Here is a 72,089-nt window from a genome sequence, read left to right as displayed (position 1 = left end):
ACCTTGCAAGTTAGGCAGACACATATGTTAGGTGACCTCTAATGATAAGTTTTGTTAGCATCACCAGTTATGCTAATCACTAGTTATGCTAACTGGTGATGCTAACATTCCACCAGGAGATGGAAACAAGAAAGGAGACTGCTGTATTGACCGTACCTTCACAACTCAAAGAGCACTCTTTTCCCCCCTCTATGGTGCCTATCAAAGCCAGACCATTCTTCTTTGAAGAAATTCTCCCAAAGCAAGCAAAGCAAGTTTCAGATTCAGGAAGATTCCTATTATAGAACTACATTAATCAATCTTTAATTAGGCTTACAAGTCATTAACTTCCACCTGCTGGTTACAATCCAGTCTTACTAACTAAAAGAACTTAAACATTAATTGTACCATAGGAGAACTTTGTGTTCATAAATAAGGAAGTCTCATCTTGCAAGAAATGCTGGCTGTTACTACAGATTGTATTTAACACCTCTTTTCATTTGCAAATTAAGGAAAAGATTCGAGACAAGAGTCCACTAATGGAGTTACCTGTCTTTTCCTAAACAGACTTTTCCTAAATAAATAAATAATAACAAAAAAACCCAAACAACCCTATACCAACCAAAAAAAGGTTAACGTTTTCATCAGAAGCAATCCAGAGGAAGATGAGCCACACCAGTCTCCCAAATAATAGCCTACGGATTTCTGGTCATCAGCATAATCTCCAAAATACAGCCATATGAGAAGGACTGTGGGGTAAGGTATGCAGCAGCAGAGAAGACAAACCATATATCCAGCACTTTCAGTTTACCAGCAGCAAGCAAAATAACCATAAACAACCTACTCCAGAAGTATATCCTAAAGGAACATAAAAATACATCCAAAGCTTTCCAGAATGGAATACCACATGCTTAGGAGAAAATCTGTGACCTGCAGAAAACGAACACTTGATCTACATAGGACAGCTCTTAAGTGACTGAGAAACCTGAAATAGCAATGAGTAAGAGTCGAAAGTGTGTTTTTGCCTGTGAGAAGTTCCCATTACTAGTTTGAAACAGATCAAACATAATGGACACGACAGATAAAAAAAGCTAGCTACCTTATAATGCTATTTAGGCAATATAAAAAGAGCTATGCAAAAAAAGAAAGCCCCTAAGTCAGGCTGGGAGTGTAAGAACACCAACACAATGAAATCTTTAAACTAAATTGGCTATGAAGTAGATGAATATCAACAAGCAGCATCATTTTAATAAAACCCATTCCAAAGCCCACCAGTGCAAGCAGGCATTTTAATAAAAAAACAGAGATAAATACATTGTCATTCTGGACAGTTCTTCAACAGTTAAATTTTTAACCCAGCAGAACACTGAAAAATGTAATTCCTTTTGTAACCAAAGAAATAACAGGAGTATTAACTGGGATATCAACAATTCTTTCTTCAGTCTTCGAAATATCTCTTAGAAATCAACTCTTGGAGTAATGCTGTATTTAATATTGCAGTCAACTGTCACAAAGGCAGAGTAACTGGCAGTGAATAGCTCAGTGTCAGAAAATGCTTTATCAAAGTGTTTAACCCACTGAAATATAAGTCTTAGAAACCTGAAAGTTTTGTATTAGAATGTTCTTCAGCCAAAAAAAACTAATAATGGACAATGCACCTCAACAAGCATATTTAGGAGCACCAGCATAGTTACCACTGCTATGACAAAGAAAAACAGCAGCAATTGTGTTAGTCCACTCGTGTGGATATGAACTAACACTTGCAACTACTTTCAAAGGTAGATGTATCTGAGTATGTAACAATAGACCCTGCTCTGGATACAGAATTATTAGTTTTCCCCATTGACTGTTCTAATGCTCGTTATTTCAACATCCAAAAAAGTCATAAGAAGTCCTATGAATGACAGCATGATACCCTATCCATTTTACAGAAGAAAACATGAACCAGATAAATTAAGGACAAATACACATTCTAACACTGCATTCAACTGCCTCAACAATTAGACCAACTTCTCACCTTCTTTTGTTATTTACCATTTATTTACAATTACTATGTTAACCATACAATTAAATGCAATAGCTACAACAGACCAAGATGTTTTGCAGATAACACCACTTCCTTTTTACCAATTTTAATCCATACCCCAAGCAAATCCATCTTGCAGAATGGACTGCAGAGCAGCCCTGGGGAAGAAGCAGTGTGCAGACAAACTCTGAAAAGCTTGCAAAACGGGGGGGGGGGAGGGGTAAGTTTTTATAGAGAACTCCTTGATGCTACTTTCAATATGATTTGGGTTTCTGACTCTGTGGTTTTGTGGTGAATTGTGTATGCAGTCTTGTCTTCCAGATTTAAACTCTGAGAAGACAAAAAAAAGTACAATCTAGAGAGGCAAAACCCTAGTTTCCATTATAACACCCTAGGTAAAGCAGCTTGCAGCAGTTTTCCTGTAACCCTAAGTTCATTCATTTTGTCACTTGTGCATGCAGAATAACATGTGAAAACAATGAAGTAAACAGAGTTCTTTACATGTGAACCAATAACCACCGAGTATCAGAGTCTGATCATAAAGAAACTGCACTTTACACCATCTGTAACTTGAAAAAGTTTGGCTAAGCTTTTGAATTATGGAGGAAGTTGGATCTGACGATTTGTTACATATTCAAACTTTCTCTCTCTTCCCCCAGCTGTTCCAAAGGAATGTGTTCATGTTCAAAAGGATGGAGGGAAGATCAGAATTATTCTATTCTGACCAGATTTCAAAATACTGAAACAACTAAACTGACCAAAGTTTAATAAAGTTAAAAGAAAGCCTGAGGCATGGGATGTTTTAGTCCAACTAAATAGCCTCAAAAAGTTACTAGCAACTGAAAATAGGATCTTGCAATGAGAAGTGCTGTGCAACCCTTGCAGCATGCTGGCATCATTTTCTATTGGAACTCCTATGCAATTCAAATATTGAGAAGGAAAAAAAAAAATGTAACAACCAAAATCCGCAACTTGAGAGCTTTATAGTCAGTTTTCCAGAAGTAAAGCAGAACTTGAGAAAGAGAGACACGCTAACACAGACTACGAATAATATTTCAAAGTTTTAATCAAGTTAATTCCTGCTAAGGACAACAAGTGTGCATTGACACAGAGATCATCACTGCCTGGACACAAAGAGCTGATCAAAGACCACCTTGGTGAAATATCCTGTTGGCTCAAAGACATTACTGACATTTCACACAGGTCACCAAACAGCTTTTGGATGGACAGAGCTTTTAGTTTTCCTGTACCTGCAATTAAAAAACAACGTGACCTTTCTTCTTGATTAAGTTAACTATTCCATCAATATTCTGCCCTATGCACAAGCCACCGTGACGATGCGAAAGCTCACCCCACTCGTCTACCATTAAGCGCAGTAACGCACAGTAACGGGTACATCAGTGCCAGCCACCTTCCAAAGATCCACGTGCTCAGGAGCCAGGACCTCCTGACAGAAGTGGCTGCAGAAACCACTTTCAGTTACTCACGAGTTCCCTGCAAAGCCCACTGAACCGCACACCAGATCTCACGCTCCCGCTCATGGCAACGCACAGGAAAGCACCATCGCTCAGGCCCCAAACCATCTTTTGTACAGTTTCAACCCGCGCACCGCTTCAATGGTTCAAGCGCTGTCTGTGAGACAGCCCGAAACAAAGACTTTATTCTTCATCACCGGGGCAGGGAGCCGGGGAGACGCGGCCCCGCTGCACCCGTCCAGCACCGTCACGGGGAAGTTGCCCAACGCTCGCGAACTTCTCCGCCCATAGCGGGAGGCTCGCACAGCTCAAACAGCAGCCTGCAGACAGGAATGCCGCTGCTGGGGACACGGCAGCCGCCTGACCGCCCGGCAGCCGGACGGGGCTGGAGGGGCCGAGGGGAGCGGGCACGGAGCGCCGGCCCCGCGCTGCCCCGCTCCCCGGAGGGCCCGCCAAGGCCCCCGCTACACCTCACGCCTCACTTGACGCCGCACCTCAGCCCCGCTCCCCCATCCCGCCGCCACGCCAGACAGCGGCGAGCCCGCAGGAAAAACCCCCGCCCTGAGGGGAGACCCGCCCGGCCCTGGGGGGAAGGCGCCACCCGCGCTCGACGGAGGCGCAGCACGGTGAGGCAGCGCGGGCGCAGGCCTCACCTCCTCGCCGGGCAGCCCGAGCACCTCCACCGGAGAAGCCGCCATAGCCGAGCGGCGCGCGCTCCCCGCCGCCGTGTTTACCCGCCGCCGCCGCGCGCCCCGCCACCGCCCCGCCTACGGCCCCGCCCACGGCCCTCCGCGCGCACCAGCGGCGGCCGCCCCTCGGCACCGCGAGCACGGGTGCGCGCCCCACTCCTCTCTCTGGCTCCTTCCCCCCCTACCTCTCCTGATTGGCTCAGAAGCAGCTCCACCGCCCACCCAGGAGCTGGCGGCGCCTTCTGATTGGCTCTCGATTCGCGCCCCGCCCGGAGACACGCGAGGCGCGGGCAGTCTGCCTCAGCTCTGCCGCCCCTCAGGGAGTCCGGCCCTGGGGCAGGGGGCGCGCCTTGCGCGGCGGAGCGCCTCTGCTCGGCAATGGCGTGAATAAGTTCGGTTTAATAAACATCTTCCCTGCTGTTTAAATTGTCGGGGTGTTCTCCGCATCTCAGCTGCGCACGCTATGGGAGCCCTTCCCTAACCCCCTGCACCCAGGGAACCCTCTGGAATTGCGAACATTCGGGGTAACTGGGAGGAAAAAAGTAACCATGTCAACGCGCAGAAAGGACCTTGCCGGCCAGGACAAGGTAGTGCTGCCTTGAAGGATATGGGAGGAGGAAGGAAGTCCTTGCTGTGCAAGGAGCTGACCTGACATAACACCCAAGCAGGGAGAATGCCAGAGGAGAGGAAAAGATAAACGCTAAAAGCCTTGTCTGAAACCAAAGCAACAATGTTGTAAAGACTTCTCATTTTCTCCAAAGAAAAATCTGCTCTCCCCTCCCAGCTCAAGCTTCCAAGCGGTGCAGCAACTGGCCCTCATTCCATGACAGTGGTGTAAATGGCTTGAATTCACATCACCTTCAACAGCTGCCTGGGAATCACTCAGGAGTCCCTCGCAGAGGACAACAGGAAGAGCTGTGCTAAAAAACTATCAGTAAAATACTGGTTTAGGCTGAGCTTTGTAGACATAAGCCTTAGTACAAGCCTGAGCCAAACTCCTCCAGGCACTGCACAGTCTGCAAGGACAGAAAGTACCTTCGTTTTAGGATTAACATGTGGCAAATCGTGTGTGTCACTAACAACCAACAAACGTAGCAGCACCCATGCTGTCAGGGAACTGTTGTCTTTTGTCATCCTTCAACTCATCCCACCTGGCCCCTCACGACCTGAGTGACCTACTTCTCGCACCATCCAGTGAGAAACTCTGCCCTTTCCAAAGCAAACACAGACGCAGGCTCAGCTCTTTGGACTGTGCCCCAAGCAGATCACAAAACACCAGGTAACTAACACCTCCACAGCGGGGCTCAGGCAGGCCTGTGCCCGTTATCACACACACACGGGCTCTCCTCCCAGGGTTAGCAGGATGTTCTGGGGAAAGGCAATCTCAACAGCAACATCAGTCTGTGTGTGTTGCAAAATCAGTGTAGGGTATTACCTATGAGTGTCTGAGAAACAGACAAAGTGGCATCCAGGCAAATGTCTTCGTAGTCATGATTGTTGGTGAATATGAGATTGTAGAAACATGGGAAAATGATGTCTTTTATTAGACGAACTGACAAAAAACATCCACATAAGCTTTTTAGTAATTCAAAAGAAACAACCCCGTCCTCTTTCTGGATCAAGCCTCTTGATACCCAGTGTTTCTCTCCAGCTCTCTTCCGTCAGCCTTGCCTAACAACACTCTCAGCACGACTTTAGAGGGTTGTCCCAGTGTAAGTGAGAAGGTTCTTGGGTGACAGCCAAGCAAAGAAAACCTGCCTAAGTTACAGCAGGCATGATTTGCAAGTCCAGTTACTTTGTGAAGCACTTATTTCTGGGATTGAGCCTAATGTTGATTAGTAAATTGTTCTTGCAGCTTGCTAGAAAAAGCATGTGGGTTTCTGGCTGTTAAGCATGAATGCCTGGGTTTGCACTGCTGCATCTTACACTTTGCTAGTGTGTACAAACAAACCATGTCTGACAAAACATCAGAACCCAAAAAGCTTAGGGTTTTTTACTGGGGGGGTTGTTTGTTGGTTGGGGGGGGTATTTGTTTATTATTGTTGTTGTGGTTTTGTTTGGGTTTCTTTTAAGTTGTTTTGGTTAGTCTAATGAAAAATACTGTTTTGTTTCTCCCTGTGAATCTCCCACTACAACATTACTGTCACTTGCCTGAACTCTGCTCGCCTGTTTTTCTGCATTCTCAGCCTCAGCTTTTCAGTACACTAGAAGGCTGTGAGAAGAAGCACTCTCAAGCATCTTGGAGTCCTATTTAACAAAGGTCTTGTTTGCAAATGTTTTATTAGAGCATTACTTAATGGGCTGTTTTGTAAGATGTCAAAGCTCAAAGATTACATTCTCAGGAACACACCATTTCAATAACTTTGAAATAATGCCCTTTTGAAATTTAAAATAGGGCATGAGCACACTCAATTTCTTCTAACACATTTTTTAAGTAGCAGAATGTAACACAGCACTGATTCATTTTTTGTGTAGGAAGACCACTGATTGTCCAAGAGTTACAACACAGTCAAATCCCAGATCCGTAAGTAGATGACCTGTTATCAGCATGGCTTATGTTTCTGGGTTTGTTACCCAGAGGCATCTGTATGCTAAGATAAGGTCTATGTGCATTTTCAGTGGGATCAAGTTATCTTCAATATTCCAGAAAAATACCTAGCAGTTCACTCAAAACAGAAGGATTTTAAATTATTCTTTTACTTAAAAACAGGAGGAAATAAACCACAGTTTATTGTTAACAACCATTTAGTTCTTATGTAAGATGTGTATCTCCAGCATTTAATATTTCATGGTCTTACGCAATTACAAACTAATAGTGGAAGAGAGCTCTTCTGAGAGCTCTTCCTCTTTCTGCAAATAATTGATTCTCAGTTGAAAAGAATAACCTGCATCTGGATCATCTGAGTGCATGGGAACACTTTACCTGTATATAAAGACCATTAAAAACATATTAATATTTTATCTCATTACTCCATCCCAATAGTGAGTTCTCATCTGGTAATGAAGGAGCTTGACTTCCCCTGTCATCTAAATTAACCCTCAGTCCCATGAACGATCAAAAAATTACAAACCTTAAAAATATTTTCCATCTCTTAGCTCATGGTGTGCAGCCTGATTGACTCCATTTGTGGTTGGAATTTTATATACATTTACAATACTTGGTTTGCATCTTTCTTTACCGCAAAAGCTTTTATAAGCTGAGGAGAATCCATATACTGTAATATTGAACTGCTTTGAAAAAAATAGAGCAGATTTCTTAAAGGAGGAAGTCATGTGGGAAAAGGAGACTTGGTTCAGAATTCCAAAGGGTTATCATAATAAAATAATCTTTATTTTAAGAATGTATGTTAACTGTAATAATGGCTAAATTACAAAAGCAAAGACATCAAGTGACATCAAAGTATGATTTACCTTATTAAATACAGGATAAACTTTGGCTACAGAGGATTTTAAATCAAATTGGATACATTTAAACCAAAGGAATCAGAAATTAAACAAAAAATCTGGATGCAAATGACACAAACAGATTTCTGCCCTATTGTCTTTCGTTCTACTGAGTCATACAATAGAAAATGTTATGATGAACCACTCACAACATCACAGTGGCAGGTAAATGGAAAGCTACATACAAGAGGGAATTAATAGAAAAGAATTATATTGCTAGTGAGTCATTGGTATGACTAAGAGAAGTAAATACCTATTGATAGTCTAGTAATCTCAATTTCTCTACCATGGCAATGACTCACTGATGAGGCTCATGCCAGAGATATAGTTAAGAGCCCAAGATTTGGCTCTACAGTTACGTGCAAATACGTGCTAGATCCTGGCTCTTAGTACTGGATTTCAAACACCAACATAATAAGATGCAAAACTGATAGAAAGATAAAATTCAAATTTTGTAAGCAAGAACTTTATTCTGGCAAAACTAAAGACTAAACCCCAGACTGACTGTTGTCTCCGCATTGCACTGCAACTAAACTGTTGTCATCTTGTACTCAGGTTTTTGCCAGCCCATTACTGCACCTTTTCATTCTCAGTTCTCCATAGTCACTGGTTCTGTTTTCCTTAGTTTTTCTCCATTCCCTTGAAAGCAGCGTATCTTCTGTCTGGACACGTGTTGCTTTCTGTGTTGCCTGGTGTCAAGCTACTGCCTCCAGCTGTCTCAAATACTGCAGCCTTCTGTGTCCCTGCGAGTTGGCAGCAAGGTGTGACCATCACCTAGGGACAGAACTGAGGTGAAACAGAAATTCTCCACTCAAGTAGATCTTTTCCAGGGCAGCCAGCAGACAAAATATAACACTGCTCTCGAAGCGTGGGTCTGTGCTCTGAAGGCACTAACATCAGCGCTGGGCCAGCTCCCTCCACTCCCCCCGCAGAGACTGCTGACCCCCAGGCAAGCTGCTGAAACCTCCAGCTCTCACAGGGGGAGGCTGTGAGAAGGGGAAGATGTAATAAATGTTTTTCCTAATTTCTGTGACTAGGATAACAGTTTACAAGCAATTGTTTTTGAAATCTCTCTGGCCTGATGAGCAAACCTGAATGTAAGAAGAGCAACTGTGGTGGAGGTGGAAAGTCACACTCATTTTGTGTATATGCATTTGAATGAAGTGGTAAACACTTGTCTGAATCACCACCACTCAGATGTCATCTTTCTCTCCCTATTTTCAGCATGAAGGGGAGGAGAGCTGCCAGAACAGGAACCCGAAGGTGCTGAGCTCCAGTCAACTGCTGTCATGCTGTTCCCAGCTTAATTCATCACCAGCGATCCCATGGTTAATAGAGTCATTGTGGATACTTCTGCTAACAGCTCAACCCATCACAATGTTACAGAAGTAAGATCCTTCCAGGGATGATGTATTTGGGCTTTTCTTCTTTAAATACCTTGAGATTATCATTCTCCATATGTGTATGCAGTAGTACATGCTGTATGCTGTTTGTCACTGATGAAAACATCACTAAACCCAGAGGAAGCTACTGTTCTGACTTGGCACATGACTGAACAGGACTCAATGCACTTCCATCTTTGCACTTCTCATTCTCACACAAGATGTTCCTGCTGATACTGTTTCTCCCTTATTGTATTAGGAAAATGGAATAGTAAATAATTGCTGTTAAAAGTTTGTTTTAATTACTTCTGAGGGCTTTTTAGTGTTCAAGTAGTTTTGAGTACACGGATTTTTAATGTGTTGTCCTTGGTCCACTGATTTGCTTCCAATAAACTTTAAAGTGTTGTCACTGGGAATAAATTACTGATAAGGCCAAAGTCGACACAATAGCACACTGTCCAAGAAGTGTCCACACATCTTCAGGTCTGGCTGGCATATAAACTAATCCCATAAGAAAGTACTTCTAAAACCAGGATGACTGGGCCAATAAAGATGTAGGGCTTTGTGAGTGCTGTAAAAGCATACCTATTAGTGAGAAGACTGTTACCTCTGCCAAAAGGAGATGCAAATATCCACCTGAATTATATAGCTACCTTTTATAGATGTTATTTATTAAAAAAAAGCAACCTCAGGTAATTCCTAAAGCAATAAAATAATTCTAAAGTTCTGTGCAGCTTAAACAGGGCTTCAGCAATTCCTTATTTGTAAGCACTGAAGTCTTACACTTGATGACTGAAGTAATTTTGCTCTTGCAGAGACAGCCATTTTAAGTCCCAGCATTAGATCTGCTTTCCACAAGTACTCCTTGGCAGAGCAGATTTTAGTTATGCCACTGGCACAAGAACATACAGCGGGGCCTTTTGGACACAGGTGCTTCATCTCCCCTCTCATCTATACATACATAGCAGGAGAGATTGTTCTGATTTTTCAAAGCAATTTGAAATAGAATCAAGGAGCATTTTGTTCCAGTCAGAAATAATAATTGCTTATACATCACTTTTTAAACACTGCGTTTCAAAATGCCTGTTCTTGTCTCAGAGCAAGGAGGAATTGGGCTTGATCTCTCTGGGAAATGATTATCACAGTCCTTGGAACAAGTGTCCTTTTGAAGTACTGATATGAAGCAGGCAAATTGAACACTCAGGGGTATTTTTGACAGAGAAAGGAGATGAATGAGTCCTAATCAGTTAGTTTATAATTATGTAGCTGTTTTCCCATCCATACTAAAAACCAGAGATCAGTATTTCAGAAGATGGAGCCCAATAGCTCTCTAACATAAGCGAGCTGAGAAGCACAGTTTTTTATTGATGGATAGGAAGGCTGCAGGGACCACTTCTCTTGATTCCTATTAGCCACCCTCCTCTACGGAGCACTCAGGAAACCTGAGGCTACAAATGGACTCAGCTTCAGCAGCTGCCAGGTAAGACCTTGTTCAATTTAGTCTTCACAAAAACCCACTAACAACAAGCTAGTAACTGGATACAAGGCTATCAACTCCTGAATAAATGGAAATGTATTTTCAGTTTCCTACGCATCTTTTTTCCTACCTTTAAGATACATGAAGGCTCACAGTATTTGAAACTGTAGCTTGAGATCCACTCAAAATTTTATTCTAATGGGCATCATCTAATTAGGAAGTATGAATAGGCAAAGTTCCAATGATACACAACCTGTGATCCACATAAAAGCAAGTTTATGTAAAAGGAAGCTGACAACAGAGGAAAGATGAGCCACAGGGATAAAAATGGACCTTTTTGATGATTTCAGAGCTGAGGCATTACCAGATATAGAAAACGGGTAGGCAGGCCCAGGAAGAACAGACTCAGGAGGAGCCACGACAAAGCCACTGCAGAATAGACATGCAAATGTTCCAAGGCAACACATCTGAGTATTTACATCACTAGTAGGGCATCTCCTACAGATTCAAATCAGATAGCAGAAACGTTGTGACCTATAAGGAACTATAATCACTTGTTTATATATTCTACATTATATCAAGGTAGTCTTTCATTTTGGATATTTAAACACTGCAATATGCAGAATGAAACTGCTGTCGTTTTAGCACTGTATGTTTTCTAAATGAGTATTTCCATGTCCTCAGTTCACTTTTGTCTGAATTGTTTAGTTTATATTTTAACCCTTTTTGTATTTTTAACAAGTTGAGCAGGAAAAGCAAAAGAGACTAGAAGATGTGCGATTTCATTAGGTAATGTTAATTATGCTCTAGGTGATGCTGGTTTCTTATGATAACAGTAACAAAGGCACTTGGATTCTGTGAGGTATTGCTTAAAATGATATTTGTGCTAGAGCGAGCACTGTAAGCACAGAGAGGGCAGTATAAATAGTCTTAAATGCCTTCAGATCCCTGAGCTATGCAGCACTGAACAGGCCTCTGATCCACATGCAGATCTTGCCTGTGGAAGGGTCACCCCATTTTGGTCACTTGAGCTACTGTAGGATTTTCTTACAAGCAAACAACTCTGTTTACCATTTCTTCTGTCAGGCAGAAGGGATGTTCACATGAGAACATCTCACTGACTTTCAAAGGTGAGGACACACAGATGGTATAATCACCAGCACTGGTGGGAGCTGCCTGCAGGCTCCTCTGCTATGGTCACCTGGCCAAGTTTACCCTGCAGGCAGCACATATGCACAGGCCTGGGCATATTTAGGTTAATAGTTAACTGTTAAGTGGATCACTAACTCCTCGGTGTGTAATGCTCTTCTGGTCTGGGTGAATACAGGTAACTATTAGGAATGCTAAGTTTCTAGGTTTTATTGCACTCCCTTACATGCATTTCTCAGGAACATCTAAAGTGTACAGTAAGGTCACTGCTCATTTCTTAAGTTTGGAGTTGTCTTCCAGAGTATATTTTTCTCGTGCTTTCTCTCCTTATCCAGTGTTAACACTTGCAATTTGTAAGAGGGGTGAGGAAGGCAGCAAGATTGGTTATCTCTGACTTACACAACAGAGGCAGCCTAGATAATTAAAGTTTGCTAATGAATGTGATGATCATCAAATAGTATGCTTTAACTTTACCAGAGTGAGAGCAGCCATGCTGCACAATCAGATCCAGCTGGGTTTACTCAACCCTCCTGCCTTAATACACACGCTGACAAAGTGAGCTGCTCAGGAAGCTCCAGAGGTCAACTAGTCAATACCCCACCCCAAGCTCTGAGCTGAGCACAGAGTTCAGACTGAGCTTCTCCTACCTCCTGGGTCTAGGAGAGCAGCCTTCACAGCAGCAATTTATTCTGTGACCACCTAATAATGCAGGGCATCTTTGTCTGGAGAAGACGCTGGGATCAAGTGCCACAGACACTGCAAAGACTGCATGAACCAGTCCTTAAGACCCTAGAGGAGAAATTCTCTTTACCAGAATACCAGCTGCATTCAAACACACAGACTTTGTATTTCTGGAGATGTAAAAATACTTCTAAGCAGTTGCTCAGATTTTACTCTGGAGGTCTGTATTAAACATATAAACATCTACTCATTTTGAAACCTACATAGCTCCTGACTTCAACATTTCAAGGTAATTTTGATCTTGTGTTTAGTTCTAACGTTTCCACCTTCCTAAGTCTTTGCTGTTGGGCCATTTCCATTCACAGACATAGATTTGCTTGCTCTTATGACCCTTTTTATTAAAAGCAAATCTTTCTGGTCTGCAGCTGAGATGTTCTGATTAAAACACATTATTACCTCAGATGAACTATCAATTTCTAAAATAGCCTTTTATATCTCCTGCATTACATTGCATCTCATTCCTTAGCAATTTTTGTGGTTTTTTATGACTGTGGAACACAGAGAAAGCATGTCCATGACTTGTTCACTGAGAACTCCTTTTACAGCATGTTAATTTAGGATCCAACAAGATATATTAATTGCATCCCCTCCGATCTCATGTTAAAAATGATCTTTCAGATGCTCTTTCATTCATGTTGACTCCTTTACCTCTCCCTGATGATTCTTTTTCTTTCTTAACAAACCTAAATGATTTTGTGCCACCATCAGATCTTGCCACCTGCCAGCTCATCTCGGCGCTCTGGAGTTTAGGATGGAGTCTGTTAACAACCAGTGCTATCTTTTTGGCATGAAAACCTGAATATTTATCCTCACTCTTATTTTCTCACAGCCAATTTCTGTTCTGTGGCAATACTTTTCCATTGTGGTCACACAGCTGGGAACACTGCTGGTTTATTTTACGACCCGAATAAAGGACTCCATAGACAAGAACAGTATATGATCCCCTTTATGGCAGCAAGTCAAGCTGCACTGTAATGCTATCTTGTAAGAGTGCTTTACTAGAACTGAAAAGCAAAGCCAGCCATGCATCACCACTGTGGATGGCTGCACCACAGCAGCAGGAGCCACCACCCAGACGTGAAATGGAACACTGAGCAGCAGCCACCAGGCTGTCTGCAGCACAGAGGAGCTGCACGTGATGGCAGTTCTGACCTGCACAACTTTCACCACCACGTTCTGAGGCACAGCCTGTGCCAAAATGCTATTTTAATGTTTGATGGCAAATCTGAGCTGTCAGTTCAGGTTCAGCTGTAAGCTACAGCTTTTTATGCCTCAAGTGTAACGGTATCACCACACAAGCACTTATCACTTAAAAGGGCTACCTACAGAAAAGGAATATGAAGTAATTGGTCAGAAACCCATTAGCACCAACTCTTAAGAGATTACTCTGAGAGCACAGACTGACCACGGAACCCCAGCTAGGAAGATTCACCTTAATGCTCAGCTTTAAGCATACAACTGGGCTCAGCAACTGCAGGTTAAGTCGGTACAACCAGGCAGCTATGATCCATCTTCAACACCAACTACAAAGCCATGTATTTTAGGGCAACCTTAATGCACGTTTTCCATGTGAAGAAAAAACTCCAGAAGTCATTTTAATATAAAATGTTTTTATTGTTTTTGAAAACATTTAAAAAACAATTTTTGAGCACTTTCAATAAAAAAAATAACTGAAATGCTACTGCAATATTCAACTACTGTAGTTTCAGCAGTACAACAGACAATAAAACACCGGGGAAGAGGGGAGAAACTGGATTTCCTGCACTAAATGAAAACGTGGAACAGGGATTTTAGTTTCCTTACGGTGCAGTAAATAAAGCACAGTATAGTACAAGACTATTATATGAACCTCAGATGCACTGCACAAGAAACGCTTTCCTTCTTTTCAGTTCAGAAGTCAGTGCTTATTGCAATTATTTGCAAATTATTTACTTCATGAATTCTTATCATGATAAAATGATGCAAAAATGTTTTTCAACACCAGAACAATAAAAAATAATCCAAGAAAGGAACATATTCAACAAGAACTAAGCTGAATTAGTTAACATAAAAAAGTAAATAACTTGTGAATAACTATGCTCACCTGGTTAACACTGAACCAGTTCAATACAGCAAAAGAATAACAAAAATAAAAGTGGTTACAGGAATATATCTAGTACTGTACAAGATTAAGTCATTAACACTCATGCACGTTTTGTGATCATGTATTAACATGGTGAAGCAAACTAAACTTAATTTTTCCTGCTGTAATATTCTCATGTAAGAGAATAATAGAAATATCTCATTGAGATCAATGCACATTGCTACATAAGACAATTTCACCTGTCACTTTTAATGACATTTTGCCTTTTAATAATGAAAACACATTAAAAACTTTTTTTTTGTTTTGCCTTTTTTTTTTTTTACTTTAATCTGTGGGCCGTATTTGTTGCATTTATCCTAAGGAATGTGCCTGCCACAGGTTCAACAGAGTTTTAGTGCAATATATGAACCCAGAAAGTTTGCTGGACTAACCAACCAACCCAATTTAAAGTGTTTGCTGCAATACTGTACACAGGGTACAAATTCACTAGGTTTTTTATACTTTAGCAAAAACTGCTATCAAAATAATTCATTTCTCATGTTAGTAGGAAGCCAATAATGTAAACAAGGGGTCAGAACTGTCTCAAATTCTTAGTTTTGGAGTATCTGACAAGACAGGCTTCCATTTGTTAGAATCACAGGATTTTCCTTTGGGTATTGCATACTTTGGTGTGCAGTAGTGCTCTGTCTCAATGTATTGTAAAGAACTAACTAGCACTAAGTACAGGGACCTAACATTATCAATTGTAACACCAACACAAACACCTCTAAAATAATACACACCGATGTACAAAGCTGTGCCCTGGATTTTACTTGAAACAATCCTTGTTCAAATTGAACACTTCTTAAATTAAACATGTATTTGCCTCAAATCCACTGATTATAGAGTATTTTCTCTAATTAAATCACGTTAGGCCCAATGTAATGCTTGTACTTAACAATAATTTCAAACGCACTTTTAAAAACCTTTGGTGATGGCTGCATAATTTGACCACATCAGCTTTAAATCTGCTCTTGCTGTTCTGAGAAAGGCTCTAAAAACACTATAGCAGAGCTGGGCAAAAACTTGTGCCCTCCAAGCCCACCTCACTCTCCTTGTCAGCGACCCGGAGGTAAGGCCAGCCCAGCAGCTCATGCAGACACATGGGTTGCTGCAGCGCCGGCACTCGTGGCCTCTCGCGCCGCTCTCCATCAGAAGGTAGGTTTGCCTATCCACAGTAGTGCTGGCACTTCCCACAGGGTCAGGGAAAACAACCCAAACAAAGCAAAGGTAAGAAGATGTTCAGCACATCTCCAGCAAAAGGCCACAGGCAGGTCCGGAACTCAAGCCCTGCCTTCAGCAACTTTAGTCTACAAGAAAAATAGTTCAAGCCTTACTGGCAGACACCTGGCACAGTAACAAGCAGAAGGGTACCATGCAGGTTTTAGTCTCTGCCCCATTTCCTTAATTAAACTTAAAACTTGGTCTTAAACAAAGCAAACCACACTATCACACATCCACATGCTTCAAGGAGAGAAACTGAACTCTCCAAGTTTGTTCTTGACAAAGCAGCAAAACTTGCAACGCAAGCACAGTGAAATCAGGCCCCATAAGGTGCTACAGCTTGGCACAACTGTTTGTCCCTGCAGAAGAGGCCATAGACTGGTGATGAATTGAGGCAAGAGCAAGAGAAGCCGTGGTACACCAGCACCTCAAGTGTCAATGCAGCTGCACAAGTTGAATCAGCACCGCCAAAAAATGGACCAGTACTCAAGTCATCAGCAAAAAGTGAAGAAACAGAAAACCACCAGAACGCTTAACAAAACACTGATCACCTGAAAAATCTGAGCATCTTCCCCTTAAATAAATCCAGGGGGGCTCATAGCGCCTCCCCCTTCATAAATCCATGACCACTTATTCAAAGAAGCAATTCAAAAGAGGAAAATGTTTCTGCTCTGTTTCTGTTTAACATGGGTTAGTTCACGGGAGAGAAAATCAGTTTTATTCTAAGCTTAAGGGATGGCATCCCTTAAGAGCACCATCTCTTTTGTAAAAGCTTGCCTCTGCAAGTCCTCTTTCTAGCATCAGGGCCATGGCCAGTTAAGTACCTGTCTCTTTTCACCATCACAGAGACCCATGCCATGCTGGAAAAACAAAAGGTCTTTTGTTTGGTTCAGGTGAACTAGTCCATCGGAAGTCTAAATCTCATTTTCCAGAGGGGCAGTGAAGGACCTGTAAACAAACAACCTCCGAACAAAAATCAGATCCACCAGTCCTGTCAAATCATGTATGAAAATGGAACTCAGGCTTCTAAACCAGTAAGTACTTCTAAAAGCAAGCTCACTTCTTACTGTGTCTGTAAAGTGCCTGGCAGTATTATGGCTCTGTATGAAATATTTGTAGATCAACCACATTTTCTAATATTTTAATAATCTTTTGTTTAAAAAAAGAGCAAGAAAACCAGAGAGGCTCAACCTACCAAAACACAGAGAAAAGACCATCTCCTACAGCCTCCACTAGGTTAGGAAGGAGCAAACTTAACAAACACATCTTTAAAAATAGTATTTTAATGAGCTCCAGAAGCTCTTCTTCTTTTAAAAGGGAGGGAAAGTCTCACGTTCCTTCTCTAGCATTGATAAATAATTAAACAGTACCTATCACTTTAAAATAGGGTGTTACACCTAGATTAAATCTCAGTGCTCAAAATCTTTTCTCATGAATTTTACCTAATATAAAAACACTGAAGTGAGAATTAAAATATCAAGTATGTCATGAATATCAATGGATAAAATAACTACATAGATTTATTTCTCTTAAATAAAAAATTTAGTGCATCTTTCTTTTTCCTTGATCGTTCCTGCTAGTTTTTCCTATCTCTGTGTTTTACCAGTGATGCCAATGGCACCAGTGCTACAGAGGTTGCCCACAGTTCACCACTGAGCAGTGCTCAAGACAGCTACACAATGATCAGGCACCTGCATGTCAGGCACCTGGCTCACTTGTACCCACCCCCTGCAACTACCTATCTGCAGGCACACTGCATTTCAAACCTGAAAGACAACGGTCAGTAAGGATCATCTACTAAGAAGTAACAAGCAATGCAAAGTCTGGCAAGCCTACTGACTTCCAACCTTCCCAAAGCCTCACCACAGCTGCCACTGCTGGCTGGCCATCAACCACTTCTTTATTTGCTACAGTAAGAAATGTTGAATGGGAAACACTATAAAACTCCAATTTTAACACTGGCTCCTTGACAGCCCATCACCTTCAGAGATTGGTTTAAAATTGGTAAGACTGCCTTTTCCCTGCTGAAGAATGAGCAACAGGTACAGCAAACTTGTTTAAAAATGCCACAATACATAGCAAGTGTTTCTGCTGCGGGAGGCACTTCCATTAAGACAAATACAATACGTCTGTCTCTTAGATACAGTGTGCTACATACATATTATAAAACAAGATTAACCCAACATTTCAACAGCAGGATGATCCTTGCTCTCCATCCACTCAAAACCTGATGCAGTCATTGAGTTAATGGATTCATTGCAGATTTGTTGAAACAAGGGGTCATTTTTTAATTCCTCCAGTGTAGCATCATCGTCTTGTCCCTGCTGACGACCTGGATCAAACAGTAGATTTGTGTCTAAAGTATTCAGATCATTAATGCTGCCTGAGAGCTCGGAAGACAACCTGATGTCGCTGGAAAAGACAGATGCAACGTTATTGAGATCTGATGCCACCTGATTCACCAGCTGCTGGTTTGTTGGCAGACTGTCCTCCCCTAAAATGTCTTTTACAGCGCTGCTAAAATCTAACTGCTGCTCTCCGATGTCTGATTGTGCTTGGTTATCTCCAGAAGAAAAACTGATCTGATCGGTGCTGCTGTTTTTTGTGAGGTAATTTGGTGTTTGGAATTCATAAACCGAAGTGCTGGAACTGATCATATTTTGTGGGTTGGCACTAGGGAAAGCGGCGGATGTCTCTAAAATCTGAGTGAGATTCATCCTGGCCGTGTAATTCGAGGGCATGTTGTTCATTCCCAAACCTCTCACTGCATCATCACTATCAGAATCAAGTTTGTTTAACAACACATTGGTTATTTTTTTAGTGTTTGTTTGTTTCTGAAGAGACGGGAAGGCCGTCTGCATCATCACAGTCAACGGGACTGACTGGCTTCTTTGCGCTATGTTATTGGCACTGGTGTCTGCATGGATATTAGCAAATACATTGTGAACTTCAGGCGTCACTGGACTTCCAAAAGGTGTCAGATTAGAGCGTGGTATATTTGAAACAGGGTAAACAGTGCTTCCACTGAGATTCCGCTGGCGATGGACAGCAGGGCTCACGCTCCGGCATCTCAGACTGTTGTTGAGAGAGGAACTGGTTCCTTTGTTGTCCAAAGGAGCAGGAACAGCAAAGCCCTCTTGCTTGGTGGTGCTGCTGACAGGAGCTGCCTGGTGCTGCACAGGGGAAACAGGAGTCACCCGACCAAAGTGAGGATCGTGGTGGCGCGGCTGGGACTGGTAGGACTGGCCAGGAACAGCAAAAGCGTGAGGTTTCCTGAAGCGATCTTCCACCAGCTCCTGATAGCTCGTAAGGATGCCGTGGTTTGCAACCGATGAGTTGCTAACGCCACTGTAGCCATTATTCATCCACTCAAGCTTGGTTTTGTCAGGATGGGTAGCCATAGGCCGCTGCATTGGCTTCACAGGGCTACTTGATATAATGCTGGCATCGTGGTAAGCCATACTGGAGCTGATGGGAGTAAATGCAAACGGGTTTCTGCATTCCACAGGACTTGGAGGAACGCTGCTGCTGCAGTTGGAATGCGGCGTGCCGATAGGCGTATGCCGGCTGCTTCCTAGAGCACTGTCTACGGGAGTTGTCTGAGCCAGCCTCGAACAGGGGCTCTCTCGGGACATGTTCTGAGACCCAGCGATCATTTCGGAGGTGGGGGTTGGAGTCGGGGTTGGGGTGGGAGTTGGGGTTGGCGTGGGGGTAGGAGTGTGAATCGGAGTGCTGTTGTTATGGATCGAATGGTAGAAGTGCGTGCTGCTGGGATGAGATGACACGGGAGCTCCCTGAGCGGCAGTCTGACTCTGAAGCGCCATTCCTAGACAGCCACCGTAAGGATGGGAATTATTCATGGACATCTGCTCCTCCATGAGCACCAGCTCCTCCACAATGCTGTCCTGGGTAAGGTCATCATCAAATGAAAAGAAGTTGTCATTTGACTGTGGGACTGTATGTTCAAACTCTTTCAGCTCCGACTGCAGAGGTAACTGATTTGAAGGCTGTGCTTGCATTTGACCCAAGGAGGAGTCCTGAATCTGGCTCTGTAACTGCTGGTTGTACACATCCTGCTGCATTCCTTCACAGTCCACTGGCTCCCATGCCGATTCCTGTAAGTCACTAGAGCCAGAGTGCCCTGCAATGGTCATAACACTGATGTCTTGCTGCTGTTCACAATTCACAGATGCAAAGTCAGAGGTTTTGGTGACATGGTGCCACGTATTTGGGTTAAAGCTGCCATCAGATTTTGAATCATTTTCTATGATAAATAAGTTTCCTTCCAATTTTACTTTTATATCTGGAGATGATGCTGATGCAAGCTGCTGTACTAAAGCAGAATCACTGGTATTTAAATTGGTGCTCAAAGAAAAGTCTGTTGTTAAGTTTGCTGCAGCAGCAGAAGGTACAGCTACCTTCACAGGTATGCTGCTGGGAACTTGAGCAAGTGGTGCTGTATTGTCACTGCCGGCTAATGCTCCAGCCTTCGGAGACTTCTTAACACTGTTTGCTTTTTGACTCTCCACAGTATTACCAGCTGAAAGCTGCTCCACCAGTGGTTTCTTTAAAGGTGGTACCTGGGAATCCTGAAGTGTAGAAGGTTGTCGCTTTCTTGGACTTTTAGTGCATGTTTTGTCTTTAACTGTAGACTCACCAGTAGGAGGTGAACCGATGCTGGTGCTGGACAAGTTCTGACTGGCAACTGAGACCTTTATAGTGCTTTGATTATTGCCTGCTGAAGAAACTGGTGTGATCTCATCAGACTCTGTTTTATATTTGGTCCCTGCTTCTTCAGCTCCCTGATCACAGCCCTTATCTGGTTTTGTCTCCACAACATCATCAGCTGAAACCTTCAAGGTTGCAACCTCAAAATTGATTAGTTGAGCAGGAGGCAGGTCAGGGGTTGCCTTTACGGATTTAGAGACATCAGAGCTCTCTTGGCCCTGTACCGAGTTCTCATCCAGCAATGCTTCAGGTTCCATTTTGACCTTGACTGCAGGTGCAGCTACAACAGTGCTAGGCTTGGATCCTGGAGACTGAAGTGAAACAACAGATCCATTTTTGATCTGTGGACCAGTCCTCCCTTCTTCTGCTGCTCCTGCATTACTGCTACCTGAAGGCGTCTGTTTGACGGGCACACTACTGCTGCTCGGGGCAAGAGATATTGCTGTCATTTTTACCACATTTAAGGAATTCACATGTGGAGCTGGCACAACAGTCTTGATTGGGCTACTGGTGAAGAGCACCGTTGTGGGAGAGCGGATGGTGAGAGCACTGGTGTTTGCTGGTTTCGGTAAGATCTGCGGGTAGCGATGCCGGGCAGAGCGGTCACCAACTGGGCTGGCAGGAACATTCTGGGGAGTCTTTGGTGGCTGCTTGACTGATTGCATGTGCTGAGTGACCACCTGAACGTTGAGCGGCAGGACCTTGCTATCAGACGATCCCATAGGACTTGGGGACGTCACCAACTGCCTGGTCCTTGGCACCTGTAGAGAGAGAAAGAAGTGTGGCAATGAAGCAAGGAAGTCCTCGAAGCCCACAGAACGCCTCACCCCCCAGCTTTCAAAGGTGAAGGCCAACACAGCTCAATACACCAAAGCTAGTGAATGTCACTCCGAAACGAAACAAGCTCTTCAATTATACATAAGACAATTTCTATTTGTTCGAAGATCGGTAGACGGATACATGGCCTCAGTTTGTAACGCATGAGGCACTGGTCTACGCACTAGTCTGCTCTTCTGCTAATGAAAGGGTCATTCTCATACAATCCTTCACCACATGGAACAAAAAGACAGACATAGGGAGGTTAAAGAGGAGAAGATGTGTTCAAAACACTGCTTATTGTTAGGGTTTCAAGAGCCAGTTAAATACAAACTCACTATCGGGCAGAAAAATTGGCTTACCTATTGAAATCTACAACAGAGCTAACATCTTAAAAAACAAATAACCTTTCCCGCTGCTGCCAGCCCAGTTATGTATGGCTGAAAGACAAAGATGCTCCATACTACAGATATTCATGCAAAATTGCTGCTGTCACTACATGCACTGAGCCCACAGAAGGCAATCTAGATTCCATAGTGAGGCTCAGCGACCCACATGTCTAGTGTCAGCTCTCTCGTCTGGTTAAACTTTATCTCAAGGGCAATTATTCCCATATATAACCTTAATTATTGCTAGCAGAAATCCCACTGTCAATGACTTCAAAGATGAACTTGGCCTATGCCATGTGATAAGAATTCCGTTGCCTCCGTATCGATCCTGTAATTCACGTGGTATAACACAGTCACTGGGACATGAGAAGCATCAAGGGACCCAAGCCTTTGAATGGAATCTGTTCTTCTATCCCACTGACACCCCTGCTTAGTTACCGGTGATTTACAACCCTTTCATAGGGTGGTTTCTCTAGAGAACTGCTGGAGAACATTACCGGTATCGGGCTGGGGACAGCTGCCACAACAATGCCAATAGGCGGAGGAGAGAGAATTGCAGGACTTCCATTAGATATACTGGTCACACCGTTGGTTGCGGTGCCTTCTGTTTTCTTTGCTGGAGACTCTCCTGGCAAAGGAGACTGCAGTTTCTGTTCTTGCTGCTTCTTCTGGATCTTACGCTGCAGCTGCTGCTTGGCATCAACAGGAGATGGCAGAGTTTTTACTTGCGGTTGAAAGGAATTACTTTCAGCAGTAGGTATAAAAGCTGAGGGCTGGGGGATCCCTTTTATTCCTAAATAGAAAATAAGAATCAATTATAACCACACATACCCTGTCTGCTAAAGTGCCACTTCTGTATCTAACCACACAGAACACAAGACAGGCATCTCCACAACCATTCTGGAACACCTCATGGGTGTTCCCATACACTTCAGCTTCAAATCTACTTGGTGTTTCAGCTTATTTCCACATTTGTGGCAAAACCTCTATCTGTGAGACATGCTGCTAAAACATTGTGTACTGGATCTTATTCCCAGTAATCCTAAATCACAACTTTTGTGTTAGCAAAACTGAAACCCAATGCATTTTGTTCAACTGACAGTAGAGGGCAGCGGATGTGTTTTACATGAACCTGTAACATTCATCACCTACCGTGTTTTTGTTTTGTTACCAGTGTCTAAGGCAGCTTTAAAACCCGAAAATCTTTCCAGAAACCTGCAGGTCTGTATCACAGAAGTGCAGCTCTGTGCAGCTGATATTATCTAATGGCCAAAGCATTAAACACAATGCATTTCATATGAGAACAGACCACACTAAATGGATCACATTAAAGGCCAGGCTTCAAAGGGCCTTGAGCAACCTGATCTAGTAGTGGGAGGTGTCCCTGCCTATGGTAGGGGGGTTGTAACGAGATCCCTCAAAGCAAGTCCCTCTTGTCTTGGGTTTATCTCATTACCTGCTGGTGCTCCTGCCATTACTGTTAAAGCTGCCATTGACTTGGTACCAATATAGTGACTTTTCACAAGGAAACGAGCCAGTTCCAGGACTGTATCAAAAGGCTGGCTCAGCACTTTCTGGGCCCATTCACAAACAAGCCGGCAGGCCGCAGAGACGACTTCCTCATCAGCACTTTGTAGCTGCCCAGATGGCTCTGCCCCATCCAACTACAACAAACAAAGGAGGAAAAGTTACTTTAATTATTAAGGGCCATTAAGTCATAAAAAAAAAAATAAGAGAGCAAATGATGATCACACACACGCAAGAAGTATGTTCACAGTCTTTCATGAAATTAGCAAAATAAAATCACAACATCAATATAATTCAACATGAAATGCCTTAACATTAATCTGCTGCTGGTTTCTGAAGGCATTATATAGAGCTAACATTTCTGGAAGAAAACAGCAGACTCCTAATATCTGGACCACCACTAACTGGTGCTTCCTGCAGCCAGAATCTTATCAACTCAGCAGGCACCACTACCCAGGAACTCCTTCTTTCACTGTGGTTCCTCTTCCCTTCCATTGACTTGCTGTTTTGGGGTTTTTTTTTTAATATATGGTAAAACCAAAACAGAAACAGAGTTAGAAAGATACAGCTTGTGGGTGGCAACACAGGGAAAGTCTGCTTCACCTCCTCAATTAGTTTAATAGCACTGCAATTCATTCTGAACTTACATAAAAACATCAAACAATGATTCAGAATAGAAGTATCATGAAGAAAAACCTTAAAGATCTACAGAGCTCTTCACTTTGCCTTGAAAACGTCAGATGGGAAAACAACATAATAAACGTTAACAGGCAAAAATACATATAAATAAGCAAGTATGTATCATACCCCATCTCCAGTTTTGTGAAAGTCAAGGTTGGGCAGTGTTGGCATATGCACAAAAGCCTTCTTCCTCAGTCCACTGTAGCAATATGTGAACAAGAATTAAGGTCTAATTAGTCTGCTTGTTAGTTGGGGGGTAGGAGGGAAGGGCAGCAATTCCTGATACCCCTCATAAGCTTTACAAGCAATCTCAACAACAGATCTAACAATTACTGTCACTAACAGTCTCATAGCCAGAAAGAACCAGAAGCCTGTAAATGGCTGCATTCTTGGGTGTGTCCATGGGCTCCTCCATCTACACAGAGGAGCAAGTGATGCTGGGTAAGATGGACTGAATTTGATAACTTAAAAGAACCACTAAACCATACCAAATAGTTTCAATCAGCTACTCAATATTTAAATCATGAACATAAATTTGGACTATATTCCCTTCATAAAACAGGCCTAAAACAAGATGGAGAATGCACTTCCAGAAGTTAATCACTATTAAAAATGTGCTCCCAAACTTGTTTTATCTTGAGTTGTTCTTTTTTGCCTTTTTGATGAATTTTCTGACAATTCCTTCTCCTAAGAGACTTCCACAAACTACAGAAATTCTCCACAAGATAAAGTGACTGATGAGGCCATTTCTTCCTAAGATTTCACACAATTTTTGTCGCTCTCTCCCCATCCATGATAATTCTTCTTCTGTAAGAATATGGATACAAATACACAGATTTGTTCTTATGTTGATGTCATCAAATCAGTACCCAAAAATATACTCCCTCCATTACTCTTATTCACTTGTTTCTGGGTCTAAAAATCAAATCAGCCTTTTTGCTCTCCCCAGCATTACACTGGGAGTCCACATACACACAAATCCTTTTCAGGACTAATTTTTCACAATCTGTAAATACGTCTGTATTTCTCTTTCTTACACTATGAAGCTTGCATTTGCTTGCATTAACCTGGATTAAGCATAATTACAGTTAAATAAATGTAAGGAGGCTAGATACTACGGTAAATGTGAGATAAGGTCACATTTAAATCATTCCGAATTAGAAACTTATGAAATAGATCTGAAAGAGATACCCTGTGTCAAGCTACAATTACAGCATTTGATTTCCTCTTTAGAACTTCTATAGTTCTACCCAGAACATCACTACTAAGTTTTGGGCTCCACTGCTAGATAATCCAACACTGTATCTTATGAAGCAATTTAACTGACACAATTTCTCCATTTACTATTACATAGGAGGCTTTTCCTCCTCTAGGGAAGATAAACAGTTCTGGGCTACCTGCTAGCATTTAATTCCTTAAGTGCATGCTTCAAGTGAGACCTTCACAAAGACTGGTATTACAGCGTGTCCACATCATTACTGCTAGTTGTTCTGAGTGGTTTCTAATTAGAGCCTACAAGCTACCTTGATGCCTTTTGGCTTTCTAATGGTCTCCTTCTCTCGCTCACTGCAGTGGTTTAGCCTACCCAGCACATTAGAACAGAGCAAGAGTGGATCCTGAGGGGTGCACCAGACACCACCATGATGGTTTCTACCGATTCTTAAGGGAAGGTGTAATTCTCAATTTGGAAAAGACAAAGTTCTTGATGAAAAACCTACTTACTTTGAAAATCACAAGTTTTTTGTTTTTAATGGAACACCTCAGCATGATAAAGACAAGATAAATTGCAGTTCAGTCTCAGAAAAGGCTGAGAAATTCATATCCTTGTAGCCTCTTTTAGACTTGATTATTGCATTTTTTACATAACAGAGCTTCCTGCCCCTATACTAAAGCAGCAGAAGCAGTAGTGGTAGAGCAGACTCTTTTGCACAGCATTTGCACTGAATTCTTTACACTGGCTACCTATTAACTGCTCAACTAACCTGTCCCAAGATCTGTGTGTAGTTGTGCTTGTAACAATTATGTCTAGTTACACTATGACAGCATCAGGCTTTTAACTATTTTAAGGTTTGTATTAAGTTACTATTAAGTGGGGTAGTGTTTTGGCATGCCCTCTGGGATGGACTATTTCTCTAATACAAGGAAGGAAGTGAATTCCAACTTTTGGGCATAGGGAACAAGACTCTGCAGCCAAGACACAGAGACAGCACCTCCTAGAGGCTCCTGCTTTAAATTGCTATTCCTATCTCAGGAGGTCTGCACCATGCAGTGAAGGAAGTCGTCTCCCTCTCTGACAGCAGCACAAGGCTCAGGTTGTGCCTTCTAGTTTGAAGTGAGCTTTTGTGACAACTTCTCAGTTCCCTCTTCTCTTCTAAGCAATACTAACGTTTGAGAGGCAGTTTAATGCAATACCTGTAGCACAGGTTAAGAAGGATCTTTGGCTTTACAACTAACTTTTACATTACTGGTGTGCACAAGCATAATAGAAAATCAAGAAACGTTCTGATAATTCTGAACTGTACTACCAATAAAATATTAGTCACTGCACATACATAAGGCACATTCCTTTATTCCATTACTTCCCTTTGCACTAAATGATAAAGCCTCCTTGATTCCTCGCTGCTGTGACAACTAAGCATCAGAAGCTAAATTTATGCACTTGTTTCCGAACTTGTATCTCGCAACCTTATACTACTGCAATTACTGATTTTTAAAGAACGCTGGGAAAGTGCCTGTGTTTTTTATTTAACATTACTTCTCCATTTAGCTGGTAGTTAAGCCATAACGACAGATGTTCGTCAGGCAAGTGCAGAAGAAGTTACTGAGAAGTGTTCTAGCAAAGGATATTTTGATTTGCCTCTTGTGCCTAGACGACGGGCCTTCATATTTGGAAAGACATTTTTCATGATCTTTCCAAAGTCAGCAGCACTTAATGGGTGGTAGCCAAGATTGTCACAATAGCTCCTGCAACAAAGAGAAAGAAAGCATGAATGGAATCAAAGTTAATACAAGAGGCCAGCCTGCATGCTAGACTCCATCAAAGGTTTTCAAAAGAAAACACTTATAACCATCCATATTTAGAACCATATTTAACATTAATGAAGCTATCCACAACGAATTGAATGCATTAAAAATGTATAAACAGAGCTATTAATACCATAGTTTTTGCCTTGTTCTCTACTGAGTTCAAAGACAAGTCATGCGGAGACATAACAAGTAGTGGCATTATCTAGAGCACAGTTAAGATTTACTCCACAACTTAGTTTGAAACATATCATATGTTTCAATTCATTTATTTTAGGACATAATAAAAGCAGAGACATTGTTCTAGCCAGAAGTATACCTGAGTGTGGTAAGGCCTGAAATCCTGCAGAAATGTTTGAAAAGCAGTAAGAGATTTGTCAGTGTCCAGAGAAAGATTCTGCCTACACAACCTCAATTTAACAGAGCTAAACAGAGCTCAATTTAATAAAACACACCTTTCCAGGGAACCAGCTTTGCCTTTATAGGTATAACAAACACATACTGAAGGACCTAGTCCCCTAATGACTGTAACCAGCACTGAACTATGAGAGCTGCTTAATTATAAACATCTTTGTATTAACAATCCTAAATTAACAGATTTCAACTGCCTTTGCAAATGTAGATGTTTGTGTGACTGAGCATGCAACCTGATGGTACAGGGGAATAAAGCAACAAAAGGCGATTATTCTCTTAGGTTTACTTATCCTGGTAAAACGGGCACTGTTATCTGTCCTCAGTTCTCACAAACAGCACAGGAAAATTGGTTTCAACATCTATGTAAAAAATATCTCCTTGAGGCAGGAACAGGAGTCATTGATTTCACTGCAAAACCTGAATGTTCTGGAAAATCACAAACATGAGAAACCAGAGGAGAAAACTGGGAACTGTTCTGGCACGTTTAGCTACACAGTAAGTGCTTAAGGCTGCACAAAGATGAGAATGCACACTGCCTTTTGTTCAAGAGCCTCGTGGCATTTCACAGATGTTACCGTGCTAAGGCCCAAACCACACACTGTCAGAGCACTTTCATTCAGATTTCCTGCAGTCACACAGTCTGCACCAGATAGCAATGACCTCCCCTCCTCTGAAATGTCCTACCAGCAATACACAAAACACAACCATCTCTGAAAAGGTGACTGTGTGGGCATCAGCAGGAGAGCAGAAAACCAGTAACTTCATATATCACGTTGCCTGCTACTCTAATCAGGTACATACATGGAAAAAGACAGACAGAGCAACATTCCTGAAACAGGTCCTTCATGCCCAGTATCACCACTTAAAACTGGTAGCAATTAGCAATGGCATTTGCATCCAAAGTAGGCCAGTCGGAATGCCTCTGCAGAAAGAAGTGTTTCTGGAGATACTTCCACTGCATTTTCTCCTTCAAAATACTAGTTATTACAGAGCAGGGATCTGCTGCTTTTGCCTTGGTGGTATGTAAGTATCCTCTACTTGGAAAGCACCACCACAAATGTAATGATCTTGATGATGATGAACAGCAAGATTTATGCTCTTTGGTTATGACATTTCCCTGCAGAGTTTGCATATGCCCGCTTCCCCATCTACGCAGCCACTCTGTGCCAACCAGAAGATGTTGCCTACAAGTTGGTTCACAGTCAGCCGTTAGTCTAGTCTCTGTATGGGACATGAAGAGTGTTTTTATCCAACTTCATCTCAATGCAGGTCAGTCACAGAATCTGAATTCTATGTCCCTTTGAAGTTATTACAAAGGAATACTTCTCCTGCCTCACTGCACCCTCTTAGGAATCAGACATTGCTTTATGGGTGACAGATATCTGTTTAGGTTTGGTTTTTGGCCCTTGCATCTTTCCAGGCCCCAATAACTTCACCCTGAAAATTCCTAGAAGGTGGCTCTTTATCACTTACTTATGCTGATTACAGGACTTTAAGTCTCAACTAGCATGCAAAGGAGGGCTCTTTTGAGTTTCTCTGCCACAGTCAGCAATATTTTTGAAACTCAACAATGTCAGCAAAACAAAACAAAACCCTAACCCAGCAGAACAACAGGATTAGGGGCCTACCAAACTATCGACTTCCAAGTTAAAATTATTCCCTCCACAGGAGAAAATAAGCAAATGAAAAAGGAAAAAAAGATCCATTCCTCAAGTCTAGTACATCTGTTTCAAGACAATTATTTGCTAGCAGCAAAGCATCCAGTTACATGGTCCCCTCATATCCATACTGGCAGCTCCTGCAAGCTTGTGATTTCTGAGCTATTATCATGTAATTTCAGTTTTCAGACAGATCATCCCATGTGGCCCCTCCTCCTCCTGGCTCAGCCGAGAACCCCCCATGTCCATCTGTGGTCTCTCATTGACCTGACAACACGCACCAGGAGCCTCTTCCCTGAAGCTCTTCTCTTTGCTACTTGCAGTCTTGGCACATCCCTGCGCCCAGGAGCTGTTTTGCTTATTTGAAGGGTGGGTTCGAAACAGATGGGGGAGGGAAGGTCTACGCAGAGACAGGAACGACAATGGGCACATGGCTGCTTACATTCCTTTGTACACACTCCACATCATGACCATAAGGAGAAAATGCCCTTCCTTTTTTTCCCTAAAATCTTAAACTTGTATGCACTCAAGACATAGGTGACACCAGGAGCACACTTGAAAGTACAGCTCCCACCGTGCAAATTAACGCAAAAGCCCGTGAAGAGGATCAGGCTATGCAGCTCAGCCCATAGAGCTTCCTGAGCAGAAAAAATAACGTGAACAGCAAGCGATGAAGAACTTCGCATGAAATGAAACAAAGATCTTGGCTTATCCAATCCAGCAAAAACACTGGTCTCTAAGAGTGGGTTAGAGCAAAGAACCTTAGGAAGAGGTAGGCTCTCATTAAGCTGATAAACAATTCTAGCACAGAAATAAGTCTAAAATATCAGATAGGATGGAAACCAAATGTCTGAAAACCATTTTAAGTGCAGGTCAGACTCCCAAGAGCAGCAGTAGAGGTGAGAAACAGCTGCTTTAGATGGAGTTTGACTGGCTTTTAAAAGGAATGTATAGGTAGTTGCTTATGACAGAGGACTGGATATACAACACAATAGGTCCCAGCCTGTTTCTACCAGGGAGCTTTACATGAAAACACTGGTTAAGTGCTATCTAAAGACTAGTACCTTGTGTCTTTTTTTTTTAGCAGGCATGATATTCCTATATTACCACCCTCCTCTGTGCTAGCTTCTGAATATTATTCTCCAAACTTGTTGGTTTACATTCTTAACATTAGCGCATATAATCTAGCATCAGAGCGGCCCAGCAGTCAGAAAAGCACGGATTAATGATTTACAGACTAAAGGAAAGAGATACGGGATGACTCAAAGACCTCATAATCCATATTAAGCATATCAAGTGAATTTTCAGGGCACCAAATTTAAACATGAATGACTTTCTTTCCTTGTGTCATCACAGTTGAAGCAAGACAAGAGGACCCAAGTGTTTACTGAAGGCTCAACAAATCATTTTGTGGGCAAATGGGGATTTTATCTGCGCACCTACTGCAGGACTGCACTGAGACTCAAAATCCTAATTCCCTAAACTCAGCTAAATCTACACCTGGCCACCTCCAGAAGGGTGTTTACTAATAGGGAAAAGACACCTAAATAAAACTGACTTAAAAGAAAACATTGAAAGTATCTGATGGGAGGTAGCATCCATTCTCTACAGGCTACCTCACATTAGGCAGCTCCTCCTGAGTTCCCATAGTATTTTCCAGACTATCCCCCATAAGTCCCAGAAGAAGCTGGCAGAACCGTGTGTGCCAACAGAAACAAGCAGCTTCACAGCACCAACAAGAGAGGTGAAGTAGCTTTCATCTACCTCCTTTCTGAAATTCAGCTGCAAGCTCTCAACCTTCCCAAGTGCTACTGCCTTGTATTACGCTGCGTTTTTCATTTATTTTATTCCCTTCCAAAGAGTGAGGAATCCATTCACTATAATCCAGTCAGAGATGTGAATTCACAATTAAATAGAAGAGGAAGAAAACAGAAGAGTCGCTGTGTGGAATAAGCACAACAAGAAGAGGATACTGAAACAGGGAAGAGCTGGAAACACCATCAGCACCTGCCAGTGGTGGATTTGTGAGGACTGCAAGCTTCTGTTTTCCCTCTTCATTGAAAAGAAATGAACCCAAACACATGAAAGGAGATGCAGAAGCCCAGTAGCTTTGCAAGATTTATTTTGACCAAAATTTAGAGCAGGAATTGAGATGCTGGTGGGACGCATCACTCTTCTGGAGCCTTGCAACTTTGATTTACACGTGCAGAGTGCATAAGCTTGCTCACTGTAAACTCATGCAATGTCTATCTTGGTACACAGAGGAAAGAAATGGTAACTTGTTAGTATGACAGAAGCGAGTTTTGAGAGGTTTTAACCCCCTTAGGCAAAGAAAAATGACTTATCAAAACTAACTCTCATGTATTTATGTCTGTTCCCCACCTCCCACTTCAAGACTGCTTTTCCTTTGGTGTGCAAGAATAACTCATGAAAATATTCAAAGAAACTGAATATTTTAAAAACAGAACAGATGCTTTCAAAGGAGAACAGATTCCAAACATTTGATATTTTCCTGAATATTTGCTTACCACCCTTATTTTGTTAGGGGAGAAAAAAAAAATACAATACACAAATACTTGATGCAGCTACATACAAAAGCCATCCAAATTTCACACTCCACAATCTGTAGATGATGATTTTTCCGGGCATCTGCAGCTTGGCACAGCATGGAAGCCAAGCAGATTTGTTGCTGAAGCAGGCCATAAATTATTTAATAAGAAATATATTTAAGAATAACGCTCCCATCTCTCTCCCGCACAGCAGCTGCCGCTGTTGCTGTGTCTGCGCGAGCGGCTGCTGCTCGGGGATTGGCCACCCCGGCACGTCTGTGCCATTGGCTCCACTTCCAGGCTGCGTCACCACTCCAGTCAATGGCACCATCTCAGAAATAGGTGTGTATGTTTATCAACCCCAGCCGAGCGAATGCCATCGTGGTTCGGCTCAGAGTAAAAAACTTGACCAGAGTTAATTAAAAGGAGGTATTCACAAAAGGCAACCCTGCAATAACAACGACTAAGGGCTGAATCCTGTAGGCACTTAGAGGGTGAAGGGATTCGGCTCACTGCAAATTACTGTAATCGCTTGGATTATGGAAATATTCATACTAGATCATAAATCTGTTATTCATCTTCAGGCAACCGGGCTGAAGATGATTATTCTCTTCTCCCCCATACCCCTCTCCTGCCCCAGGGAATGTTCCGTAAATGAATTCAAATCCAACTTCCGTCAGACAGCTCCTTCTCCCTCGCTTCTAATCGCTTTCCCATTACATGGTAGCTTTGAGACTTGACAACACAGACTCGCAGTGGCCTTGGTTACTGGTTTCATACATATTCAGATATAGAGTGCCTCTGTAGAAATCAGGTTTGCTGCAGGAAGGTCCAACATTTATGCATTATTCTGAAAAGAAAGGTGTGATTGGCTAGATCTTATGTGCAAAATAGCTGCATTTCCAGGAGGAACAATTCAATCCCTCAACCTAGTTAATGCAGTCATATAAGGCAGTATAAGTAAGCAGACCAAAATGTACCACCAGATAATAACTGGTGCTTTTTACCTGTGCTCCTCTGTCCAAATACCAAACAATATTCATACAGATATTTACTTGTTAAGAAATGCTTGTATCTTTCCTTCACCATATCTAATACACAACTTAAACATCACAATCTTATCTTCACTGGCAGAAACAATGAACACTGTAGCTAGAACATTCTCAGGTACATCAGTATACAAGGCCTTGTTCTACTGTATGCACTTATACATGCACATCAGTGGAGTGCCTGTAAAGCCAGTGTCACAGAACTATCCACGCTCACTAAAGCCACATGCATGATTCCAATTCAGAAGCACTCACTTGTATTCATCATAAACCTCCTGCTTGGGAAGGGATGTCTCAGGGTGCTCTTCCAAGGTGTTCCGTATCCACGAGAAGGCGTGCATCTGCTGGGCACGGCTGGATGACATGGAGATCTGATCGCTAGTGAAAGAAGAAGCAATGCTGATGAAGTCTCTGCTCCATAGCTGCTCCTCAGTTAGAAGACTTTATAACTGTCTGCCTACGCAGGTAGGCAGAGACACCAGAGACAGCGAGGGATGCTATTTCACACACTTAACTATTCCTTGAGGCATGGGCAGCAGATATCTCCCTTTTTCATCCACAATTTAACATACTGACTTCACACTCCAGTTCTTTACTGATTCACAGCCATGAATGGCCAGTGATGGGTGAGAGTTCACCTACTTCCCCTCTTACATTTATTGCTCCTTACTGATCACCTCTAAGCTTTGCCCACTTAGTTTGCCAGCTGCCCTTTACCAGCAGATGCTCAGAGTGCTTCCTGTAAGCACCTGCAGGCTGATAAGCATCCTACTGAGCACATGTACCAGCTTTGTGATGTTGTCAGCTTGGTTTTCTAAACCTTCCTTTAGTCAAACAAATGTTACCAGAAATACCGTTAGTTCCTCTTTCCCCCACCATCACGTGTTGCTCTATTATCACTTCCTACATAAAAAGTGAAAGAACGATTACACTTGGGCTGCAAAACACTTTCTCCGATGACTCTTGTGTTTTAGGCGGTTTGTACTTACAAGCTATTCATGCACTAAAGATTCCCAGAGATAAAAAAACAAAAAAGCACAACACAATCTTCAGGAAGAGTCCCTAACCCTTAATAAAAGCTGCTTCTGCTACCAAACACATCACGTGAATGGCTCCTCAGCAGATTAAGTGTCAGAAGAAGTAAAGTAAGCTTTCAGTACTAGCTGCTCGCATTTACACACTTGCACACATACCTTTTGTCTCCATTGCTGGGACCCGAAGGCAGCTGAAGGTAGAGGTAGAGTTTCTCTAGGTCTGTAAACTTCTCAACTTCTTGCTAGATAACGAAGGTGTTGTGGTTGAAAAAAAGAAAAGAAGTGGGGCAGGGGGAGGAAAGGCAAACAAAAAAGTTGAGTTTGACAGCTGAAAACTGTCATCCAACAGCACAGTCCTCAATGATACCACTGCAAACAAGAAAATATTTACTTATGTGGGAAAATGTGACTTTGCGCACTCTGGGACCAGAAATGTGATTTTCTGTTTTATTTGCACACCATCACACACAAGAAAGCGCTTGTCCTCACTACAAAAGTCACATGCAACAAAAGCAGAATCTGCTATGGACATTTTCCCAGGTCACTTCTGTAACCAGACACGTAATATGTCAACTGTACCTTCTCAGAGCACACATGAAGCAGCTCTGAGAACACAGTACCAAAACCAGCTATGCTTTAACAACAGGGGATATCAGACCTGATGCTGTGGATCCACTATATACTAATAGTTAAGTGTCACAGGCTTCAGTGATGGCATTTTAAAATCTATTATATACATATGTGGGGTTTTTGGTTTGTTTCCTTTGGAAATTAGAGATATTGAACGCATATTGAAGACAAGGCATTCAGTCAACATCAATCTCAGTGACTTCAGACTCCTCCTCCAGTGGATCAGACACAAAGGGGAGTTTTACCTGGTGTATGCAAACAGTGATTGCTACATACACACTAGTTTTTGGACATCTGAAACCAGCTACATGGGCTTAGAAATACTAGGAGAATCTGTTGTGGTAATGTGCTCAGGCCTGCTCTGCAGCAGTGCGAGTAAAATCATGCAACAAGGAGCACATGGGTTCTCCTTCAGTAAGACGTTGCAGAAGCAATGCATGAGGTGGTGCACCATCAGTATGGAGTCAAAGACTCACATGATCCCTTTCTAAGTCAGAATGCAGCTTTTGGAGTACAGTTCAAAACCAAACCCTCCAATCTGGTGCCCCCTACCCACCCTGTCATGTCCAGACCCAACCCACTTCAGCTGGCACAAAATTAACAGCAGTACTAGAGAGAGGTGAGCTCCCACTTGGCCTCTGCTGGCTTTGCACCCAATGCACAGGTCCCCACCCTGACTCCAGACTGGGCAGGGACCGGGACATGCCACCCAGGAAGGGTGCTGGGAGGGCATGGAACCTGCTGATCCCCACTACCTAACTGCTCTGCAGAACTGGGCCACCAGCGATGCCACAGACATTCTGAGAGCCAAGAGAAACACTTCCAGCAGCAGCCAGGTAACAGACACGCGATTTGTTGCTTTTATAAGCTGCAGCAAACCACAACATTCAGGCTTTTTCCTTCCCTCTGACAAACTCCTGAAATTCGCTGACCCCGATTTCTGTGTGGCTCTACAGCAGCTTACACAGCAGTGGTGCTGAGATCACCAAATAGCCAGAAAGGTATTTCTTAACTGGGTGCAGCTTGTCAAATTCTCAGCTCCTGCCTTCCTGCATAAGTCACAGCGGGTGAGTTTTCCTTTAAGAAAACCCATTATTGAAAGATCAACATTCTTCAAAGAAAATTAATCACTTATTTATTAAAAGATAGAAATGTAACAACTGCAAGAAAACTGGCACCTCTTTATTAGACCTCCTCTTCTTCAAGGAACTGCCAAAGCAGGATACCAAAGGATGCAGTGCAGGTGGTGTTACCTCGCGTGGTAATTGCTAAACCATGTGGCAAAAGCATCCCCGGCAAAACAGAAAAACGCCATGACTCCGACACTGAGGTGGAAGACAGCCTCCCACCTCCAAGCCTCATGTGCCAGAGTGCAACATAAAAGGTGAGGTTTTAAAAGAAACATCATCTTTCATCAAAATACCCTGAAGCTGTCCCAATGCCCACTGCAGCTGAAGCAACTTCTGCTGTGTCCTGGCAGAAGGAAAGGCTTCGGGGAAGGGCCCTGCCTGAGCTATGGGAGGCTCTGCTATACAGGCCCATTTGTCAAGCCCTCCCAATTAAAAGAAAACAACCAAAAACCCCAACAATATATGTGTAGAGAAAAAAATGTGACTGAGATTATGTTAGCAGAGCCTTTTCTGAAAGATGCAAGTGAGACAGCAACTCTCCCATCAGCAAAAGTGCATCCCTAGAGCTGAGGTGGCTTCCTCACACCCTCAGCAGAAGCAGCTGGACAGTGGTAATTTCTCTCTGCTGTCACTCAAACCCCACTCGTCTCCACGCCTGGCCCCACACAGCACTTTCTGCACAACTCCTCCAGCTTCCAGCAATAGCTGCAGCGAAATGCCAGGGAGGCAGGATCGCCTCGAAACAGGAGAGTTAACACACAGCCAGGAGTCAAGGCAGTCCACAGAGGTAATCCTACCTGGGTGATAATTAAATAAACCTAAGCTTATTAGATGAGACTGAATCCATTTAGAGAAAATCATCTTAAAACTGAAGAAGTGGCAGTGAAGAGATGGAGTGTGACAGCCAGTGCAAGTAGGTTCAGGAAGCATCATGTTTTGTTTAGGTTAAAAATTCATTAAACATTGTTTTGTTTGGGTTATTTCCTCTAAACATTTCTAAAACTCTCAAATCTTTGTTTACAACCTCAGGAAGTACAATCTCTTCTTCAGCCTCAGCTGACATCCACCAGTTCTCGGTGCTGAACGTCTGGAATTCAGTAATAACTCTGTTACTGCAACTGTTCAAAGCATCAAAACTTTCTGCTTTCTTAATGTGATCAGAAAAGAAAGATGAACGTTTCAGCTGGCCTACTGACTACTGACCAAGAAAAAGATTCATTCACCCTGAGTTTCACTTTGTGCTAAATTGGATGCATATGGAAATGAATAAAAAGAAACAGAACACAAAACATACTACACATTTTCTCCTCCACCTCCCCCTCAATTAGGTCAATAAGTCAGAGTAGAAAAGAGTCAGAACATCAAAAGGAAGACTGGGATGTTGGCATCATCTTGGGCAAATTCCACTTTGCATAGTCCTTTAAAAGCTTATGCTACTGTAGTTTTAAAACCCATACAGAATGTAAAATGTCTGGGGAATCCTTATCTGGTCCTTAAAAGTAAGAATTTAGCTTGAAGTTTCCTGACCTTGATTGACTGGTTCTATCAGATCAGACTCTCTAATTCTCCAAAGGCTATTTATAAACCATACTTCTTGAAGCTGCATTAGAAAAACACATATGCATGCTGAACTGCTTGCAGGACCAAGGTGCAAAGCCATCACAAAGCACCTCTGTTACTCTTGGTCTTCATGCATTATATTCATCTCCTGTAACTGGAACCACAGTAACTAAGGAAAATTCAGTGAAGGTGGAGAGCAAGCAGTGTTCAGACTTATTTTCACAACTTAGCTTCAATTTAGCCAAACCTTGAGTGGTCTTAGAATCTGAGACAGAAATACTAAGGACAAAGAATTACAAATCTCAAGTCACAGCTAAGCAAAGATTTTCAGTAACATATAAAGCAGCAGCAATCTCTGATATGACAGTTACCAAATTCAGCTAGTTGACTATAGGAATGCATAACATATGCAGCAAAAAAATTAAACCACAGATCCATTTATATTTGCATTATCAGTAGCCAAATGAATCTGTCCTTTTGCTGTCTATGACACACAGCAAGGATCTCTTAGGAACAGATGCAACTTCCTTTTTCATTCTAACAGGCATTTTGATTGAGCTGTGAAATAAACCAGAATGGCCAATATGTTGTGTTTGGTTTTAGTTTGGGGTTTCTTGGTTTGGGTTTTTTTAATGAAAATAGCAGGGTTTGACATCTGGTTTCATGCTGAGAGACACTAACAAGACACTGAAACTTTTCACAGCACAAGACGTCTTCAGAATCACAGAGTATCGTTTAAGGTTTCTTGACTGTGGTAGATTGCTTCTCTCTGCCTGCTGACCTAGTGTCAGGTCATCGATGTTAGCGAAGTTTCATCCTAAAGTTGTCAAAAGGGATTACCTTGGGAAAACTCCAGGTTTTTCTGGGTTGTTTTAAAGAGAAAATATTTAGTCAGCCAAACTTTAGATAAGATTAGAGGAAGAATACACTAAGGAAGAGTTAGCAGAGTTACAACTTCTGTAACGAACAGAGTGAAAAACAGCATTCAAATTTGAAACAATTCATATTTCCACAGGTTATTTCTGTCCCCAAGTTCTGGTGAAGAGGAGCTGAAGGCCAGGGGCACTGCTGCAAGCTTTTTGGAAGACTACTATTTTAAGAGAGCATGGAGTGATCTTAATATTTCTTTCCACATTTTGAGTATTTATAGATACCTATACTCTAATCGAAGTAAAAGAGGCCATGCCAATGGCAATGTAACTTTCACCTACTGGCAGACTGGTTCTAAAGCTTGTCATACTTCAGCAGAACAAACATCTATTATTTAACAACCAGACTAAGAATAGCCAAGCAGTCAAACAACCATCTCCCCACTTTGTGAACAGAGAAACAAGAAGCAAATGTTAGATAATTTGCTCAAGGTCAGATGATTTGCTGGAAACATGATCAAGACTGAAAATGGCTAATACTCAAAACAAAACCTCTTATCCTAAAAAGCTGCTAATAAATACATTCGATGTGCTTTATCTGAACAGAAGCAGAAACATATTTCAGGTGCTAAATATTCCAAACAAGCCCTAAAAACACACGGCAGCTTTGCACTGACAGTGCCCAAGCATAGCTGCCAAAGCTTCATCAAGCTTCCGCCCATCTCCTCTAGGGCCAAGAAGACAAGCTACCCTCTTCTCTGCTGCAGGAGAGGCAGACTGGCATATTGGTCCTGCTGCTGCCCACACTGTGACTGCTCTAGCCATCACCAGCTTTGGTTTTCATGGCCATGGATCCAGCACACCCTCACCAGTACTGACCTCTTTGCAGAGGACTAAGGAAAAACTTCAACCTTCTTGCTGAGGGATTATATGGAGCCTACAGTTTTAAAAATCAGGTTCAAGAGTTCACTTAGTATGTGGCAACAAATATAACAAGCAAAGTCATAAGAGAATCTAGTGCTAGACATGTTTACTACAGTTTAAAAGATGTTGTAATGAATTTTTAATGGCTGTTTACACCACAATTCTTGCTAATTATCTTTTCTGGATTGCCTAGAATACAATGATTTTCTTATGATCTTCCAGAAACTGACAGTATGTCAGGAGGCAAGTGGTGCAGCCTACCAAGCAAAAGGCAGATGACTTTGGTCTCTTGTACAAGTAATTGCAGTTCCAGTGCCCTTATAATAGCTGTCTTAGATAGTCCTCTGCTGTTAGCTACCTCCACAACCAAAATTACCACCATCACCTCAATTTCTTCTTCCCATTTCTCTTTCTTGCTATCCTGTGTTGAACTAGGGAGTCTATCTGCTAAATAGCATTGTGTGTGGCTCTGCACACTGCTGCTCTGACTGCTACTACCAAACACTAATGGTAACAAGAATAAGTCTGATTTTTCTTCTACTGGTGTTTCTCCTTTTAAGATTGCTAGCAAACTGATCAAGTTTAAATGCTCCAAGGTATCATCAGCACTTCCCAGTATAACTGAAAGCTAGTCCCAAATCTCCTCCTTAGAGTAAGGAGGGAGACAAGGGACAGACATTGTCCCCTGGTGCCTCATGAAACTGATTCAAAGGCCCTGAAAAGGTTTCCATCTGAACCAGACGTGACAGAACACACACTTAAAGGAAATATTCTGACCTGCCCACAAGCTTGGAGTCTGACTCTCTGCAAGCAGCTGGGACCCCCAATCACAGGACTGCTCTGACAAACCCATACACATTCCCAGAAAAAGGCAACCTGCTCATCTACCTTCTGCAGGACAAAAACTGCACAGTGCTGCAAAGAAGCTCCAAACAAGTTATTTAGAGCTATGTAGTCCTGCTCTGGCAATTTAACTTCTAAATTCTGTCTTACAGCTCACAGCTTTCCAAAAGCATGTAAAAATGCAGAAGCCATTTTGCCAGAATTCAATTTAATTTTTATTTCCTGAAACTATTTTGATGTTGGATTTTTCTTTTTTAAACTACCTGAACAGCATTAGATCTACCTTTGCTAACCAAGAGTGGCCTTTCCACTGTTGAGAGGACTCCTCTGAACTCATCAGCAGAACAGACAAGGAGGCATCTGGAACAGAAAATTAGACCATCAGGACATTACTGTTCTGTTCCAAGTCAAGCAATGGAGACTGCTTTGCCTCCACGAGCGCTATTCAGAAAAATAGCTTGTCCATCCAGTGGATGAGACCTACACAAACGAATGGGCTCACACAAACTGATAATCCCTATCTCAGTACCCTAGGTGCGCAAATCCACAGAATTTAATGCAAGAATAGTCCAATGCCATTCCATTTTCTTAAAATGGCTTACCAATAAGCAGATGACCGGTTAACCTCCTACTTATTTACTCCCTCTCTGATGCTATTTAGGAACACTTGCCCCACTTCCCATTTTTCACCACAGGAAAACCTAGTATTGAAAGTTTTACAAGTGCAATTTTGCAATTTGCCCTTTTGTCGCTGAAGAGTCACATAACAAAATTAAGACCTTACGACACCTGCTTTGTGCCCACAAATGTCAATGAGCAATAATGAGGACAAAAATGATATTTGTGCATCACAATTTTAGTTGGATGCATTCAAGAATTTATAAAGCAAAACTGGGTCCAAGTTTTTTGCAGTAAAACAGCTTAATTTATTGCAGTAAGAGGTTTAAAGTAAGACAACATTTTAAGGAAAGAGAATTCAGTTTCATTTGAATTAGCCTACGATAATGTGACTTTAAGGAGTATTCTTCTTTAGCTCAGCCATACAGCTGAACAGATTATGTTTGATTGTATCCAGATGGTTGTGTATGTCATTTTGTCTCACCCGTTGGTACTTCTGGATGAAATGCTGAAGGTAAGACATCAGAATAAGCAGCCCCTTTCAGTTTTAAGATTCATGAACTAGGACTCTGATTTAAAGAAATCTGCAACCTGCTCACTATTAAAAACAAACAAATAAACCCTCTAAGTTCACACTAGATATTGCTTCCTAGAAATCATCTCCAATCTAGATCCTGTTATTTTAATGCACAAAGGAAGATGACGTTTATGCATTTCACGGGTTTTCATTCTTCAAGAAATTATGTGTCTCTCTGTCCTAAGTAGTACAGTGGAGCTAACAGGCCTGAGATAGTGTGCAACTTCTGAGGTTAGCAAGACTTGAAAGAAAACCAAAACCCAAACCCCAAAATCTGGTAATTATGACACCTGCAAGATTTTCACACCAGGACACCAGTCTGCTAGGTTTTGTGTGAACATGCAGTTCCTTCCTTAAAATGTACTACTGGCCATGAATTAGCTGTTTCAAGGAAATAGCAACATAATCACTGTCATTAAAGGCCTAAAGAGCAATGGAACTTGAAGGCACAGTTAGCTTCTTGCATACTCTGATCTGTGCAATACATATCTTTAACAAAATCATGCTTACAAAAGCACTAAGTCACCTTTCCGTATCTATACTGACAGTTGTACAGGCAGCAACCAAAGAGAGGTCAATATTTCCATGAAAAACAAACACCAAACCCACATCATGTGTTTTTTTTTTTTGGCAATGGGAACTAATTTTGATCACACTTAATGGCAGTACCTTAAAGCACTGCTAAGGAAAGGCTTCATAATAGCTGCCAGCCTCCGGAGCCATCTATTTTGGTCTTGCAGTTTATTAAATATTAAAAAGCATTCTGGAGTTGTACTTACCAAAATGCAGTCCACTTTAGATTGTACAGTTTTGCTAGATGTGAGGGAAGAAAGAGAGAACAGAAATCTTGAATTAATCTAAACAGCAAAGACAAAACCACCACATATTACAATCTCTATCACTGTACTACAGGCTTAACCTCCTGCTGTGAAATATCCTGCTAGCTCATGGAAGAATACTCATTGAGCTGGTTTTTTTGTAGAAAGTCAGCCTAAACTTAACTGTTTGTTAGAATTCTTGATAGTTCACTCACTTATATAAGAACTGAGGGGTTTTTTTAATGCAGTATCATTGCAACTGGGAGCTATTATCCCAAGTTGCAAAGCAGCCAGTATAGATGTTATTACATTTACTGTAAGCTCCTCCACAATTTAGATTCATTTTACTTGTTCATCTGTAAACACAATTACCACCCTCTCTCCCCACACTTCAGTAAATCCCACCACTTCAAGGCATTTATTTCTAGCTTTCCAAAGAGCTGCTACAAAGCAGACAATTGGCATCCCACTGGCAACTTAGGAGTTTTCCACGTTAGTCTTGCTACCTCCCAGTTGGCTTATTAAGAAGCCACTGGGTGGGGACTGAATTGAAGTATGCCATAAATGACCTCAGTACATGTGCCAAGGAGTGCAAACAGTATGGAACTGATTATACTTCATATAAACACACCCATAAGCAGCTTTTGCGTTTCTTAAGTGTGCTCTATTTCACATGCTGGTCTAACTGCATTAGTTGAAGGCATTTTATTATTGCTCTGAAGAGGAGTAGAAGCTTTAACATGCAAAAAAAACAACAGTCTTTACTGTTGGACAGCTACTGAGTAAGCACTAAGCATCAGTTTTCAGAGTTCAGGAAGCGTTTTCCTATTCTACTAGGAAATTGTACTATTTCCTAGTAGAATAAAATATAATTCAATCTCCTGTTAACACAACAAAACATCTGATTTCCAGTTATTTTACTCTTCTACAGGTGCTACCACATACAAAGAAAGACCAAGTAAGGTATCTGATGGATATACCAAAATCATAAATAAGAAAGAAGCAAAACAAATGGCTCTAGTGTCTGGTAATGACAGGAACCAAAGCTACTGAAACAGCACCTACTGTTGTATCAAGTATCAAAGGGGTAGGAGTTTGGTTGTCCTGCTTGTTACAACACTGCATTTTGAAACATGACCATCTAAAAATCTGTTCTGCAGGAGCTGCTAATACTGATGCCCCTTCCCATGCTAGAACTGCATATGCTGTCGTGACAGAATACAATAAAAAGTGCCAACAGGTTAAGAATATATGACCAGTCCACTGAAGCAGATACATCAGCAGACATCCACTTCAATCGACTTCCTGTAGAGAAGACAATCAGTTGGGTGGATACTCAGGAACACCAAAAAGTAAAGGAGAGATGTTGAGGATTTCTGAGAACAGGAAATGCTAAGTACAATAAAATGGGAGCTTTTCCTTGCCTTAGGGAAGACAATCACATCTACTGTAGCAACCGCAGAAGGGAACACAAGTGTCATCTCACTCTTCCAAAGCCACAGACTTACTAGTCAAAGGACACCAAGCATGGAAACCTCCTGCTGCTAAGAGTTATCACTGTCTAAGCCAAAGCTGACAAAGCCATGCTGACAAAAGTCATGCTGAAACAGAGGGCTCTTCAGCACCACTTCTGTCACCCTGGACTCCACATCACCCCACTGCCTCCTGCCCCCAGCAGTGTCTCACGCTCCCTGTGCTGCTTCAGATCCACAGCCTCTCATATAAAGCAGTGCTCATGGCAGCAGGCAACAGGGCTCAGGCATATGTGCCGATTTTTGTACCTAAACCTTTTCTATGGCTTTACATGATAGCTTAATGCAAAAAAGGAGCATGGAGAATAAGAGGATGCAGGGTACAGGCAGACAAAATTCAGTCCAAATATAGCCTCTGCTCTATAGACTTGCAGATGACACTGTGTACTAGGCTCTTCAGAAGAGCATGCTTCAGCCAGCATGCCTTCCCATCCTGCTAGGTTCTGCCAAACTGTGCATAAGCATGCCCATTTGCATTAATACTTTCTTCTTGCAAAGAGAAAGAGGCAAGCTGCAGGAGGCAGCTGGGCAGGAGATCCCTAGAGCTGTGCTTTTATCTCCAAGTATCAGTCTGAGTCAGTAAATGTAAACTCTCAAATTTAGTTCAGGCTTTTCCAGTTGTGACCTCTGCTCCTACAGCACTGATCAACAGTGTCGAGAAGCTGCAGCACAAGAGCAATAATAAGGCAATCAAATGAAGTCCCTCTCTGTTTTCTTTTTGTCAACTGGTGGCACAAAAAGGATAGTCAAGTTCATGTCCTCCAATACGGAAGCAAATGTGACATTTTAAAAGGCAAAGGTCCCACGGCTTCAGCAGGGACAAGCATGCTTCTATTTTAACAGCTTTTTTTGTTTTCATCTCCTGCTCCACGCTTCCTAGTATACTGGGAGGACACCACTGAAATCTGCTAGTGGTAAACTGAGGCTTCTTTCATCCTAGCCAGAGCACAGGTAGGCTAGCATAGCCTGATTCTATAAAGCCTGTGCCTTATGAAAAAAATGCTTCTTATTTATCTTCTAGTGAAGCTATCTATGTCAAAGACAAGCAATGGCAACCTTGAGGAACCTGCCCTTTGACTGGGAAGCTGCTGGGACAGGGACCTTCTCATGGTGCTGAGCACTACACAGAAAAGCTCCACCTGATGACACTGCAGGACACACATCTCCATCAAACCAGAAGATAAAAAGGAAAAGTGACAAACGTGGCAAAGGAACAGCCATTCCAGTTACATTGTATTTGCCACTTTGGTTTATTTCACCCCTCCTCTTCCTTCAGTAGCAGGACAGGTATGTTTTGAAAACTGAAATTTCATTTATAAATAAGTAAGTCTGTTTCTGTCTCTGTCAAATGAGCCCCTTACCCAGCTCTACAAGAACTGCAACCAGCAATCCCAAGAGCAAGGCTGAATCAGGCCTCAGTTTCCGACCTTCGGAGGCTGCTACCCACACACTCTGGTGCATGTCTAGGAACAGCTGCAGGAGAGCAGCAGGAATGATAGATGTTCTCACTAATGAAAACAACCGGCTCAACCTACCAGGGACCTGAGCCCATCGGAAAACTAAACTTAGAAACCGTACCATAAGCCAACAGCCAGCATTGCTCCTCCTGGGGCTCGCTGTGACCCACCACACCTAGAAACACAGTTGATGTTACTCTCCCTTTGGTAGCTCTTCATGCTGACAGTCTCCCTGAAGTTAAACTCTGCACTTACTTCATCCACAACTTCATTCAGGCTACTTCAAGCAATTTCATCCACAAGACGACTCGTGATTCTAGGGATAGCTGTCTCTTATGGGTGATAACAAAGGTACCTGCTTTTACAGACACCTTGGATTTACCAACTTGTACCAGATATTGACCTACCACAAGAACGTGGGAGCATAAAACTACATAACAAAACTTTGCTCCCCCCTCAAAATTCAACGACCCTATCACAACCAATGATGATTCTTTTTCTTTGTGTGTACCAGCATGAAGACAGTTTGAAAGGTAAGGCCCACTGAGTGACTTAAGAGGGATGTACTCCTGTTCTACTATGTACTGCAATGCTCCTCAAAAAGTCAGCTCTTCCCAAACACCACCAGTGAACTGTGCACCTCTGAAGAGCTACCATCAGCCACTCAAACACAAGAACCCATCTTCTACTGCTCAGCAGAACTGCAGATTAAAGGAGGTTTCTTAGCCTGTGGTTTAGAGAAGCATAGCAGAGTGGCTCCCTGCAAAATCCACTGCATTCCACAGAGATCCCCAGTCCCATGTCCTCCCAGGGAACAGGCTGCCTTGCATCTGCAGTGGGAAGCCTTACTGGAAAACTTCCAGCCCATCTTAATGGCCTCAGCTTTTGACTTAACCTTTAGGATCAAGACCTTTGAGAGAATCTTGAAGGTAACCTTCAAAGGTTGCAGTAATTTAAGCTTCTAAATGCTGAAACCACGTTGACAAACTCCTTAGAGTATCTTGGGGAGAACAGGGAGGGGGGGAAATCAGTCTAAAGCATTTCCTCAAACTGCTCTTCTATCTTATGCCAAAGTACGCATGCCTACTTTCCCTGGCCTATTTATGTATTTCTACTCAAAACAGCCCCATTTTAATGGCTTCAACTTGGCATGGGCAGAATGAGGAGTGTGTTCTCCCCCCAGGTATGCAGCTGGGTTTACTTTGCACCAAGGAGAAAAAGCAGGGGGAGGAGGCACGGGGATGTAAATTTATTTCAAAGTGGCATAAAACCAGATGCTGCTGAACCTTCTTCTAATTAAGTAACACTTCACTTGCAGGAACAGGTAGCTGAACTTCACTGAGCAGCAGGGGACTATCGTATTACAAGAGGTGGCAGAATTCAGTTGCTCTGAATTCTATTTCCTTAATGCTGCAAACAGTAGACACCATTTAACCACAAGGGATATGACAGGCATTATGCCTGTGAGACCAGAAAGAGGAAGCTGGTTGGGAGGGGTAAAAGAAAACCCTTATTAGCTACTGCCTAGTTAACTCTAAGCCTTCTCAAAGCCTGCACAGCCACTGAATCTAACCCTTATCAGCTTTCCAGCTGCAGAGCATTCACTCCCTGTGAAAGCAGCACAGCAAACACTGGGGGAGCATGCCCACAGTGAACACGTATGAACAACCACCCCTTGCACACAGCTCCTGTCCTGGGACACACTGTGCAGGAGGATGTCAGTGAAGGGGCTCTGTGTTGTGATCCTGGCAGGAGGAGGGCAGCAGCACCTCCAGGACACTGCTCTGGCAAGGGCCCTCCCAGTCTCACAAGTCACATGGGAAGCAGCTCTCCTCATTCAAGCACTAGCAATAAGTCAGTCCTCGAATGGAGGAAGATGTCAATGACAGCAACAAGTCCAGTCTGGCAAAATTCAGGGGACAAGTGGAGCCACAATTTATTGTGCAAGATACTGTAATGGTTTGAGTAGGTGGTCAAATGCAGAAAGCCCAAGAGTGATTTTTTTCATTACAAATTTCATTACCATCAGTGAAGTTCCCACAGATACTCTGTATTCTCTTCAGCCCAGAACTGCAAGTATTTGCATAAGCTGGAACATCCTCCCAAAAGCAGCCTCTGTAGATGTGTTTTATGTGCTTGGTACATTTTGGACAGCCTAATGAAAACATTATTTCTGCCGAACCCTAATGCAATTAATGAAGAGGAACCATTTTCATCCCTGCTAATAGGTGTGCCATATACCAGGAAGACAGGACACGACTCCTGACACCACAGCAAGGGTTCCCAACTGCAGGGCTCCAGTTTCCAGTACTCCTGCACTGTGTTACATTATTACCCAATACACAGGACACAGTAGGAAAAGTTGCAACTGGAACGGAAAACCCCAATGTATAGTTACTCAGCACTGTTAACTAGTTACCATCTCAGGTGGTAAAACACCTACCCTCTCAGACAGTTAATAAAGGGAGGAAGTTTATGAAGTTCTAAAATAGCACTGGAGAAGGCGAAAAAAAAAAAAAACAAACCAACAAAGCAGAAAGCTTATATGTTTTTTCTCATAAGAGTTTAGCACAAAACCAGCAGCAACTCAGCACAGCTCCCACCCATGGAGGACAGGATCAGGAGCTGTTCAGGGTCACAGGAAACCTTCCCAACTGCGCACTCATAGCCCACACATACGACCCTAACACTGTATGGCCACACACTGTATGGCCACACACTGCTGCCCCAGTACTTTTACTCTGCAAACAAGCCTTCCATACAAGAAGGAAACCCAAGACAGCAGTTAGAGCTGTCTGCCAAGGAAGGATTATTTTGACCACATGGCCTTTTAAAAATTACTCAGACCTGAAAAGCTTCCATTTCCCACTGCACCAGCCATCCCCCTATACAACCTCTGATGTTGTCTGTCAAACTATTGAACAACGGGGTCTAGGGGTAGTCTTGAAAGGCTGCTTCTTTGGGGTGCAATACCACATGAGCAGCGTTTTCCAGGCCTGTCTGTGTCTCCCAGGCACAGGTGGTATTTGGGTGTTGATCCAGGAGCTCTTTTTCCTGTGCAGTGCCCTCCTGCCTCTTTGCCTCTTGCAAAAACCCAGTTAGCTCCCAAAGAAAGCAAGTCAGACTCCACTACTAAATACCAACAGTGACAGTTCTGGCAAAGTCATCTTTCTGAAAGTCATGCTAAAATAGCAAGGGTCATTATTACACTGACCATACATCCTTTTGGAAAGATCTGATCACTTCCACAAGCCTGATGGCATCAGGTGACATTAGAAAAAACTAAAAATCTATTTACTGTGCATGCTGTGAGGAACCACTCAATAAAAGGATTAGCAACCCTATTACAGTAAGTGGTACTATCAGAAAGGTATTATTATCACATCCTTACCACGACAAGCACTGTGTCCCAGCGGTGCCTGCAGGATTCAGCCCTTAAATCTTAATCTTACTGAATTAATGCTTTTCTTTCTTAGACTAACAGCTCTAAATATATCTTTTTGTAACCTTCCATTCAGAACCACAAAGAAACATTAAACTGGAGCCAAGGATCATCTAAGGAGAAAATTATGAAACAGCCGCCTATGTGTGCTGCTACTCAATTAACATCTTAACATATGCCATGTTACATTGTCTGGCTTGGCTCATGTTGATAAGTAAAATGGCTGTAAAAGCATTTCAATTAAATATTTAGAAAGCAGAGCTGCAAAAGGTTGAAATATGTTTGAGTAAGCGAAATGCTGACTATACATACTGCTCAGTTAATGCAGTAAGAGCTTTTGCTAGCACAGGTTACTGAGAAAGGGAAGCACACCCAAGCTGGGCATGTCTGCCAGTCAACCCTGACATCCCAGCATGACTGCATGCCTCCCCTCCCACCCACATCTCACCCTCTGGCATGCAGGAGCCAAAAATCAGGTGGCTTCTGATGCCACCTAGGGGCTCTCTCCCTGCCTGCACTCCTCTGTCCCCTGGGGATAACTCAGTGTCGTATCACAGGGACAAGGCAACGGAACCTAGCAAAAACACAAGCAAAGAGAAGCAAAACATTTAATATAAGACGAAGTAAATCCTCCAATATTCAAATGCAGATATATATTCTTACTCCAGATGAAATCTACAGGGACTGTGACTGCATCTTGGAAGCACATGAAGTACCGTTACTTCCCTAAAGCATAAAAATAGCCACAGAGTTGTGTCCATTGGGAATGTAGAAAAGTGTCCAACCCTCAGGCCTCAAAAAAGTAAACAAATCAAGTATTCCCCAATTTGTAAATATTGGCTCTTTCAGCTTCAAGGCAGACTCCTCCTCAGGCCAAGTCAAACCACTCTTCTCAGCAAAACAAGGGAGGAACAAGCACAGCCAGCCAATACAACGAGCCGCAACCATTTCATCTTCACTGCAACCTAATCTACCTCCTTCCACTCACTGGAGAGAGGAAGACAGACCAGTTTCCATCCGACACCTGGAGAAGCAACGCTGCACCACAAGGCTGAGAAAAACAGTGGTTCAGCATGCCATGACATTTCAACTTAGTGCAGGTTAAAACTGGTCAAGTGCATGACTTCAATGCTTCTTACTAAAATGAATGCAATTAAAATATTTTACATTGGATAAAAATTTAATCCCTTCACCATTTCTGACACTATGATGATATTCTGAGTGTTAAACAATGCCAACTATACAAACAGCTGAACAAAGAAGGAAGATAAGGCTGCTAATGAAACACCCAAGTCTCCAACACAGCCCATTGTAATAAACTGCCAAGAAATAATTAGCCACCAGACATCAGCATACCTACATCTGAAATCTGGGTCTAAAACCATTTTTTTTAGCTCTCTGAAGAAATACTGCTGTATTCAACGCTAAAGGCTTCTTTCACAATTCTTACTGGGAAGAACCTGCACCAGCCACACAGACCAGGTGCTCTATTCCAGCAACAAGTCATTTAAATTCATGGGGGGTTTTTACATTTATTTAAATACAGCATTTTGCCACAAGTTACTTTAATGAACTCTTAGAAGAGACACAGAGAGTGCTTTTATACAGCTCTCACCCTGGATCTTTCCACACTGCTCTGAATTTAAATCCATGTGTATTATTATATTCAGGCAGGACCCTATTCCAAGGATGCAACGCCCTCTGTACATTATGTGGGAAGATATGTCAAAGATGATATGACTTCAGAGGAGCTGCATCCTACATTTATTACTAACAATCTACATGGGGCACTGCAGGGCATTGTTCTAAGAGTAGTCTGCAAGGATCAATTGCCTAGAAAGGCTAAAAACAAAAAGCATAGGGTGATCTCAATAAAGTGACATGAAAAAGTCACTCAAGCAGGAACTTAATCTAAAGTATGTCCCACTAAAAGCAGAAAGAATGGATAGATACAGTCACCAGCTAGGCAGGTTTGTGGCTAAACAGCAAATCAACCATTGCATTGGCTCATGTATTTCACAATGGTAACTCGTGTTCTTAAAACCAATTATGAAAAAACAAATCTATCTCTGGTTGCTTCTGAATTCAGCGTACAGCTAGCTAAACATGTGCTGTGGAATTTTCAGCTATGGTCTGCAGAAGCCTCATCACATTATTACTTAAGGCTAGAATTTCTAAGGGGTGTGAACAGGAGATGCTCTAAAGCACGGTGAGATTTTTCTCAAGCCTTTGTCCCACATGGCTCTAAGAAAGGATGCCCAGTGAAAACTACAGGGGTGACACTCAGCAGCAGCATTCACAGTCAACCGGATCACACTATCAGCCTGGAAAGGAGCCCCAGCATTCACACCATGCTACCATCTCAAGAGGACCTGGGGCCTGTCACACACAAAGAAGCAAAGCAGTGCTTCAAGGGCTGCAGTGCGGCTGGTTACCTCAACAGACACTGCACTGGGGAGGTTCAGCTTCACCCACAGGGCTTCCCTCACATATGCTTTGTCCCTCTTCCAAGCCACAGACATCCATCTCTCCCCTTCACATTGAACAGCTCACCAACAGGCAATGCTGTCTTTCTACAAACCAACTCAGCTTTTACCTAGCCCCCTACTCCCAATGCTGCTTGTAATATCCCATTACCTCTGCTTCTGCCTGATCTCCAGATGTCTGCATCCCTCCTCCTCTTCGCTCCCTTTCCTCTCATGGCTTTCCACCACACAGCTCCCCTGCATCCTTTTTTCCGCCTGCAAAACCTGCACCCAAGTGCTGACCTTGGTAACTCCCAGGGAATGCAATCCTTGCAACCTCTTCGGTTTCCCTGTGCTGAGTAATGCCCTGAGTATCCACAAGCACTCTCCAACAATTTGCCTGCTAAAAGGGTCACTTCTTTCATGCTAGGTAGGCATGGCTTCCCTGCCACAGGAAAAGCAACTTCTCTCCCTGACCATACTGCTCACTAGCACATCCCATAACCCTACTCCTGTCCTTGACTTTTACACAGAGGCGAAAATGTGAAAGCTGAACATATGAAGGATGAACATGGCACTGCTTCCTGACGGTGCAACCTCCCATCTCAAAAATTCCTCTTTCTTGTTCAGCTGCCACAGGTTCTTTCAGGCCCCATCTTTCAGTCATGCACCTGCACCCTTGGGCACTTCTCACTCCAGGCACAAAAACTGTTTGGTCTCCGCAAATAAAAAGCTGCAAGTGGCTAGAAGTCTGTTGCCTACCTCAAAGGTCAGATCACTGAACGCTAAAGCAGCATGAACCCATCAGTTTTACAACCCCTGCTTCTGGGGGTAAAAAAAAAAAACCAAACCTAACAGCATCTGATAAAATGGTTTTAATCCCTAAACTGGGATCTTCATAAAAGTTACAAACACATGCTACTCCAATTCTCAAGTATTTCATTTGGAAAGTTTGAGTTCCCCCAGCCTACAATCCAGGTGAACTTCAGCTTACATGCAGGCTCATGAGCTTGTCTAAACCTGAAAGCTGCACTTGCTTAAACTTAAAGCTGCACAAAATTCAATGAAGTTAAAGCTGTGTAAGTTCACAAGTGCATGCATCTATTTCAGTTTGTTTGTACAAAGCTGGATTTGAACACAACTGCACTCACTGCTATGTGGTAGGTCACAGCTTAACTGTGTCAAAAGAGCATCTTTCACAAGGCTGCACTGCAGTACCAGTTGCTCCAACCCAAGATTATGAGGCATCCATCAGGCCTGTACAGCTTCACAGCAGCCAGAACATACAATTCCTCTGCCAGCATCACATAAACTACAATCGTAGGGCAGATGAGCATCATTCACTCAGTCACCTTCTCTCCACCCACTGCCTCCTTGGCTGTAGGCTGCCTCTGTGGCTGTGATGAATGAACAAGCAAGTCTATCAGATTATTTCTTTCCTCTAAAACCTCATTTATGAATGGAAATTATGAACAGCAGGCATCTGACCAGTACTTAATACCCCACAACTTCAGGGTTCAGTACTTGGGACTCCTCAGCACAGAGGACAATGTATGCTCCCAGCTGGTTGCAGGCAGACTGTGCTACGCCTGGCTCTGCCACCCCACCCTACTTCTGCGGCAAACTAGAGGGGTGGTACTGAAAAGCTGAGAACTTAGCAATTTCCTTCTCAAGTGGCATACCTGCCTTGCAGGCACAGCATTGTCCACAACCATTTTGGTACCTATTTTAGAAGTTTTCATAATGTCACGGTTTTCTTTTAAAAACATAGCAGAGTGCATGTGACCTGTCCTAGTACAAAGTACGGAAGTCACAGCCATGCAGGACACTGAATTTAGCACCCTATTAAAAATGATTTGCAGAACACCTGCATGGATTCCTATTCATAGTATGTCCATTTCAAACATGCCAGGGAACTTCAAATTTAAACCACAACTTCTTTAGCAAAATAGTCAGAAACAGAAAAGGCTGTCGATTACATCCAGAAAAGATGTCAGAAAAGCTGCATTAAACTTTCGACTTTCCACGTATCACTGCAACAGAGAATCATATTTAAGATGGCTGTAGACAGAAAGCTACTCAAGCAATATTCACTGAGATAACCCTGTTGTTGAAATCCACCTGTAGGCTGCAGCACATAACTGCTAACATCTTTCAGCATCTAACAATTTACTGAACTATGCTTGTATAAAAGTCTCACACTAATGTCACCCCCAGTTACTTGTCTGCTGGGTCCTTCCAGGAGGAGACACTGTCTAAGTGCACTACAGAACTGGATCAGTCTGGATTTCGTTCCTGTGAACCACATCATGCGTAAACATGCCAGTGGGAGAGCAGATGTCTGCATTAAAAGAATGAAAATGTCTTTTCCTGATCATTAACACAGTTTGATTTCAATTTTCAAGGTGAACTATATGCTGCTTTGCCACTCCCTTACAGAGCAGGTAAACTAATCAAGCCAAAACTGCAGCTCACTGGCAAATTTAGGAAAGGACCACCTCTTCCAGAAGAATACAATGTACTTGAACTATCTCCTATACCAGATTCGGCCTAATTTGCCACAAAGCTACTACTATCTAAATTACTCAGTGATAACTAAGGACTTTTCTGAAGCGACAAATAACAACAATTAACTGCCAACACCCATTCTAAATATTTTCATCCTGAACATCTGAAGCTATTAATGACATCCCAGTACTTACATGTGTATCAAAGCACTCTTGAGAGAAACCTTCCACAAACTGAACCACTGTACACACAATTCAAGTTTTGTTTTTCAACTAAGCTAAAAGTTTCACCAACTCGAATGTACAAACTATGATGGTACATGAGCCTCACATTCTTAATGCCTCCAAGAGACAGAAGTTTACAGCAAGAAATAATGTAGTCCATGGGGATATGCGCAATGAAAGCTAAATGCGGACTACTTAAACTGACTGGTACTAAACAAAACAAAAAAAATTACTTTCTTTCCCCATTTTTATTTTCAGCCTGAGAGATCAAGAGCATTACTATCTCCTTAGCCATTATGAACCAGGAAAATTGACTACTCACAGTGTACATTCAAGCACATATCTACAGGCAATCAGACACAAAGCTTCTATTCGGCAGTAATTAGTAAGAGATAGTTGTCAATATCTTCAAAGCTCAGGGACTCAATTATACAGGTCACCAAATCTTCAGGGTCAGCATTTTAGCTTTTTTATTGCATAATAAAATAATTTACGAGATGGTTTTTTAAACTCAAGTTTCACTGTATATTGCATTTAGACAAACTCGTCTGTGATGTAATTAAAACACACACATACCAGCATCTCTAAAGTGCCATAAAAAGGAAAAACATGCTTTTTCTTATGTCTTCAGCACATCTGCTGACTACTTGGGATTTTGTTTGTTTGACTCAGTAAGCTATCTCTAGTTGTTAAATACAAATGATGGTTTCAGTTCAAAATATCCCTTTCCATATTTTTAAAACTAGATCTGTCAATCCCACTTCATCCACTTGTTGAATGGAAGACGCAAATACACTTTTCTCTCAGCTGCCAATTCATTTCTCAACTTTTTATGAGTTAATCATTGAACTATATCACTGAAATCAAGCATAATGAAGGTAATTCTGCAGAGCAGGCTCCCACAGCCAAGAGCTGGCTTAGCTCTTCAGCAAACTGTGGTTCCAGGTGCGCAGCATGCGATTATTGCCAGTGAGTAATTTGACTGTCTTTTAAATATGAACTAATTTATTTAGTTTACATGACCACTAATAGCAACTGTAGGCCCTAACACAGCTCATCATTTATAATGCTAACAGGCCTAATAAAAAAACTAATCAAACTATAAAGGGAATAGGCAAGCTTTTTAAGCACCCCTAATGAAAGAAACATCATACTTTGTCAGAACCGGGATAAAAGGTTCCTGGGGCACAGTCTCTGACTCCTGCAAGAGTATTTCAAAACAATTTTTGGCCATTGCTTCAGACACTGCCATCACAGAAGAAAGAGCTGCAGCTTTCATGCAAGGGCTGAGCACCAGCCAGCCAGCTCACAGGTGCCTCACCTGCACCTACAAACTTCCATATCATCAGCATAAGCAATCACCTACCTTTCTGTGAGAAGCACAAAGCATCTGAATCTGAACATAGCATGGGAGATGGCAGTCGCAGGCAGAAGATGCTGTGTAAAACCAACAAGCACAGCTGTCTTTGGCAGAGTACCTTCCTGCAAGGCAGCATCCCTCGACAGCACAGCAGGGGCAGGTGAGAGGCATCTGTTACCTGTGTGCTCTCTCAGAGAAACAACTGCCTGCACACACAGTAAACCTGTCCTGCCAGAGGATGCCCAGGCCCAAAGCAGAAGCCTCGAGTCCCAGTTTCAGACTGCTTCCAGAAACCCCACTGACATGGCATCCACAACCACTTTGCCTGGTATCTTCCCCCAGCATCCAAGCCTCTCAAGTACTTTTCTCCACCGAATTAGCAATAAAGCTAGCATGTCGTTCTGGAGCAAGGAGTTGTTACTATTTTTCAAAGCTGATTAAAAAAGGACTTAAGTCCATCTGCAAAAAAAAAAATTAAATAAATGTTAAAGCTTTTCAATTTACAATTGAAATAATTACCACTTGTGGTACTGAGTAACTGGTATTTGAAGTCTGTATTTTAACATAGCAGTGGTTGTGAAGAGGAAGGGAGAAAGCACACAGTATTTTCACTGAAGTTGCAAAGACTACTCCAAGGATTTTCAGGTGATTTCTAAACAAGGGCAGGAAGGTGAGAAAAATGCAGTAGAAAGAATTGCTCAACCTACTATCCAGCACACCTTGCTCACAAACTAATTCTTGTTTGTCTGAAGGATGCTTGCGGCAGACACTTCCAGATAACCTCATACTAAGAAAAAGTTCCATCAGGCTGTTTGCTTTGCTGACAGCTTTAAAAATAATTTAATTCACCGCTTTACAGGCAACCAAGGTAATGAACTGTAATTCCAATTATTTCACTGGCAGGAGTCCCAACCACCTCATGGTGGCACTTAAGAATCTTTGACTAAGAAATACGGATTGCCTCCATGCCTGTAAGACCATCCATCAGAAAGAACAGCCATAAATCATGGACCTTAACATTTAACCACAAGTTTCCTCTCAAGGGGAGATAAGAATATGCCTCATTTAATATACGAGTTCTTCCCAGGTACAAGATTTCCTTCCCAAACCTGAAGTACCTGCCAATCGGTAAGAGATACCATCCCCAACCAGCTTCAGGAAAAGGCTAAGCAGGACCCATCACTCTGAAGGAGCACAGGTACACCTCATAAGACACACATCTGTGGATACATCCCTCACCTCCACAATCGTCATGCACTGCACCATGCGGTGCGTTATACAGGTTATAGTCAGAAAAGGGTAACAGGTCACACAGCCTGAGCAACAGATAAAGATGAGACCACTCATCAGTGGTACCAAGCAGGTCCAAAAGGAGAGGTCTGATACCTGCAGGAGACCCCCACGGCACATATCCCACCACTGAGACCATCCCCATCCCCTGTGCTACCTGCAGCAACACCTGGCCTCCCCAACCACACTGGTGCAGTGTCCCCACAGCAACCATGAACAACTAAAAACAAGCAACAGGGAAAACATTTGGGAAGTTTTGATGTTTTTTTCCACTGTCTTAATGATTAAGCATTCAACAACAGAAAACACTTGGCAGCTTACTGAAAGCCTGTTGATGGCATAGCAGCCGATAACAAGCATCCTACTTGATGAGAGATAATCCTTTTTCCATTAAATCAAGAAAGCATTAAAATGGAGACAGTGGCTAACTCCATTTAGAACAAAACAAAACAAACCCTCAAAATTCCCAAAGATCTGAGGGAACACAACCAAACACCCCAGTACCTTCAGAATTTTTAGATGTATTTAGGGGATTCTTCTCACTGACTTGAAAGTGCCAATTTGTGCTGACTTTCTGGTCAGGCTCTTCCTAGGTGACAGAGCACTGCATTTTCATCTATTCAAGTTACCTTTGAATCACCTGCTGATAGCTTTTCAAACATACAATCTGGTATTCTACCTGGACAGCTGCAGAGGTGAGCTCGGAAACTACTTTAACCTCCTCAACTTCAAGTTTAAAAAAGGAGTTCCTTATTTATACATGAGGCTTTGTAATATTAGATATTGGAAAGGCTTGAACCAAAAATCCAAATTTGGATCCTGATCTGAATTTTGCAGCTCTGGCCCTTCTCCAAATACTTCTGTTTGGCAAGCGGCAGAGTTGAGTAACAAGAGAAGGCAACATACATAAGTTATGGGATCTGTATAAAAACATTAAGCTCAACCGCTGCTCTAAAAACTACACATACATACACACACACACAAGACTAACAAAAGCACCCCAAGCCCCAATTAATGAAAGATTAATCAGTGCTTCAGTATAATCTGATCACCCAAACCTGAGCAGTGCTGTCATCTCATCACTTACAATATTTTTTTCCTGATTAATTTATACAGCATCTGGAATATTGGGGAGAGGGACTGCGGTGCTTTAAGTGTTCTTTTCGGCTTGAGAGTTGGATTCCTGCTCTCCAGTGGCATACAGACATATGCAAATCAAACAGACCTGCCCCAAATGGCAAGCAACCCAGCTACGGAGGCCTGGAAGGACAATCCTGCAATTCTCTGCTTATTAAGAACTCATTAGAAATGCTGCTCTGAGTCACAATGTCACACCATCTGACTTGCCTCAGCGAAAGGAACTCCTGCAGTGGAAAGTAAAATGTTTATGAAAAAAGGAATTGCATATGTTTGATGCTGTGAAGTCAACAACTTAATGCACTCGTATGCATTTTAAATGAACAGTAATAAAACTTAGCCAAATACTTTATTACTTGGATATTGTTTTCCTCCCATATACTTTATTAGATCCTATTGTTTCAAGAAACAAAGACAAACAAAACCCATGAGCAAGAGTGGAAAATCCACTCCTCCTAAAAGCAGACTGTAGTGCATGGATCTTTTTTCTGCACAGCTATTCCATCCAACTCAGAGCCTGGATATTCAATAAAACCTCAACTCTGTTCTCAAAAGGTTACATAAAGGTCAGCATTTATTTTATTCAGGTTTATTTTCTAACCTAGTAAAAATGCCTGCAGACCAAATTGGCTTCCACACCTGCTGACCTAGAAACTCCACCACTGTGGTGGCCGTGCCCCGTTTTGGAAAGCTGCTTCTCCTCCCACACCGATCTGTCACCGACTGCTGCGTGCCACTGACCTGCCTGCTCCCGGCAGCCAGCGGCACTGAGGAAGGCTTTCCCAACAGCAACACGATGCCATCAGCAGAGAACAGTAAATGTTTTTTTTAAGCCACTTTGGTGAAGAGGAATTCTTTCAGGGGGACTTCCCCCAAAAGAAGGGTTTCCTCTGTGTACAGGAATGCACAGTAATAGTTGGATGTACCTGGACCTTGTTCAAAGGAATGGAAGATCTCCAAATCAACCCATGCAAGGGATGGACTGGCCATCCTCTGGAAAAATAAGTCAAGTTGGAAAAGTGACAAATGGTGTAGGATTTATTTTGCCCAATTCAAGAGATCTGCACCACAGATGGTTACACACTGGCACACAGCTTAAAATTTGTTACGGTCAAAGAGAAATAGGCACATAACGCCATCAGATGGATTGTTTTATGGAAACCCTAGGAGATGGAGTTCACTGCAGAAGTCCATTTTTCTCCACAAAAGCTACAAGTGAGCTACCTTGATGAAGAGGTACAGAAACAGATGGAGTCAAATCAAACAAATTCCACTTTCTGTCACTATCCATTTGGGGAAGCAGAGTGTGAAGCAGAAGGACATGCTGCTAAATGCTTTGCCCAAGGAAGGCTTACCTTTCCTGAGATCACCAAGAACTACTCTAAAATATGGTTAATACTAGTAAAACATGCTAAATTTTCTCCTATGTATTTGACTGCTTATACGTCACGTCAAGAAATACATCCAGGATAGGCAAGTCTCACCATCACCGGTGAACAATGGAACCATAAAGCCAGAGAAAACTGGGTTAATAAGAATAAATTTTTGCAGTTTTACACAGCATCTCTTAGCTGAGGGGCTCAAAGTACTTCTTCAAAGCAGGTAAACACATTTCTGATGATACACAGATTTAGTGAAACAAGTGCAGCCTGTATGCCTGGCAATTATTAGCTCTTTCTCACAGTAGTTATTACTCTTTTATCAAAGAACTGTAAGTTTTGTTCCCCACCTCCAACAATGAACTAACCAGGATGAAGGAGGGAACGGTGGCTGGTGCACAGAATAACCACAAAGAAACTGTAATCTGTTACAGGAAATTTTAAGTTTTCCACTCAATTTTGACAGACCATTTAACAAAATATAGAGGTTTGGGGTTTTTTTGGTTTTGGCTTATTTTCTCTTATTCGCTGCCTCCCTCTCCAAACTATTGAGAAAAATGAAAAAGAGTAAATGCACATGGACTGGCTACAGATTAATCCAATCTGGCTCCAGAAATCTGGTCTTTTATTTTTTTTTTTTTTTGGGGGGGGGGTTTTAGGAAAATACGTAAAAGTTGTTATAGGAATTTCAACTCCAGAAGGTAACTACCACAAAGGTGTTTGCACCTGCATTTGCAAAGAGCCTGAAACGCATACCCCCTGAGCTTCCCTCTTCATTGCTGGGTATTTTATTACAAACACAAAAACTGTCAATCGTTTTTTTTGCTGACCTAACCAAACAAATAAGTAGCAATTCCTATTATGAAAAATTTCCATGGCATTTCCCTATTTGCAGAACATTTGCTCTACCAACAGCTAAGTGACTATCCACACTTGCTGACAATGCCTAATGAGGAGCAATGGGTGCAGTTGCAGGAGGGAGCGGGAATGATGCGAGTGACTAGAAAGAATGGAGCCTCCCCAAGACTGGAAAACATTGGTGTTACAATCAGTTAATCTGGTTTTCTAGCACAACACCAAAAGCTCAAAACTAACAAGCGTACAATTCACTTTCTACTCCCCCTTCAACACAAGGCAAACTGGGCCTTAGGACATGTAATTTTGGCACTGCCTGACCTAGCTCATGTGGTTTTCCAATACAACTTCTAGCTAGAAGAGCAATCTGAGGACAAAAATTATGAATCTGAAATCCACAACCACATCCAAATGAAACGGCTGCAAAAGCAATGCTTTGTGTTTGCCACTCCATGCTGCCTGGTCCTCAGCTCGGTTTACACACAAGATACTGGAGAGAGGGAGGAGACAAATTAATCTCTCAAGCAGAATTATTACATTCAAATCCTAACAGATGCCTTTAGGTCAAAAAGACCTGAGATGCAGGCAAGGTGAAAGAAGTTGGGGCCAAACCATGCACAGATGCAAGCACCAGATTACTATTTACAACAGTAAACAAGTACTCATTGAAGAATCATCACCAGTTATTTGCAACACTGCACATGAAAACAAACTCGTTTGTACCTTCAAGGTGCACAGCTACGGACTGCATTTTAGATTAATACAGTGAGCAGAGGGATTGAATTGCCTAAAACTGTTGTTTTTTTTCTTTCATGCCACTAAGAGCAGACCCTCAGCCAACACCATCCTCCCTTGGTCATCTCTGCATCTCAATCCTTGCTCCCCACTGCTTTTACACATGTACATCACTGGCTGTCTTCAGCTATAAGGTTTCTTTGGCAACTTAATATAATGTTAAATAGACTCTGTATTCACCACATATGTCTGGATACAGAAACATCATACATATACATACATACACATATCATATACAAATAAAACATGTTTGGTAATACAGTACCCTCACCCGAAGAAAATAACTGAAACCCCTTTAGTCTATATGCTCAAGACAGCTGACTAGGGAGGTTTTCCCCATCTCAGGCTGTACTGTCTGGACAAAAAGCTATTAATAAATATGAAAGTTTTAATGAATCTAAAGAGAAATAAAACCAGGCAGATTAAAGCCCAGTGTCCAGTGAAGAGCAGCACAATTTACAAACCCGCCCAACCTGACACAAATCAGCCAGGCTGGGCTCCCAAAGACATGCCCTCTCTGTCTAGACTTCTAATCCGTCAACGGGAAAAGACATCTAATATTATTTTTGCCTGTTTCATTGACACTGTAAGAACACATCAAACTGCCTCAGCCACTTCCACACCACCAAACAAAAACTGACACCACTTTGCTGGATGAGTCCAAGTGGGGCAGACAAGGAAAAAAATGCAGTTTGACAGTGATGAGCTTTAATTACTGTAACCAAAGCGCAGTTAAATACATGCACATGGTGTTATAATGCAAATAAATACTTTCTGATTTGTTTTTAAGCACAGCTAAGTTAACTTTTACCTTCCCCTCCTCAATCCAAACTAATGGTCACTTTATATGCCAAAACCAAACCAGACTGCACTCCTAGCAAGCACAGTTTTAAGTCTTCAGTACACATTCTAACCATGCCTGCACCTTTAACCAGTAGGACTTAACCTATTGTTTTATTTTAAAGGGACTCCACATGTTCACAATTACTTGAGATACTTCCTTCAAACTATCTTTTAATTTAATAAACAGCATAAATTAAGTATGAGCTGAGATAATGAATACTTCATTGTCCCACTTGAGGCCTACATCACACACTATATTTATATTTGTCAGTGCAGTGGAAGGACATGCACAGGCTTGTTTGTGAGCCTCAAGTCCAGTATTTCAGTAGCTGCTATATTTTGCTATACTATTTTCATTGACAATGCGATTTGAAGACTGAAACCCTTTGTAAAAAAACAAACAAACAACAAACACAACCAACTAAAACCATCCACTATGCACAAACATGTGCAGGGGGAAACAATAGAGAAGAGTACTAATCTAGATGTACTAAACCCTTTGGGAAGCAAAGGAGGAACTGAACACACCAACCTGCCATCACACACAACTGGCACAGCAGGGGACAAGGGGAGGAAGAGGAGGGAAGGCAGAAAAGAGGAAGCTCTTTTCTGCACAGTACACCTAGTTCTGTCAACAGCAAAGCGCTGCCATTTTCACAAGCAGCCTTCCACAATCTCTCCCACTGTTTATCCATCACCAGCACACAGCACCCAGTGAACAGAACAGCAGATCCGAGGCTGCAACTACAGGAGACTCTCCACTGTTTACTCCAAGTGCAGTGTGCACAACTTCCCTGGCAACACTCCTCATCCTTGCTGCTCAAAACAACCACTGCATCTACATGAAAGATGTAAATTAACATTAAACTCCAGCCTCAAATGAAGACTGCTTTATCGCAATACAGAAACACAAAATTTCTAGTAGTCCCAAAGGATTTAAAGATATCAAAGAAAAGGTTTTCTTCTAAAAAATAATCTTATCTTCAAATACTGCATTTCAACAGCATAACTGCAGGGAACAGATACTGACTGAAAGCAGCAGGAAAGTCCCAGCCTGGTGCAGGAAGCAGGTAGCCAGGAGAATCGCTCACACAGAGCTGAGGAACCTCTGTGAAAGTACCAGGAGACAGGGCTGCAAGGTGCTGGGTAAACCTCTGCTGGTCACAGGCAGTTGGCACCGGGTAAAACCCTGCATTCCTTTGTACCAAACATGGGCTCAGGCTACTCATTCAGTTTACCTGAATCAAGTAGGTAGCTTTCACTTAAAAGGCTAACATACATGCTTTTATTTCCTTGAGAAAAAAACCTATCATAAAAGCAGAGGTTTTACTTAGTAGCCATTTTGTCTTCAACTTGGACATGATACCTAATCTGAGTGCAATGTAAACATGTTCTCTGAGGCTCATTTCCAAACAGCATATTCATGGAAAGAGAAGAAAATTTAAAAAGACCATGACTAAAAACCATAATAAATTAGGAGGGTGTGAAGATTTCGTGATCTAAACAGACAGGAAATTCTGCAGTTTGTATTCCTTCTCTAGGTCACATTGCAGAGAAAACCAAAACAAAAGGTAGCAAGTGTGAATTAAGGACAATGAATTATTACTGTTTAAAAACTAAAACAACTAACAACCCGACAATAAATGCCATTTCAGTATGCCATACAATAATACAATCTGAAGGCAAAATTATACTTTGATTATTTTTGTTTTCCAGCTACATCAATTCAAACCATAAAATCTAATTACAATATGAAGCATTACACAAGCTAGATCAGTAAGTTTTTATTAGGCTCAGGACATGTGTATAAATATATACGTACGATACGTATATATAAAGGAAAACACTATATACGAGTAACCTATACTTACAACTCCCAACTTTCACAATACTTTTATCAGCCTCCTCAGCCAAAAGCAGCTTTTAAAAACAGGCAAAATATAAATGCTGCAAGTGACAGCTTCTTCCAGATTAAAACCAAAACTCAAGTATTTTATTTGCAGTGCAAGATCAACTCCATTTATCTCTTAACCCAAAATGCACATAAAATAAATATTCTTAAGTAAAATTTTGGTTTACTATGCGTTTTAATTTTTAAGAAGAAGTACCCCCAAAACAACTGGATTCCTGCGCAGGAACTTGCAAACCCCCATCACAAGTTTTAGCCAAAACTGCATTTCAATTGCCAAACTGGAAACTCAGAACAGAGGTTTACAGGGAAGCTGGAAAAAATGCACCCTTAATGCGATGCTCTGCATTCCCTGCTGCATCAACACTGTTCTGGGGGTCTCACGTGAACGTGAAGAAAGCCGTAAAAACAGGCTGCCGTGTAAGATGCCATTTGATTAAAATGCCTTCGGCAGGTGAGGTTGTACCCATCCGGCTAAGCAGAGCCGCCCCGTAGCTACCATTATCCCCACACACAAGCGGGCAGCACCATTAACCCACCCCGGCACAGCCGGGCTGCCTCGTTCCTGGAAAACAACCAGCACCAAGCAGGGCAGCAGCGCCAATCCTGCGGCCGCCCGAGCGGCACCTGCCCGGGGCCACGCGTGTTTTCCGCGCTGCGCGGCTGGGGGCGCAGCCCCGCTCCTAGGAGGGGGAGGGGACAGGAGGCTCCGCGCACCGCGGCACAAAGGGGCCGCGCTCCCCCCCTCCCCGCACCGCCTCCGCGCCCGCGCAGCGCCCTCTTCCCTTCCCCACCCCCCCCCCCCGCCTGCCGAGCCCTGGCCTGGGGCCAGCCGACCCGGGCCGGCGCGGCGGCGGCGGGCCCTGGCCCTTACCAGATGGAGCTGCAGATCTTGTGCTGCAGCGCGCTGGCCTCGCCGCCTTGCAGCCCCGGCACTAGGGCCGGCAGGGCCCCGCCGGGCACGGGGGTGCCGGCGAGCCGCCGTGGCGGCTGCCCCTCCGGCTGCTGCTCCTCGGCCATGGGGGCGCGGCGGCGGGGACACGGAGCGGCGCTGGCCGCACTAGGCCTCTGCCGCAGCCCTCGAGTGAGTCGCCTTCCCCTGTTGCCCGGGGGACATCACGGGCGAAAAGCCAAGCCGCGTCCCGCCGCTACGCCGCAGGATGGCGAGCCCGGCCCGCGGCACGGCGCATGGCGGCACGGCCTCCGCCGCTGCCCCCGCGCAGGGTCGCTCCGCGCTCCCCCCGCCTCTCAGCACCTGGCCCGGCCCGCCCCGCTCCGCCGCTCCTCGCCCCGCGGCCGCCGTGCCCGCCCGGGCGCCGCAGTGCGCAGGCTCGGCGCTGCCCGAGCAGACGGGCCGCCCCGCGCCGCCGCCGGGAAGGGGGGGCCGGGGTCGGGGGCGCGGCCGGCGGCCGAGGCGGTGAGCCCGAGCTGGGGGGTCGGCCCCTGCGATATCGCGGCCGCGGATGATGGGGTGTCCCCGGATCGGCCCGGCCCTGCGGGGCGGCCTCTGCTGCGCGCCGCAGCGAGAATAACACGTGTGTGATGGTGCGTGTGTACGGGTTTAGAGACAGCTGTCTGTATTTAATGCACGTTGGTGTGCATGATCCGTACGGGTGCACCGAGCGCAGAGCTGCGCACTGGAGCCACGTGAACCCCGGTCCTGCGGCGGCGGCGGCAGCATTACATCAGCGGGCTGCACCACAGCCGCTGCCGCCGGCACCTTCGTCTGCCCCCAGCGCCAGCAGCTCCTCAAGTCATCGGTGGTTGTAAAACAAAATACAATCAATTGCTCGCTGCTCCCGTGTCCCTGAAGTGCCGCCAGCCATCGAGGCAGGTCGGGCTGCCGCTTGCCCTCAGCCTTCTGTGTCCCCTGCACATAAACGGGGTTATGGTGCCATGACTCCTACGGGCCTTTACCCCCAGCTTTCTTTGAACAGAAAAGCCAGCTCAAGCTGCCCCTGTATATCCCTTCTTTTCCCAATGATTCCAGTTCCAGTAGTGTTCTCATGGTAATTCACAGTTTTCATGGTCAGCCCACCAGGATAGCACTGGACAGGGGATGAACACACAGGTCCCCTTTCTGATAGTGGTATGCAAGGAAGAAGGAGTGACCATACCAGCCTATGCTGATCACAAAAAATGTGGGCCAAAAGACACCGTACAATATAAAAACTCATGGAGACGGCATTGCTAAATCTGGGAGATGAATATTTGTGAATTACTGCATCATCAGCCAAAGGGATACTTTTCAAAACCAAATCTTCCCTTACTCTCCACTGCTCCAAAATCAGAACATTAATGGCTATGACAATGATGGTGATTTTCTTCTCCTTATAAAACTTATCATCAGAACCACAAAAACTAACCTTTCTTGTTCCTGCCTCTTTTAAAAGCAGGTTTTTAACTTTTACTGGAAATTTCTGAAGGGCATCCAATAAAAGAAGAGAAAAACACAAGTAAAAATTGTAATCAGAAGTAAACAGAAAAGCAATCAATTTTAAATCCCTAACTGCTATGCTTTTTGCAGGAAAACTACTTCAATATGCATGTAAACAGGAAGAGAAAGGGGAATGCCCTGGGTGACATTTTCTAGTTTTGTGGCAGTTTCCACTTAATACCAATTGTATCAACACAGCCAGAGTTGTCCCTGTTGAGATCTTTAGTTGGACCCTATGACATCTGCCTGACTGCAGCTTAACCCACAGGGATCCCAGCCCTAAAAATGTTCAATTAGTCCAGACTGAAACTGATGAGCCTACACATCAGAATGAAGTTCAACAGACGTGGACTGTGTTTGCAGGATTGTAGACTATTACAGTAAATTGGAAAAAAACCACATCATTTCAGTGTTGCTTTCAGTCTAAACCAGCAGTTGGAAGACAAATTTATTATTTAGTTCCTCACAAATTCAGTTCCCAGCCATGTCAAATTGTCATCACACTTATGTACAGCTGTATGGGCATCATGTAACCAAAAAAATAGGAGTCACATGTCTTCTGCAAACAGTGTCGGGCAGAGGCTGGCACCCCAGCACTGCCACCACCCCCCTGTGCTAAACCAGGTGTTTTAGGGCACAATATGATTAAATTGGCACAGAGATTAAATAAGTGGGCCAGGCTCCCAGGCTGCATTTTTGTGGTGGAAGCGGTCAGTGGACCTCAAAAGCTATGTCTGTATGTCCATATCTCACCATCAACTCACCTTCTTTAAAAACAACACAACTTTTTTCTGTGTTTTCTTTGGTGTGAAGAAGCCTTTCAACTGCAAGCCAGTTTGTACTGCTGTGTTTGAGTAGTAGGCCCAAAACAAGATTGCAGAGGCCCGTAATGAGATTGGGGTCCCATTTCGTGTAAAAAAAGAGGCTTAGGAATAAAGAAGAATCTAAATTCTTCTTCTTAAAGAAGATTTTTTCCCACTATGAAGCTCGAAAGAAATGGTGCTGTGTTGTGTAGAAGTACAGCAGAGAAGCCCACACTCTGCTCTCCAAGAGCCTTTTTCATATTAAGAGTAATTCCCCCTCAGTGCTTTCCCCATGTTCCCTCAGTGTGACTGACTGCGGGGTTTGGTGCAGGTTTGTTACACGCCTGTTCTAGCACCAAGTGAGGAATTTTTCCCTTTATGCAGTAGGTAGACGCATGCATGAAGGCCATTTTAGTTGATCTATGCAACCGGCTGAGCTTGCCTTGTGTTTCCTGCAGTCTCTGCACTGTGCAAAATGGGTGAAAGAAAAATGGTGGCATCTGATACACAGTTTACATGGCGATAAACAACTAAAGTGGTGGACTTGGCAGTCCTGGGTTAACGGTTGGACTTGATGATCTTAAAGGTCTTTTCCAACCAAGTTGATTCTATGATTATAAAGAAAAGAACAAATAGATTCAGAGTAATTGTGTAAACAAAGAGCTTGGGCTGACAGAATTAACTTGGATACACTGAGGGGAATTACTTAGCAGCTAAGAGACAAACCTGAACTCAGATGGACTGACTGGAGGCCTCCAGGGAATATCCACCAAGGACCACTAAAACTGTTCTATCTAATGGCTCTGAACACCTTCATTTGACACAGAGATTGAGCTTCTGGTCAGCACTGTATGAAAAACATACAAAAAAGGTAATACAAAAGAGTTAATTTTAAGTGCCATTACTGTAAACAGAGACATGCGCGAAAGTTTAAGCATGTCAGAAACCTGACTAGTATTTGCAGGACTGGGATCTTTCATGTTTTTTCCCATTTTCCAAACGTCTGTTTTTACTGAAGAGCAGCAGCTGAGCTCAGAGCAGGTAGGCCGGGAGCTTCCCTTCCGCCTTTCCTTTTTGCTCTTCAGACAGATTTTGCTCATCTGGAAACTGATGTTGCTGTATTAGCGCTAAAATTCTTGTCTCTTCTAAGTGAGAAGCACTGGAAGCCTGCTGCACTGGGCAGATACATTCGTTAGAGGCTGACCTTCAAAAGAGAATGAAAGAGCTGTTTTGGGGAAAGAGAGAGGTGGCTGTCTGCAAGAAGACAATCTCCACCGTGCAGTCCTGTGACAGGTGGGAGCCAACTCCATTTTGTCAGGTTAATTCCAAAAGATGTGTTTATTTTTCCTCCATTTCTGGAGCTTAGGCTCTAACACAAGCCCTCTCTGTGGGGAAAAGTTTTGCTTAAATACTGTCTAACCTATTTTCCTGCATTTTCTCTACTCTACTTTACCGTGGCTTTGGTTTGTTTTTTCTTCCGTTATAAATTGACAGTCAGGGAATACAGCATCTCATGCTTTCAAGGAGGAAAGCCCTTTCTCCAGCTAGCAGACAGCACTGAGGGAAAGACACTTTTCCCTCTCTCCTGTCAATAGAGAGGGATCTGCCACCTCTTGCCTAGCACAAAGCCAGAGACTGCACACTGAGAGACTAACCTGAGGTCTGAGGCAGATAAATACTGATTCTTGCTATCTTTATCCTCAAGACAAATATAAAACATATTCTGTGAGGATAATTGACTTTAAAGGCTTGCCAGAAAAAGATACTTTCCAAAAGCTTTAAATGCTGGTTCAGTGAACTCCATTTTGATGGCTTTTTGCAACTCTCCTTCCCCAGGGATCTCTGTTTCTGTGTATCCTGAGCTATGCCCAAGACATCTCCCTCTGGTTCTCTTTGTTTTGTTATCTCATATCATGTGTAGCGCCTTTAAAATGAAGGTGCAATAACTAGTAATTCACCTAACCATTTTTAGTGAATATTTCAGCTTTTATGGTTTCAATTATTAAAAAAAAAAAAAAAAAAAAGCGCCATTTTACCTAGAAAACCTTCAAAATCATATCATACCAACTGATAGGAGAAACTGGGCTGTGTTCAACCCTGGTAACGTAAAGGGGGCTATCTTAATTAGAATGAAATCCTACTTGACCAGAGGTTTGCAGAGCTTTGCTGGGTCTTGCAGCCCATTTGGAGCGGGTGCAAGCATTACATGGTGGGCGGTATTGCAACATGGCAAATAACAGGAATCATCAGAAACTGCTAGGGAAGTCTGAGGTAGGCCACGTGATCACGAGTCCTTCTCCAGCAAGGAAAAAGTATTCGCTACCACTCTGACTAGTTATGGAAGCAGTTTTCTTGGCAAGCACAGCTCCAGTTCTCTGCTTTGCCATCTATTTAGTCATTTGTATCTCTGCAAGGCGGTTTCAAGGTTCTAATGAAATGGGTATGCAGCCCTTGCTCTGTGTAGGTGTGGACCCCTACCCAGATGCCTGATCTTGTCAGTTGTCTCCTCTGCTGACCCAGAGGTTCAGTTTGAGGAGATTCTGACAGAATCAAGGCCAAGGAGAGAGAAATATATGCAAGTTTCATGTAATAAAGCAGTCAACACTTCAGTCTTCCCTTGATTGTTTCCTTTTGAGATCCAGTAATAAACTGGAAAGGCACAAGCATTCAAAACTAAACATTGCCTACCTGCAGAATGGCAGAAGGAGAGGGCCTGCTGCAGTTCACAAAGTCCTTGTCACTTGCACAAAATCATGACCCAAATTGTTGACACTATATATATAATATATATATATATATATATATAATGTGGTGGCTCCAGGTACCTGATAGCAGAGAATGGGAGAGCACTAAATCCCCAGATGCAGAGCCATATAGCCATGTAGGATATGTGAATTTCAGCTATGTTGGTCCAAGCTTGGGTCTCCAGACAAACTGTAGATGCTCTTGATCTTACTGCTGCCTAAAGGAATGCTGGAAGATTTCCAGGTCCTATGGCCTCCTGAGAAATTTGTTTGCATTTTCTCCTGTGTGCAAGTTGGCAAGGCAGTGATCCAGTGATAAACAACTGCTTGCAATTATGGCATTGCCCTTTGATTCCCCATCTTGCAAGCAGGCAGTATCTTGAAAGATCAAACACCAGCCTGAGGACATATTAAAGATTTTTTTCTCAGAGAAGTTGCCCCCCAGAAATGGGTGAAAAGGAAAATGCTACGTGCATATTGTGCCTGTAGAGCAGACAGGTAAAACCACACAATGCCATAGCCTCCCATTTTTATCTTCTTTCAGCTCTATCCCTGGCAAGACAGTGGGGTGTCCTATCAAAGACCAAAGCAATCACAGCTCATCACTACTGGTTTATGTCCATCTGGTTTAACATTTCAGTTCTTCTTAGTCAAAACTCCAGCTCATCTTCTGGCTGGCAGCTCCACTACCTCTGAGCACCATGTCAGGACTCTCTTGTTCACGAAGGCTTTTGCCCCAGGGGCTGCTTCATGGACTCTTCACCACCTTTCCACCAGCAGTCACTGCACCTCTAGCATGGTGGCTGCAGAAGACAGCGCTGGCGGTGCCTGAGAGCGGTGCTATCAGTGCCTCGTCAGGACACAGCAGGAAATGTCTGGCCTCCGCTCTGTGACCATCTGCTAAAACCAGGCCTCCTCTGGCGGGAGTCCAACACAAAGTAAACAGAGTTTCACAGCCAGATTTCAAACAACAAAATAACTGAGAAATATGGCTCACTGCTCCTGGTTTTCAAATGCAAAACATGGAAGTCCCTAGAAGCTAAAAATCCTTTATGGATTCTAAGACCTTTTGGCGGTCAAATGGGTCCACTGCAGCTAATGCTAGGGAGAAAGTGCAGAGAGGTAGCAATTGCAGTTAGCTACATCTAATTAGTTCAGTTTGTGCATTTGGTAATTTTTAAGATGTTTTTTTCTCAAGATCAGTGATGGAGAAAAACTAAAATGTCAAACTGGAGATTGCAGCTTTGAACATTTATATGGGAAACCGTACAGAGAGAAAAATGCTGATTCTTGCTACTGTACAATATTTTTCATGGTATAGGAGAGAGAGAAGGACTCAATGGAGTGTGAATCATTTTTTAAAAGAACAGATTGCCATGTCTTTTAAAATAGGTCAAGTTTTTGGCCTAGTTTCCTTTACAGTGTCCCTTAAAGCAATGGGGTTTGAATATCCATGATCGTGTCAGTGCTTTGTTGTTTTTAGCCACATCTGTGTGGCTCTGGTTGTAAGGCAGAAATGTTCTAGTGTAAGACTACAATGGCAAAACCCACATGTCTCAAGCAGTATTTCTGAACAAGTTACACTGAACAGTAAAATCTCAGCAGTGGCTGCATTTCATGCTTATGTGTAATGTTGTTTTGAAACAAGTGACTAAGAAAAAACAAACTATAAAAGAAGGTGATGGCCAATGAAGCCAACACCTGCAGACTCAAATGCAGTCAAACTCAACCTATTAACTCTTCCAATTTCAGGAGGGTTAGCACCATTGTTTGCTTGCCATCTTTAAACTGATTAAATCAATTGATTAACTTGATTCAAGTAGAGTAGAATTACAATAATGACATTTAGATAGAAGATACACAAAATAGTACTTATAAGAACAAACCAATGCCATTTATGTTGAATGAAGATAAAATACAATGGTCAGCTGTCAAAACAAAAAGAATCTGTATGTGTACATTTAGATTCTAAAAGGTTATGTTCAAAATATTTAAAGAGGGAGTAAATTCTGAATGCAATATTAATTAATATAGAATAAATACCATCTGTGCAGAGCAGTCTGGTACATATATTTATGCATGCATCTTTCCTCTATTAACATAACTTAGGTGTAATACACATGCATTTATGAAGTTACATAGACTTAATTATTCAACATAATACATGCACTAGTAATTGCGGTTGGCTTTAGTGAGCTATAAGGAGTGAGACAGGACATGCAGAAGATTTTCTTCATCCGAGAGCCCTGGAAAAAGTCCAGGTACGAATCAAGAGTGGTTGTGCTTGGAGAATACAAGGACGGGACTTGTCACTCTACCTACTCTCCCCTGAGGCTGAGGTGAGAGCTCAGCATATCCTTATTAAGACTCAGGTTCTTCTAAACTAATCCATAAGGGATAGTGCCCTTCAGGCACAACCCATTTAAAATGTACCCTGTTGTGGTGAAACTCTGGAGTGACCTAATGCACAACCAGTAATAAACATTAGTTGGCTGACAGTGTTGTACAGTAATAAACACACTGAAGAGCTTGTCAGTGCATGCTTCAGGAAAGAAGTACAATCTAGAACAACAGGGTCTACGCATACACTTGGAATACAAATCTTTTGCAGGCTGTGGACTTCATTATGAAAACTGGGATTCCAGTTACACTGTGAGTAAAAGCAATGCAAAGGCTTGTCTGGTATTCATCAGAATATAATGTAGAAAGATAAATCAGCCTTTAATAATGGAGACAGTTTTAAGGATACCTTTGCTTTAATGATTAACATTATCTAGCAGTGAGATTTGTAGTTGTAACCACTATCACAGACTGGAACCTTTGTTTAGTACCTGATCCTACTTTGCACCCTTTGCTGAATAACCAGTGTGAGCTATTACAGACATGGCTTTGTGTGCCCAGTTTGTGACATAAAAAGGCTCAAGAAGGTGAAGGAGAATCTTTCTTTTCGCAGAATATCACAAAGTGCAGGAAAAGTCACCTAGAGAGCTCCCAAGGATACTGACATGTGAACAACCTCTTTCACATATTACTCCCACCACTTCCTGTGAGACAAGATTATTATGCACACAGACCCGGTTTGAGTTTTCACACTGGCAGTTCCTCCTGATACTGCTCATATATCAAAATCACTTTCACTTCATAATAGATCACAAATTCTTCCAATAATAATTCTAAGAATATTATCTTTGTGTGCTACATTATAAATAATTAACAAAAAGGCCAGGCAGATTTGCGCTGCATTAGATAAGTAGCAAGCAAATGTTAGTATCTCTGCAATGATCCCATTTCCAATAGCTGGCAAACACTTATCCTGCGAAGAATCCCACTGAAAGGTCTTCTTCAGTATGAATATGTGATTGC

At 42.8% G+C, this 72,089-nt stretch overlaps 1 protein-coding gene across 1 annotated transcript; it reads right to left on the bottom strand.

The window, feature by feature from the left end:
• Window positions 1–13,975: 13,975 nt before the first annotated feature.
• RFX7 (regulatory factor X7) lies at window positions 13,976–63,969 on the bottom strand. The gene is made up of 9 exons (XM_080626138.1): window positions 63,617–63,969; window positions 41,508–41,541; window positions 33,737–33,819; window positions 32,799–32,921; window positions 26,697–26,813; window positions 23,976–24,060; window positions 23,098–23,305; window positions 22,139–22,434; window positions 13,976–21,197 (listed from the first exon to the last, which is right to left on the bottom strand). Exons 1-9 carry the CDS (start codon window positions 63,760–63,762, stop codon window positions 17,883–17,885), a joined length of 4,407 nt encoding a protein of 1,468 aa, XP_080482264.1. The 5' UTR covers window positions 63,763–63,969; the 3' UTR covers window positions 13,976–17,882.
• Window positions 63,970–72,089: the final 8,120 nt, after the last annotated feature.

This window comes from Psittacula echo, assembly GCF_963264785.1.
Source record: "Psittacula echo genome assembly, chromosome: 10".
In the NCBI taxonomy this organism is placed as follows: Eukaryota; Metazoa; Chordata; class Aves; order Psittaciformes; family Psittacidae; genus Psittacula; species Psittacula echo.
This window is presented reverse-complemented; position numbering and strand designations above follow the sequence as displayed.

Excerpts from the sequence above, each read along its gene's own strand:
- RFX7 (XM_080626138.1), bottom strand. The coding sequence starts at position 63,762 with ATGGCCGAGGAGCAGCAGCCGGAGGGGCAGCCGCCACGGCGGCTCGCC. Across the intron at positions 26,814-32,798 it reads GAGGTTTATGATGAATACAA|GAGCTATTGTGACAATCTTG; the intron begins GTGAGTGCTTCT and ends TCTTTGTTGCAG. Across the intron at positions 21,198-22,138 it reads CTGTCCCCAGCCCGATACCG|GTGCCAAGGACCAGGCAGTT; the intron begins GTAATGTTCTCC and ends CTCTCTCTACAG.